At 48.0% G+C, this 60,631-nt stretch overlaps 3 protein-coding genes across 6 annotated transcripts in view; 1 reads left to right on the top strand and 2 right to left on the bottom strand.

The window, feature by feature from the left end:
- Positions 1–342: 342 nt before the first annotated feature.
- MTO1 (mitochondrial tRNA translation optimization 1) lies at positions 343–13,488 on the bottom strand. The gene is made up of 13 exons (XM_069984380.1): positions 13,287–13,488; positions 7,034–7,232; positions 6,691–6,890; positions 5,941–6,058; positions 5,342–5,631; positions 4,952–5,064; positions 4,684–4,874; positions 4,352–4,482; positions 3,270–3,474; positions 2,997–3,168; positions 1,883–2,001; positions 1,566–1,723; positions 343–861 (listed from the first exon to the last, which is right to left on the bottom strand). Exons 1-13 carry the CDS (start codon positions 13,362–13,364, stop codon positions 697–699), a joined length of 2,139 nt encoding a protein of 712 aa, XP_069840481.1. The 5' UTR covers positions 13,365–13,488; the 3' UTR covers positions 343–696.
- Positions 13,489–18,537: 5,049 nt separating this feature from the next.
- SH2B1 (SH2B adaptor protein 1) lies at positions 18,538–28,465 on the bottom strand. Of its 4 annotated transcripts, none has more exons than XM_069984377.1 (10): positions 27,862–28,465; positions 23,781–24,622; positions 22,788–22,889; positions 22,539–22,630; positions 22,139–22,245; positions 21,096–21,284; positions 20,798–21,009; positions 20,325–20,496; positions 19,927–20,026; positions 18,538–18,643 (listed from the first exon to the last, which is right to left on the bottom strand). In XM_069984377.1, exons 1-10 carry the CDS (start codon positions 27,869–27,871, stop codon positions 18,625–18,627), a joined length of 1,845 nt encoding a protein of 614 aa, XP_069840478.1. In that variant the 5' UTR covers positions 27,872–28,465; the 3' UTR covers positions 18,538–18,624. The 4 variants fall into 4 exon arrangements, with proteins under 4 accessions (XP_069840478.1, XP_069840477.1, XP_069840479.1 ...); XM_069984376.1 differs by having other exon boundaries at positions 22,139–22,248; positions 23,781–24,619; positions 27,862–28,464; XM_069984378.1 differs by having other exon boundaries at positions 22,139–22,248; positions 28,277–28,464.
- A 26,521-nt stretch (positions 28,466–54,986) lies between these two features.
- The window catches only part of ATXN2L (ataxin 2 like), a 15,198-nt gene continuing 9,553 nt past the window's right edge, over positions 54,987–60,631 (top strand). The window contains exon 1 of the mRNA XM_069984374.1: positions 54,987–55,326. Within this exon, the coding sequence (XP_069840475.1) occupies positions 55,172–55,326 (155 nt within the window). The 5' untranslated portion in view covers positions 54,987–55,171. The remainder of the gene's footprint in view (positions 55,327–60,631) is intronic.

Here is a 60,631-nt window from a genome sequence, read left to right as displayed (position 1 = left end):
GTAGGAGGAGGCCCACTCTCAGGATATATATACTGGGTGCCATATTTGAATGAATGAGATCCACTTTGACAATATATGTGTCAGTGATTCTTCGATGTGCACAATAAACGTGCAATTTGGAGCACACAGCACTCTTGAAGTCCATCAAAATCAGTGTCACCTTAATTACATACAAGAAGCCTCACTAGTGTTCTTCAAGGACCTTCCACACAGTGATGTCACTATGAAGTGGATGATGGCACAACCCATTCGGATCAGGTGGAGCCACACTGTTGTCTCTTTCCAAGGGAACCAGCAATCTATTGAAAAAGCGGTTTTAGCTGCAAATGGAAACAAGGAAACTAATAATTTGCAGGTTTTAGCTAAAAGCTGAAGTGCACGTTTATAAGAAAAGAAAATGAGAATGATACAGCAATAAGTTACACATCACGACTCCCATCTGTCCAGAATATTCTGTTGTGCGTAATACAGCTGGTGCTACAGTCCAGGACCGGTCCTCAGGAGAGCTGGGGGGGCTGTACTGTGTGTGGGTCACATGAGCCATCACCGCTCTCCCAGACTGACATGTAGCTAAAGAATCAGCGAGTCAGAGTCACTTATAGCAGCAAAACCGAAAAGACAGAATCCAGGAGATTACAAGAGACTAATCCTCACATATGTAACAGCAGTGGAGGCCTCCGGCGGTATACTGTACTGCTATACTGTCTGCTGGCTCAGAGTCCGGCTCCCAGGGTCATCACCACCCCTGAAGCTCTGCAATCCTTTTCTGCCCTCTGCTGAACGGCTGCTGGACCTAACATATCGTAATAAATTCAGTATGGCGGCAGGCGTCACTCCAGGGATGCGGAAGGCAGCGCCAATCTGTGGAGAGTAGAGCAATATAAAACCATTATACTCCATCATCTAAAGACTGTGGCAGAGCTGAGGAACAATCCGCAACATCACACAGTATTATATTATACATTAGGTATTATTATAGTAGTTATATTCGTGTATATAGGGGCAGTATTATAGTAGTTATATTCGTGTATATAGGGGCAGTATTATAGTAGTTATATTCGTGTATATAGGGGCAGTATTATAGTAGTTATATTCGTGTATATAGGGGCAGTATTATAGTAGTTATATTCGTGTATATAGGGGCAGTATTATAGTAGTTATATTCCTGTATATAGGAGGCAGTATTATAGTAGTTATATTCTTGTATATAGGAGCAGTATTATAGTAGTTATATTCCTGTATATAGGAGCAGTATTATACTAGTTATATTCCTGTGTATAGGGAGCAGTATTATAGTAGTTATATTCCTGTACATAGGAGCAGTATTATAGTAGTTATATTCTTGTATATAAGGGGCAGTATTATAGTAGTTATATTCTTGTATATAGGGGGCAGTATTATAGTAGTTATATTCTTGTGTATAGGAGCAGTATTATAGTAGTTATATTCCTGTATATAGGAGCAGTATTATAGTAGTTATATTCTTGTATATAGGGGCAGTATTTTAGGAGTTATATTCTTGTATACAGGGGGTAGTATGATACTTCAGCAGGTATAAATCTAACCGTCTCAGGGCGACTCAGTGATAGTTTCTCTCGGACTTCATTTGATAATGCGACATCCAGACTCATGTAATCCAGGTTTTCTGGTAATATCAAAGACTCGTCTCTCTGAACTTCTGCAATCTCCTTCTGCTGGAATGTGACGTATAACTCATACAAGGCTGGAATATAAAATCCAGTATGTCATCGGGAATGGTATCTCATATACTTCTTTGTTTTAATTCTCAACTTTTTCTGTATTTATCATCAGTATATGGAAGCACACTTGCTACCATCCATAGTATGGAAAGCTGTAATGACTTGGCTCTGCCTCGATTTACCTTCTATTTTTAAGCGTTGGGCTGTGTCGCGCCTTTCACTAAATCTCTGCAGAGAGTCTGGAAACAGTCTGGAGAGGGTCTGGACCTCCACCCCGTCATAGCGTAGAATTTCCACCCCGCTAGAAGTATAGAAGATCACAGCATGTTAGACATCCTTGCCACCTTTCATAGTCGTACCTGAAATGCTCACACTACTGATAGTAAGGAGAAACAGAGCGTACCTGACCATGCTCACACAGTACTGATAGTAAGGAGAGGCAGAGGGTACCTGAGCATGCTCACACTGTACCGATAGTAAGGAGAGGCAGAGGGTACCTGAGCATGCTCACACTGTACTGATAGTAAGGAGAGGCAGAGTGTACCTGAGCATGCTCACACAGTACTGATAGTAAGGAGAGGCAGAGGGTACCTGACCATGCTCACACAGTACTGATAGTAAGGAGAGGCAGAGGGTACCTGAGCATGCTCACACTGTACTGATAGTAAGGAGAGGCAGAGCATACCAGAGCATGCTCACACTGTACTGATACTAAGGAGAGGCAGAGGGTACCTGAGCATGCTCACACTGTACTGATACTAAGGAGAGGCAGAGGGTACCTGAGCATGCTCACACTATACTGATAGTAAGGAGAGGCAGAGTGTACCTGAGCATGCTCACACTGTACTGATAGTAAGGAAAGGCAGAGGGTACCTGAGCATGCTCACACTATACTGATAGTAAGGAGGGGCAGAGTGTACCTGAGCATGCTCACACTGTGCTGATAGTAAGGAGGGGCAGAGTGTACCTGAGCATGCTCACACTGTGCTGATAGTAAGGAGAGGCAAAGGGTACCTGAGCATGCTCACACTATACTGATAGTAAGGAGGGGCAGAGTGTACCTGAGCATGCTTACACTGTGCTGATAGTAAGGAGGGGCAGAGTGTACCTGACCATGCTTACACTGTGCTGATAGTAAGGAGGGGCAGAGTGTACCTGAGCATGCTCACACTGTGCTGATAGTAAGGAGAGGCAAAGGGTACCTGAGCATGCTCACACTATACTGATAGTAAGGAGGGGCAGAGTGTACCTGAGCATGCTCACACTGTGCTGATAGTAAGAAGGGGCAGAGTGTACCTGAGCATGCTCACACGGGCACTGCTGATGTGCGCCTCTGGAATCAGCTGCTGCCACTTTAGAGACGGGAGCTGTAGGGAGTGGAGGGCAGACATTCCATTCTCTAAAGCCTCTTTGGTGGCACGTGCTCGCTCATACCTCTCGTGAGACACGCAGCCGGCTTCTTCATAGCCTGGAAAATATATGATTAGCATATAACATTTATACAGCCAGGCTGATCCATAGTCCACAGTGGTATTGGAGACTTCATCTGGGATTTCTCCCCCTCCTCACCCCTAAGCGACAGCCGCGTATCAGCATTGTCCGGTCGTAGAGTCATGCGGTACTCTGCGCGGCTGGTGAACATGCGGTAGGGTTCTCGAGTGCCTTGTGTGGTCAGGTCATCGATAAGGACTCCAATGTATCCCTGTGTGCGGCTCACTGTGAAGGCTGGACGACCCTTAGCCCTGAGGGCCGCGTTTATTCCTGCTATTATCCCCTGGAAAGATGCAATATATTTATATGATGATGATGTCACACATGCCCATAAAGACTAGCTATACATACACTACAGAAAAGCACCAGCTATAAGAAAGGGTACATATCCCCTCTAAATGGGTTCTCCGCACTCCCTTCCAATGGTACTGGGACCGTTTCTCTACAGCGCCACCAAAGGTGAAATGAAGCATTACAGTGTCCGTTTACATCAATAGGTTGTTTGCGTAATGCAGAACAGGCCGGGTCCTCTGGAGTGAAAGATGCTCACTGACCGTGTATTCCTCTCTGGCCAAGAGAAAAAGATCCTGAGTAGAGGACCCCCTCCCCTATTACAGGGGTTGTTCAACAGAAAAAAAAAATCTTTAAAATCAACAGGCACCAGAAAGTACCAGAGATTTGTAATTTGCTTCTATTAAAAAGTGTCAAGTCTTCCAGTACTTATCAGCTGCTGTATGCCCTACAGGAAGTGGTGTATTCTCCCCAGTCTGACACATTGCTCTCTGCTGCCACCTCTGTCCATGTCAGGAACTGTCCAGGGCAGGAGAGGTTTTCTATGGGGGATTTGCTGCTGCTCTGGACAGTTCCTGACATAGACAGAGGTGGCAGCAGAGAGCACTGTGTCTCACTGCAGAGAATACAACACTTGCAGGACATACAGCAGCTGATAAGTATTGGAAGACTGAAGTGTTTTTTTTTTTTAAATAGAAGTAAATTACTAATCTCTGGCATATTCTGACACCAGTTGATTTGAAAGAAAGAAAATGTTGGTGAACTTCCCCTTTAACTGAAAACTCACAAAACTGGAGAACCCCTTTAAGATTGATAACCAGAAGTAGATGTGAGCTGCCCTCGTCAGAAGGGGTGGCCTTACCACATACCTGAGCTGCCGCCTCTTCATACCCCGTGGTGCCATTGATCTGTCCGGCCAAAAAGAGTCTTTGGACTAGAAATGTCTCCAGTGAGGAGCGCAGCTGGCGAGGGTCTAGGAAGTCGTACTGTACCCCATAACCTGTGAATGTGACACAGAGGGGTCAGAAGTCGTGTCCAGAGAGAAGGTCACACAACAGGTGCATGATGGGTAACACCTGAAGTCTATTTAAATCTACTACAGTGTGATGGGACAGGATAAGCTTCTATAGGGGGAATAGTAAGTGTTATAGTTTTCATGTAGCACCCACATATTCTGTAGCGTTGTACAAGGTCCACTCACCAGGCATCAGCATATGCGCTTTCTCCAGCCCGGGGATCTCCCGCAGGAGCCTCTCCTGAGCCTCGGCTGGCAGAGTGACGGACAGCCCCTGGGGGTAGATGACATCAGAGTCCAGACCCTCCGGTTCCAGCCAGACCTGATGGCTCCGACCAGGAAACCGCAAGACCTTTGATTCAATGGAGGGACAGTACCTGAGGGACAGAGGTGAGGGTGAGTATCAGGGGTCTGATCACGTGATCAAACAGCGACAGGATGTTACGTCACCAACCTGGGGCCGGCGCTGGTCTCCTGGACATGGCTGCTGAGATGGAGATTATCCTGAATGATCTGCTCCACGGCGGCTGTGGTGAAGGTCAGGTGACAGGGGAGCTGCTCCTCAGGCTGAACCAAACACATGGTTATCATATCATCCCCCCACCACGGCTTAGGGTCCATTTACACAGAAAGATTATCTGCCAAAGATTTGAAGCCAAAGCCAGGAATGGATTTGAAAAGAGGAGAAATCTCAGTATTCCCTCTATGACCTGATCTATATATAGTCTGTTTCTGGCTTTGGCTTCAAATTTTTGGCAGATAATCTGTCAGATAATCTTTCTGTGTAAATGGACCCTTAGAGTCTACTGCAGTGCATTGTGGGGGATGGAGTATGAATACATACCTTGATCCAGACACGATCATTCATGAAACTGAAGGGTATGGGAGGATTATCGCCCTCGTGTCTCGCCACCGCACTGAAGTCTACAGACTCCTTTAAGATACGAGGAGGGGTCCCGGTCTTCAACCTTCCAACAGTAAACCCCAAACGCTCCAGAGTCTGTGCCAGACCCACCGCGGGGGCTTCACCCCAGCGGCCGGCAGGAATATGCTCTGTACCGACACGTACCATCCCGCGCAGAAACGTGCCATTGGTCAGCACCACACTGTCGGCAAATATCTTACTGCCATCCGCTGGGGAGAGAGTAAGAATGGGGTGGTAATGTAACTGGGTGTGCTGAAACACTCTGTGCTGCTGGTAACATGCTGGAGATTGTGTGCGATAATACACAAGATACTTAGGTTATTGTTACGTCTCTCCTCCATACTTTACACTGCAGCTCTGTTTGTACTGACTGGCTGCTGAGTATCAGCACAAGCTCAGCAGGAACCTCCGATATGGAAGATCAGCTACACAATGAGGAGATTTCCCACATATCCTGCGTCCAGCTCAACAATACAACAACCAGGGAGACTATGGAAGAACATGGGGATAACACGTACCCAAAATGACTCCGCTGACCTGACATTTCCCAGGGTGACTGGAGTCCGGGGCGTCCAGGATTAGGTCTTCTACAGATCCTTCTGTTACAGTGAGGCCTGGCGTGTTTAGGATCTCCTTCTGTAAACAGTATAATAACACTGAGGTATATAGCTATCCCATAGCAGCATATATACATGAGCACACTGCCATCTACAGGTATCATCACCTACCTGCAGGGCTTTCCCATAGCAGCAGATACACCTGAACACACACTGCCATCTACAGGTATCATCACCTACCTGCAGGGCTGTCCCATAGCAGCATATATACATGAGCACACTGCCATCTACAGGTAACATCACCTACCTGCAGGGCTGTCCCATAGCAGCATATATACATGAGCACACTGCCATCTACAGGTAACATCACCTACCTGCAGGGCTGTCCCATAGCAGCATATATACATGAGCACACTGCCATCTACTGGTCACATCTCCTACCTGCAGGGCTGTCCCATAGCAGCATGTACACATGAGCACACTGCCATCTACTGGTCACATCTCCTACCTGCAGGGCTGTCCCATAGCAGCATATACACCTGAACACACGCTGCCATCTACTGGTGACATCACCTACCTACAGGGCTGTCCCATAGCAGCATATATACATGAGCACACTGCCATCTACTGGTGACATCTCCTACCTGCAGGGCTGTCCCATAGCAGCATATACACATGAGTACACTGCCATCTACTGGTGGCATCACTTACCTGCAGGTTCTGCTTGTATAACTTCCTGTCAATCTGAGCTCGCAGACCCCATACTGCAGGACCCTTGCGACGGTTTAGGACCTTGTAGTGAATCCCGGAGAGGTCACAGATCCTCCCACAAACACCGTCCAGAGCGTCCACCTCTCTCATTAGATGCCCCTTGCCGATGCCCCCAAAAGACGGGTTACAGGACATCTGCCCTGGAGGATGCACAGAGATGACCATTAGATACAGACCATAGAAAGCTCCACCCTCCCTGCCCCTCCGACCACAGCCCAGACATGTGCCCGCTGTGATGGTGGTACAGTGTGCCCAGCCCATGGATGCCACCTGCTGCTGTTACCTATTGTCTCCACCTTGTGGGTTATGAGCAGGGTCCTGGCTCCGGCCCGGGCAGCGGCTGCGGCAGCCTCAGTGCCCGCGTGTCCTCCCCCGACCACCACCACATTGTAGCCCGCCGCCTCCTCATCACTTGGCGCTGAGCTGAGGGCACGTCTGGATATCCGGGAGAGTGTAGAGCGAGCTCCATGATGGAGGATCCACTGCAGGAGAGACATAGTGAGGGAAGAGAACCCCCCAACATCCTTGTCATCACCCACCAGGGTCCCCCGACATCCCTGTCATCCCCCACCAGGGTCCCCCGACATCCCTGTCATCCCCCACCAGGGTCCCCCGACATCCCTGTCATTCCCCACCAGGGTCCCCCGACATCCCTGTCATCCCCCACCAGGGTCCCCCGACATCCCTGTCATCCCCCACCAGGGTCCCCCGACATCCCTGTCATCCCCCACCAGGGTCCCCCGACATCCCTGTCATTCCCCACCAGGGTCCCCCGACATCCCTGTCATCCCCCACCAGGGTCCCCCGACATCCCTGTCATCACCCATCAGGGTCCCCCGACATCCCTGTCATCACCCATCAGGGTCCCCCGACATCCCTGTCATCACCCATCAGGGTCCCCCGACATCCCTGTCATCACCCACCAGGGTCCCCGGACATCCCTGTCATCACCCACCAGGGTCCCCTGACATCCCTGTCATCACCCATCAGGTTCCCCGACATCCCTGTCATCACCCACCAGGGTCCCCCGACATCCCGGTCATCACCCATCAGGGTCCCCCGACATCCCGGTCATCACCCACCAGGGTCCTCCAACATCACTGTCATCACCCATCAGGGTCCCCCGACATCCCTGTCATCCCCCACCAGGGTCCCCCGACATCCCTGTCATCCCCCACCAGGGTCCCCCGACATCCCTGTCATCCCCCACCAGGGTCCCCCGACATCCCTGTCATCCCCCACCAGGGTCCCCCGACATCCCTGTCATCACCCATCAGGGTCCCCCGACAATGGGCAGGTTATAGGGGCGGCCACTGCTGTCTAAATGGGGGACCCCACCTATTACATTTACATGTCCCATAACCTGAAGCCGGATTACACAACCTGTGACACTACAACCCCCAGCATGCCCGAACAGCTAAAAGCAGGGGGGGGGGGGGGATTGGTGTAGGGGAAACCCCCAAAGTGACAGGGCGGGTAATCACCCGCAATATCATCAGAGTATACAGGAGATTACCGGACCACCAGGGACTTAGCATGGCGGAGATAGTGTATCTAAGCAGTGTGATACTGTCTAAAAGTGCTTGCAGCTCTGTCTCAGCACCACAGCAGGCAGTGTCACACATAATAGCATTACAAAAACCAGCTCAGCAAATGTATCACACATGAAAAGCTTAGATACAGTATCACATAGGATAAACATAACAAGCATTAATAGACAGTATCACACATAATAAGCTTAGATACAGCAGCTCAACAGTCAGGGTCATGAATGGTATGCTTAGATATAGTCTGCTAAGCTGCTGTATCCAAGCCTGTTGTGTGATACCATCTGCTGAGCTGCTGTATCTAAGCATGTTGTGTGATACCATCTGCAGAACAGCTGTATCTAAGCCTCTTGTGTGATACCATCTGCTTAGCTGCTGTATCTAAGCCTCTTGTGTGATACCAGCTGCTTAGCTGCTGTATCTAAGGGTACCTTTAGACTAAGAGATTTATCAGACATATTTTTGAAGCCAAAGCCAGGAATGGATTTGAAAAGAGGAGAAATCTCAGTCTTTCCATTATGACCTGTTCTCTGTGTATAGTCTGTTCCTGGATTTGGCTTCCAAAATCTGTCAGATAAATCTCTCTGTGTAAAGGCACCATAAGCCTCTTGTGTAATACCATTTGTTGAGCTGCTGTATCTAAGGCTCTTGTGTGATACCATCTACTGTATCTAAGCCTCATGTGACACCATCTACTGTATCTAAGCCTCATGTGACACCATCTACTGTATCTAAGCTTCTTGTGTGACACCATCTACTGTATCTAAGCTTCTTGTGTGACACCATCTACTGTATCTAAGCTTCTTGTGTGACACCATCTACTGTATCTAAGCTTCCTGTATGATACCATCTGCTGTATCTAAGCCTCCTGTGTGATACCATCTGCTGTATCTAAGCTTCTTGTGTGACACCATCTACTGTATCTAAGCCTCCTGTATGATACCATCTGCTGTATCTAAGCCTCCTGTATGATACCATCTGCTGTATCTAAGCCATCTGCTGTATCTAAGCCTCCTGTGTGATACCATCTGCTGTATCTAAGCCTGTGTGATACCATCTGCTGTATCTAAGCCTCCTGTGTGATACCATCTGCTGTATCTAAGCCTCCTGTGTGATACCATCTGCTGTATCTAAGCCTCCTGTGTGATACCATCTGCTGTATCTAAGCCTCCTGTGTGATACCATCTGCTGTATCTAAGCCTCCTGTGTGATACCATCTGCTGAATCTAAGCCTCCTGTGTGATACCATCTGCTGAATCTAAGCCTCCTGTGTGATACCATCTGCTGTATCTAAGCCTCCTGTGTGATACCATCTGCTGTATCTAAGCCTCCTGTGTGATACCATCTGCTGTATCTAAGCCTCCTGTGTGATACCATCTGCTGTATCTAAGCCTCCTGTGTGATACCATCTGCTGTATCTAAGCCTCCTGTGTGATACCATCTGCTGTATCTAAGCCTCCTGTGTGATACCATCTGCTGTACCTAAGCCTCCTGTGTGATACCATCTGCTGTATCTAAGCCTCCTGTGTGATATCATCTGCTGTATCTAAGCCTCCTGTGTGATACCATCTGCTGTATCTAAGCCTCCTGTGTGATACCATCTGCTGTATCTAAGCCTCTTGTGTGATACCATCTGCTGTATCTAAGCCTCCTGTGTGATACCATCTGCTGTATCTAAGCCTCCTGTGTGATACCATCTGCTGTATCTAAGCCTCCTGTGTGATACCATCTGCTGTATCTAAGCCTCCTGTGTGATACCATCTGCTGAATCTAAGCCTCCTGTGTGATACCATCTGCTGTATCTAAGCCTCCTGTGTGATACCATCTGCTGTATCTAAGCCTCCTGTGTGATACCATCTGCTGTATCTAAGCCTCCTGTGTGATACCATCTGCTGTATCTAAGCCTCCTGTGTGATACCATCTGCTGTATCTATTTTTACAATATTTTATTGAAGTTATACATAAATACAAAGTGATAAGAACAATCATAAAATAGATAAACTATGATAAGTCAGTAGACTTATATAAAATTATATAAATAAATATAACAAATCATTAAAACAGACAAAGCAACCAATTATTGCTCTAACATACAATTGAAGTAATATTGTATCATACTATGCTCTATATCAAGTACAGGTAAGTACTCCCAGGGTACCTGCAACCATTGTTTTGTGATACCAAGTTGTATTGGAAAATTGTTGCATAACAGAGTTTCTTTCTTCTGTAGACAGAACATTCACTATAAAAAGTTTCCATTTTTTCATGAAAGAAATCGTAAACTTTTCATTACTACGTAGGGTATCAATCATTTCCCAATGAAGTGTTTCTTTGAGATTATCAACCAACTCTGGTATTGTAGGGGATGTAGACTTGAGCCAATGATTTAATAGGCATTTAAGAGCTAACAATAGAGTAAGGTGAACTCCGGGAGGAATAGTCTTTGTGGCTGAGAGAGCCTCACCTCCTTCCGTCACGTCGTGGAACAAATAACAGATTGGATCAAAAGGCAAAGACGTGTCCCAAGTGTTTGTTAGAAAAGATTCTATCAATTTCCAATATAAGTGGACATGGGGACACAGCCATACACAGTGAAAGAGATCAGCTTTAGATTTAGCACATTTAGGACAGTGTTGTAAATAACCTTCTAGGTGTTGAGTATAAGAGAGATTAAAAGCATATATTGCTTTGTTTAACAGTCGGAAGTGGAGCTCTCTCAGTTTTGTGCTAGGAGTAGCGGTGTGAACGAATTTAATTCCATTTAATAATCGTTGTTCTAAAACATTACATTGTAAGTCGTCATACCATTTTTTAACAAATGCCGGGGGGGCACGGTCAAAAGAAATGGAGGAAAGCATTTGGTATATTTGTGACAGGGAAAGTCGTAAGGTCGTTTTGGAGCAAAGAAGGTCAAACGGTCCCGATTTTTCCATCTGCTGTATCTAAGCCTCCTGTGTGATACCATCTGCTGTATCTAAGCCTCCTGTGTGATACCATCTGCTGTATCTAAGCCTCCTGTGTGATACCATCTGCTGTATCTAAGCCTCCTGTGTGATATCATCTGCTGTATCTAAGCCTCCTGTGTGATACCATCTGCTGTATCTAAGCCTCCTGTGTGATACCATCTGCTGTATCTAAGCCTCTTGTGTGATACCATCTGCTGTATCTAAGCCTTTTGTGTGATATCATCTGCTGTATCTAAGCCTCCTGTGTGATACCATCTGCTGTATCTAAGCCTCCTGTGTGATACCATCTGCTGTATCTAAGCCTCTTGTGTGATACCATCTGCTGTATCTAAGCCTCCTGTGTGATACCATCTGCTGTATCTAAGCCTCCTGTGTGATACCATCTGCTGTATCTAAGCCTCCTGTGTGATACCATCTGCTGAATCTAAGCCTCCTGTGTGATACCATCTGCTGTATCTAAGCCTCCTGTGTGATACCATCTGCTGTATCTAAGCCTCCTGTGTGATACCATCTGCTGAATCTAAGCCTCCTGTGTGATACCATCTGCTGTATCTAAGCCTCCTGTGTGATACCATCTGCTGTATCTAAGCCTCCTGTGTGATACCATCTGCTGTATCTAAGCCTCCTGTGTGATACCATCTGCTGTATCTAAGCCTCCTGTGTGATATCATCTGCTGTATCTAAGCCTCCTGTGTGATACCATCTGCTGTATCTAAGCCTCCTGTGTGATACCATCTGCTGTATCTAAGCCTCTTGTGTGATACCATCTGCTGTATCTAAGCCTTTTGTGTGATATCATCTGCTGTATCTAAGCCTCCTGTGTGATACCATCTGCTGTATCTAAGCCTCCTGTGTGATACCATCTGCTGTATCTAAGCCTCTTGTGTGATACCATCTGCTGTATCTAAGCCTCCTGTGTGATACCATCTGCTGTATCTAAGCCTCCTGTGTGATACCATCTGCTGTATCTAAGCCTCCTGTGTGATACCATCTGCTGAATCTAAGCCTCCTGTGTGATACCATCTGCTGTATCTAAGCCTCCTGTGTGATACCATCTGCTGTATCTAAGCCTCCTGTGTGATACCATCTGCTGTATCTAAGCCTCCTGTGTGATACCATCTGCTGTATCTAAGCCTCCTGTGTGATACCATCTGCTGTATCTAAGCCTCCTGTGTGATACCATCTGCTGTATCTAAGCCTCCTGTGTGATACCATCTGCTGTATCTAAGCCTCCTGTGTGATACCATCTGCTGTATCTAAGCCTCCTGTGTGATATCATCTGCTGTATCTAAGCCTCCTGTGTGATACCATCTGCTGTATCTAAGCCTCCTGTGTGATACCATCTGCTGTATCTAAGCCTCTTGTGTGATACCATCTGCTGTATCTAAGCCTTTTGTGTGATATCATCTGCTGTATCTAAGCCTCCTGTGTGATACCATCTGCTGTATCTAAGCCTTCTGTGTGATACCATCTGCTGTATCTAAGCCTCTTGTGTGATACCATCTGCTGAGGTAACCTTACTATATGTGATACTACCTGCTAAGCTACTGTATCCCATCCTAATCTTATTAAACAGTCTGAGGAGCTAGTGTATCTAAGCTTTTCATGTGTGATACCATCTATTATCAATGTATAATCCTATCATGTGTGATACTGTTTATTGATCTAATGTATCTAAACTTTTTATGTGATGTTTGTTGAGCAACTGTATCTAAGCCTGTGGTGATGCTGTCTGTGTATCTCATCCTAACGACTCCCTGTATCTAAGCCTATCATATGTGCTTCTGTCTTCTGTATGTAGTACGGTCTGCTGAGCTGCTGTATCTCATCCTATCTGCTGTATCACGTGACAGTGCTTAGCTACAGTATCTAAGCATGTACCATGTGTTATATCCTCTTTAGCTACGGCCGTGTATGTTGTAGTACTAGAGGTCGCAGCCGGGATGTCTTCTCACCATAGCCGCCCTGTCACCCCCCTATACACACCTATAGACGACACTATCTTCTCTATCCCCATTCTCACCTTTCCTCCGTGTTCCGCTATGGACGCCGCCATCTTGGTGGCCTTCCGACCTACCATAGAGACGGCGGACACTCCCATGTGCGCTCTAGGCTGTGGAGGACCGCAGCGGCACCTCTCTATGGTGCTGCGAAACGGTGGATGCTATTTCCAAGCGGGCTGAAGGATGACATCATGCCCATGTGACCAGCCTCTTGTGTGGGCGGAGCTATAGTCAGCCAGCTCTGTTCCCTGGGTTTCCTGTCAACACAAAGGGGCCTGTCAGTGTGTACAGAGTGTTGGAGGATCCTGGAGGTTACTGGTACCAGTTTACACTCTGCTTCTTTACAACCTCTGTATTACACCTTTATAATGAGTTCACAGAATAAAAGTTTTTATTTTTTTTTACTAAAAATAATTGTCCGGTTTTGTTATCTTTGTGGTTTATAAAAACTTTAAAGGGAAACTATTGTCCGGTTAGAAGCATCTATCCTGCTGTTATGTTCACACACTGAGGATGAAGGTCACGCTCTTGCTTTCATCCTCTGCGCCATCTTTGGGAGCTTTCTAGTTTATTAGATACTACCACCTCGGCGCACCTATCCCGCCCTCCCTATTGAGAATATTGCTGCGGCACTCTGCAGGGACGTTGCTCGAAGTTCATCATTGATGACTATGAGAAGGGGCGGGAGGATCGGTGCACAGAGGGTGATAGCCCCGCCCCAAGTGCACCAAACTGCCTCATTTACATATCTAATAAAAAACACAGTTTCTGAAAACATTGCAGAGGATTAATGGACATAAATTGCCTTCATCCTATAGGGACATATCAGCAAGAGAGCTGCTTCTAACCTGCCGAGAGCGCAGAAACTGTCAGAAGAATGAGGTTTGGAGTTAGTTAACGACTGAATTAAATATAGTTGATTGTTCAATAAGACCTGGGCCTATTTTCATCGTTGATCGTTCACAAGTCGTTCGGTCATTCGCAGTAGTGACGACAAGACGACCGCAAGAAAGATCATAAGTAACGATTATCTTATATGTAAATGGACAAACGATTTCAGGTCTTTCGTAATAGCGGTCGTTTGGATCGTTTATCGTTAACGATTATGCGAACAATAATCGTCCGGTGGAATAGAGCCCTAAGCCCGGCACCAACAGGAGGGACATGGATCACAGTGAGCAATGCTCCAACATTAGTCAGACAGTGAGGTAACACAAGGCAAAATAACGGCCGTAAATAATGAACGTGCATTACCAGATGCAGAGGAGACTCTGGGCCCACACTGTGGTAGTAATAATAATAATAATATTTGTATAGCGGAAACAGATTCCACAGAGCTTCCCCGGCATTGTGCTGGGGATAGTAAGGCTGTGTACACACACACCAGATCCACTGTCACGCTGCGGATCCACTGTCAGTGTATCCCTGAGAGAATAAATACTCGACATCCCGCTGCGTGTATGTAAGTTAACCCCCCGGTGGCCGGAGCATACATCAGCTCCTCCCTGCTCCGGCTTGCTTCGGGGGTTCTCATCAGGACGTCCCGCTCAGCCAATCAATGGATGTGGCAGTGCAGCACACAAGCAGACGTCGGAAACCCCCGTAGCAAGCGCAGAGGTGGTGATGCATGCTGCGGCCACTGAAGGGTTAACTTACACACACGCAGCGGGATTCAATCGTCGAAGTCCTATGTGGATCCAGTGTGTGTGAAGGCGCCCTAAGGGTCTGGCCTATCACTTTCCCCATCTAGGGGCTTGTTCACACTCACGTCCTCCATTACTACAATCATTTACAATCCTGTGACCTGATCTCGGCTGTAACACTGGCCAGGAACCCTTTAAGTAACCACAGGAAGCAGCCTCTTTAGACTGAGAGGAATTCCCCTTTAAGTAACTACAGGAAGCAGCCTCTTTAGACTGAGTGGAGTTCCCCTTTAAGTAACCACAGGATGCAGCCTCTTTAGACAGAGGAATTCCCCTTTAAGTAACCACAGGACTCAGCCTCTTTAGACTGAGTGGAGTTCCCCTTTAAGTAACCACAGGATGCAGCCTCTTTAGACTGAGTGGAGTTCCCCTTTAAGTAACCACAGGACACAGCCTCTTTAGACTGAGTGGAGTTCCCCTATAACTACAGGACACAGCCTCTTTAGACTGAGTGGAGTTCCCCTTTAAGTAACCACAGGACGCAGCCTCTTTAGTTAAGTGTTTTTAATCTTGTTAAACAATACATTTTTTGTATTTCTGAAGAAAGAAACGTCTCTTTCCCCCAATTTTTTTTTTTGTTTCTTTTTTTATGTATCTAAAACCGATCCAACAATTTTTTTTTCCAGGTTTTTCTTCGTATAATAAATAATTTAAAGATATACTTTAGGCAAATAGATCTTAAAGGTAAATACGGTTTTACAAATGCAAAAAAATAAAAATTAACAAACAGAAAAACCTCAGATAAAAGAAAAACAGCTCGAAAAAAAAAAAGTTCCTATTGTCACTATTACACAGTAGAAAAATAAATTAAAAAAAAGGATTAATTAATAATAGGGAGGAATATATATATATATCTATAGTGTTTTACCAGGAGTAATATATACACTTATTGTATATATATATATATGTGTGTACATAGAGCAGAAATAAAAGCAGACCACACCCTTGTCTATAGTGGACACTGACATCCCATTGAAATGATGGACTGACGGACCAAATTGCGCAGCGGCGGCAGAGGGACGCCATTCTGGGTTGCGCATTATCGCAATGAGAAAGTATTTATGGCTTTATGATCAGGGATGGTGAACCTGCGGTCCTCCAGCTGTTGCGAAACTACAACTCCCATCATGCCTGGGCAGCCAAAAGACTGTCGAGGCATGATGGGAATTGCAGTTTTGCATTAACATATTGCAACATGTCATAAAGTAGCCATACCTTAGTCTGGTGTCAGTAACCCTTTGTATGTCTCCCTCTCCGCGGCAGTGATAGGTAACTTTTTTCTTTTTTTTTTTGCTGCATATATGCAGCAACTCCTACATAGTAAGTTGGCCTTGTACAAGAATAGAGAGACCCCACGGGAAAAGTAGCCCCCACCAGCACATAGCAGATCGCTTAGCCGCTGTTACATCCCTTAAAAGGGGAGCAACCAACTGGTGTCAGAAAGTAACACAGAACTGTAAACTACTGCTATGTAAAAAAAAAAATCTCCAGTCTTCCAGTACTCATCAGCTGCCGTATGTCCTGCAGGAAGTGGTGTATTCTTTCTCTGCTGCCATCTCTGTCCATGTCAGGAACTGTCCAGAGCAAGAACAGTTTTCAACAGGGGTTTGCTTCTGCTTTGGACAGTTCCTGAAATGGACAGAGGTGGCAGCAGAGAGCTAGAAAGTATATACCACTTCCTGCAGGCCATACAGCAGTTGATGAGTACTGGAAAACTAGAGATTTTTTAATAGAGGTAATTTACAAATCTATATAACTATGTCACAGATTGAATAAAAATCTTTTTTTTTTCCCTCTGGAGTTCCCCTTTAACATTGGCCAAAAAGAATGAAAACCATGGTGAATTCCGTTGACCGCTGAGCCCCACCCACTTGTACCTACAGAATTCTCTGAAGTGACAATGAACAGTTGGCAATACACGGATATTCCAACAGTAAAATGGTGTATGGGGGGGGATGGATGTGTGGCCCCATGTGGGAGCTACAGCCTGTAATATTACTATGAGAAGGGCCACACCGATTTCATGTACCGTTCATTTTATTTACAAGAAATGGGACGACGAGGTTACCGTTCACTTGTGGAAACCGCAAGCTTCTCCCCCGAGGATCCTGTACCTTATATATAACGTTTATATACGCTCTAGTAACTTCGTACATGCTTTATTTTGTACCAGTTAGGCCTAGTTAGCTCCGTTCACATCCAAAGCTGCAGCAGAGATCCCACAATGCACTGCAATACGTATTGCATCCTGCGAGAGGTCACAGTCCCCTTTAGCCCCTTACACCTGCCAACTGCACCACAGCAGATAAGTGACGGGGCAGCTGCAGATGTGACTGCAAAGCGATGCAAGTGTGAAGATACTGTGGCGGCATAACCTGCAGCAAGGATGGGAAACCTTAAGCCCTCCAGCTGCTAAAAAACTATTTCCCAAAACTAAAGCTTTGGCTGTGCAGGCATGATGGGAATTGTATTTTTGCAACAGCTGGAGGGGCGAAGGTTCCCCATCCCTGATCTAACGCCAAAGAGAGGGATATAGCTGGTCCCTTCCCGTAACACCTCCCGGGGTTCACATAGAATGGCTCTGTACCTTGGGCATCTGGGCTGTACCAGTGACTCTCCGCTAAATGTAGGGGAAAAGTCAAACTAACCTACTGAATGTAAGTGGGTGTACCGTTATCTGCTGTAGTTAGTACCGCTGCTTGTAAGACGTACCTGTCTGTGGGGGTATAAGACAATGTGATCAGTGTGTAAGGAGGGGGTCTCCCCCGTCATATCATTACTATCTGAGGGTATTCAGCAACGTGGACATCCAGCGATCCATGAACCCCCTACCCTTAGCTTAGAGCTGTCTGGACATAGTCACATGGGAGGATTACGGGGGAGGGGGGGGGGGTCCTATCATGGTCCATGCAGAAGAGAGTACCTATTGGGTGGGTGAATTAAGATCATGGTGCATACAGAACCGAGTACCTATTGGGCATGAGATTTTTACCTGTGAAAGCTGAGGGCTTCCCCCCCCCCATGTCTCTCCTGCATTTCACAGACAACTCGTTCATTTTGATAGACCATGAGGGCCTATAGCAGCGAATGGCAAAAGACCCCTCTCCCCTCCCCCAATCGGCTCCCTGCTGGTTCCCCCCTTGTATGTGGATGAGGCTTGTAGTGTATGGTTATAGGTGGCAGTGCCATTGCTCACACCGCCATGTAGTGTGACACCAGGGTCGGTGCAGGTTTTCAGGTTTTAGTGTGTCTGACAGCAGAAATATTTACCAGGACAAGCTACAAAAAGCGGGTGATACCGGAGCGAGAATATGAGGGAAAGAGTAACTCCAAATCTGTGTGTTAGTCACGCCAACCTCATACAAAGGAATACTGGTTGTTTACAGCTCGGGCCCTGGAAGCTGCATTGGGATCACTTGAGTCCTCCAAGGTGGCGCTACCCGGCTGGAGCTGCTGCAGGCGGATGGCGGCATCCTCCTGGTCTTCTGCAGGTGACAGCCCCTCCTCATGTTGAGTGACGGGGGGATCTGGAGGGGGTCTGCTGCTGACCAGGGGCTCCTCAGGGGGAGAGGTGCTGAGTGGATACCAAGGAGGCTGCAGGGACCCCTCCGCGCTGTGGTGACGGGATAAAGGGTGGGGAGGCAGTGGGGGAGGGTTACGGCTGCTGGCCGCCTCTGCAAGAGAAACAGCGACAAACAACCAATCAGGGATGTGACAGCAAATAAATACTCTGCCCACAAGATGGAGAGGAACTGCCATAAATACCGCAAGGATACCCTTAAAGGGGTTATCCAGCGCTACAAAAACATGGTTGTTTTTTCCAGAGACAGCACCACTCTTGTCTGCAGTTCAGGTGCAGTTTGCAATTAAGCTACATTCACTTCAATGGAAATGAATTACAAAACCTGCAGCCAAACTAAAGACAAGAGCGGTGCTGTCTCTGGAAGAAAGTGGCCATGTTTTTGTAGCGCAGGATAACCCCTTCACTGGCACTAGTGTGTACTGCCTGAACCACAAAACAGACGGACTTCCCTGTCACAGCCAAGCGTCTGTGCGGCTTCAGAGGAATCATGGTGAGGATGGGGTTCTGTGTCCATCCCCGATCTATTCCTATATACAAATAGGGGGAGATCTATCGATCAGGGCCATTGGTGTTACCATTATGACTGCTCTGAAACGGTGCGGCCGCACACAGGGCTGTAAGAGTGGACTGCAACAGGAGGATACATTCAGCTCTAGACTGGAAACCACTGTAACAAACCCTCAGCTGTGGGAAGCATGGAGTCTGGAGGGGGTTATAGCTTATGGAAATATATATTGGCTCTTTATGAGGCTTAAAAGGGTCACGTAACACGTTTCTGTACAACTGAATCCTCACAAAATGTGTAAAGGGTTTTCCGAAATTATACTGCATCGCCTAAAACAGACTGGGACCCCCACCCATCAGGACAGCTGCCCCTTGTCCCCCAAATGAATGAAGCAGTAGCGGGGACATGCTTGGCCACAGCTCTTGTAACTCTATGGAACGGAAGGACAGTGCTCAGCAATCTTTGGAAGTCTCATAGAGAGTGAATGGAGCTGTGACCCAGCATGTGCGCTCCCGCTCCACTCCTCCAGGAGACAACAGACCCCGATCAACGGGAGGTCTCTGCTTTCAGATACCATCACCTCTGCTGTCTTGTGACAATCCCTTTAAGACATTTAGAAAACCTTTACTCTGTTGACTAGGGGATTTCTTGTGAATCTGCCAGGCGCTACTATAGGGGGATACGATTCTAAGAATGCCCTATGGGGTCCCCTGGCATTGTATAGAGAAGAGTATACACTATACGTGGATGTACGCTGTATGCCCTGCTGTGCACACCCAACGTCTCACCTTCCGGGGAAGGCGTTCCCAGCCGGAGGGATGATGGTGGGGGATACATAAGGGGCATGAATGGTTGTAATCGGCACTTACATACAGTCATTCGCTCCAATGGAGATGGGGTTTGATGGTGAGTCTGGGATGCGGTGGGGAACCTCACACACGGTTGTTCTACTGTCAGCCCTGTCTCGGCCTGCAAAGAACAGACGGGGCCCAGTCAGAGAAGAGGATGCGGTGAAGGGATGAGGGAGCAATGGAGGTGAAGGGAAGGGGGGGAGAAAAGAGAATAAGAAAACACTAAGATGGCGTCCAACTCTCCAACTGCTCTCTGCTCCTTGGTCTTATCCACCTGATGTTACACATAGAGATATACAATATAATATGCAACACAAAGCTTATATACCACACAATACAAAAGAAATAAGCCTCTCTGCAGCAGAGAGGATGGACCATTCCCTGCCATGTGACAGGAAGGGGGGGGGGGTGCTCACCGTGCAGCCTCTGGGAGGACACCACGTAGCTGATGAGGGTGACGTCGCTGGAGCCTCCGGACTCGAGCGGGATGGGGTGGACACGGAAGTGTTCTAGCATATCAAAGATGGTCTGAAACCACAGGTGCTGGACTCGACACTGGCCATCCTCGTTCAGAGACAGGCGGAGGTGCTGCAGGGGGAGAGGACGGGAGAGTATGGGGTCACAGCAGGGTATGGATGGTGCCTAATGCAGGTAAAACTGACATCTATTTATTCTGATCTCATCGGACATTCATCTGCTGTGTATGGCTTAACATCCTTAACTTCCTGCAGGACATACAGCGGCTGATAAGTACTGGAAGACTGGACATTTTTAAATAGAAGCAAACTACAAATCTATATAAAACTTTCTGAAACCAGTTGATTTAAAAAGAAAAAGATTTTGCCAGAGTTCCCCTTAAAAGTGGATGGGTCCCCAGTCCCACACTCACCTTGGCCTTGCCCTGGAAGTTGAAGGTCAGCACATACTCTCCTCTCCGTGTCTCGCTCTGCCGCACCAAGAAGACTCCGTGACTATTGGTGCCTCCGGCCAACACCAGCTGTGCGGCCTTAAGACGTGACAGGGTGCCGTGGAACCACTGGTACTCAGACAATGGGTGCTCCCCATCACCCGGGTCTGGTTCTCCTTGGAACAGGAATGAAGCTGAAAAAAACACAAAAGGTGAGAGATTGTAATAAAATTATATAAGATGGCTGATAGCATGTGCACAGCTGTGGGTCTGACCATACCTGTACCGTCAGCTGTATCGGGGAAGGGGGCACTTATGGGGTTCTGTGTCCTCTCCCCCTCGTCGATGGGCGCTCTAGGAGGCAGCTCCGGAGGAAGGAGCTCCATAGAGTCAAAGTGTGAAGGCGTCATGGAAACAGAGCTGGGCGAGATGGAGGCAGTGGGGCGATCGGATAGACCGCCATAGGCTCCTGCGGAAGCGGAAACAAAGTGGGGAGGGATTCTGGGTAATTTACAAGGTTTTAGACCATTTTCATGCAGTAAATCAGCAATACAGATGAATGTAGCAGAAGGTCACAGTACACGGCAATACATGGATGTTATGACTTCAATAAAAAAAATAAAAAATAAAAACAGATGCGTTTATTCTCTATTTCTATCGTACAGTACACAAAAAGTACTGGGGTACTCCGGCAAAAATCTTTTTCTTTCAAATCAATTGGTGTCAATTATACAGATTTGTAATTTACTGCCATTTAAAAATCTCCAGTCTTCCAGTACTTATCAGTTGCTGTATGTCCTGCAGGAAGTGGTGTATTCTCTCCAGTCTGACACAGTGCTCTCTGCTGCCACCGCTGTCCATGTCAGGAACTGTCCAGAGCAGCAAATCCCCATTGAAAATTTCTCCTGCTCTGGACAGTTCCTGACATGGACAGCATTGGCAGCAGAGAGCACTGTGTCAGACTGGAAAGAATACACTACTTCCTGCAAGACATACAGCAGCTGATAAGTACTGGAAGACTGCAGATTTTTCAACAGAAGTAAATTAAAAATCTATATAACTTTTTGAAACCAGTTGATTTGGAAGAAAAAGGTAGTACCCCTTTAAAAACGGATACGTTAAATGGACTGCTAAAACGCAGTGTGAACCCAACCATTGAGCGTCCACTACACAAACATCTGCTTCACCACAAATGGCAATCAAGTCCAGGGCCAACAGCCTGAACAGTCTGGTGAAGCACAGCACGTAGCACTCCATCCCATGTGCTCTTTCCTTATTGCCCCTTCTGCCTCTGTACTAGATACACTTCAGAGGGCGACGTACCTTGGCAGAGCTGCTCACTGCTCTCTGTGGGTAGCAGAGGTAGATCCCGGCTAGGCATGCTTTCTGAATGGTTTATGTGTGGAAGGTCTGAGGTATCCGCTCCGTCCCTGCTGAAAAAGTGAGAACAAGAACACTTAGAAAACGGTGGAGGATCCTTCTACAGACCAGATCTTATAAGATGCACATCATTACTACTAGGGTTCATCTACGACAGTGGGATCGCCCCATACAAGCATTACACTTCCACAGACTGTATTATACTCCAGAGGAGACCTCAGAGCTGGAATCTCCCATAAACCATGAGTATATGAGTATATGAGTGACACAGCTAGGCTGATAGGGGGCGCCTCACCCGTTTCCAGTAATACACAGCACTTCCCTGCCTGGATCTGAGGCTTACCTGGACAACATGCAGTCATAGATGTCAGAGAGCCAAGACCTCATTTGCAGAGGGTCCACGGACTCCAGGATATATTCTGAGGAATTCTCCGTCTGGTGCAACAATAAATAAATATCTCACAGACAGAGAAGTAACCGGAACAATAATACAACAAGCAGAGAACAGAACGAGAGATATTAGGGGCCCTGCCTAAGACCCCATGGGGGCAATGGACGATGTATACAGAATAATCCAGGCGGCTATTCTTACCTTCAGCACAAAAGTGTTCTCCTTATCGGGCATCTCCAAAGGAGTTGTGGTCCGTACGTCAGCGATAGATGAGCAGGGGATGCTGACCCGTGGCTTGGCGGCCTAAGACATAATATATACACAGTTATAATGTGACATGTGACCAGCGACAGACTCAATAACACGTGTAACATGTGACCAGTGACAGACCCAATAACGTGTATTATGTGACTAGCGCAGACCTGCACCACTGCCGAACCTCTGAGACAGTCCACAGCAGCACATTTAGAGGTCTGTACAGCAGTATCAGATATATGAAAGAATGTAAAATATAGACTGGTGTAACCTGCCCACAGCTGTGCGAGAACGAGAACGCTCACTTTACACAAAATCCTTGGCTAATCTCATAGAATGTAACCATGTGATCACATCCTACAAAGGTTCCAGCTTCCTGCTTGTTGTCAATGAATGGAAACCCGCCCTAATCTTATCCAGGAGACACACAGCTCTGACACACTGTAAGGCATCTATGCCAGCCAGACATGATCCAGCCTGCAATTAACTAGAACTCCATTCAGTGACAGCAAGCAGAGATAAGAATCCAGTCCTTGTATTGCTCAGATTCATGAGCTCCCATCCTCGGTATGGCGATCCCCACCCTGAGGATCAGTGTCACATGACGTGAGCCGCACCATCAAATACAGATCATCTCCAAAAATAAATAAAAAATCCCCAGAAAATGCAAGTCGCTGAGTCACACTATACAATATGGCTGCACACACAGCTTCTGCAGCGCTTCACCTATCTGTATGTTTTTGGGTGTGGGAGGAAACCAGAGTACCCAGAGGAAACCCACGCAAACATGGAGAGAACATACAAACTCTTTGCAGATGTTGCCCTTGGTGGGATTTGAACCCAGGACCCCAGCGCTGCAAGGCTACAGTGCTAACCACTGAGCCTACTACTGGACGCCATTCAGGAGTCTAGGAAAGCTGAGGGCCCTATGGCAGTTACCTTGGGAGGAATGTAGAACTCCAGCAGGTAGCCCTCAGTCTCGGTCTTCCGCAGGAGCAGCCGGCACTTCTGCCATCTGGGTTTGCTGCTGCTGTTGACCTCCTCAGCCACCACATAGTTGAGGACCCCTTCCCTCTTGACATCCCGCAGGTCAGCTCTGGGGGCCGGGGGGCGACTAAGCCGCAGCTTCTCAAATCTATGCGTCCATCTATCCCCTGTGGCCCTGCCGCTGGATGAGGAATTGCAGTTGCTGTTGGCCCCTGTCTCATCGGTGGGGGACTCTGCGGAGCTCTTCCACTGCAGGATCCCCCTGACGCTGCCCCGAACGCTGCGGCTCACGTTGCGCAGTGAGAAGCGCTTCTTGAGGCGTGGCTTGGCTGTGGCTGAAGACGTAGAGAACTCCTCCGAGCTATGGGACTGGCTGCTGGAGAGACCAGACGTGATGCCGGAGGAGTCCTGCCGCGGCTGAGTCTCCACTGGAGAGGCCAGAGAGGAGTCGCTGCACGTCTCCGACAGATCCCTGGTGGAGGTCTGCGCTCCCGTGAAGGGGGCGATGCTGCAGCGGGTGGGGGAGGGCCCATCCGTACCGTGGGTCTTGTTCACCTCAGTCTCAAAGTGCTCCACAAAATGCTCCGCGAATCGTCTCGAGAAGCTGCTCTCCGCCCCCGGGGTGGCGTACTGAGGGTTCTCGCTCAGGAACGCTCGAAGGCGACGGGCAAAGTCGAGAGCAGCAGCGTGAGCGTGGATCTCACAGAACTCCTTCCAGTTAGGTGACGGAGAGGAGGAGGGACCCTCCAGGGGTAGGCTGCCATTCATGGTGGGGGCTCCTGCGGGATCAGCTGCTGGAGGGAGGAGAACAAGGAGAAGAGATGAGAACAGAAGAGATATACAAACACGTATAATATGTGACTGATATCACTTATAACGCTCCAATACTAATCCAACCTCCCAGGACGTAATATAACCCCCGAATTACATCCTATTAGCGGCTCCTCTTATAACGCTCCAGCACGGATATAACCTCCAATTACATCATATGTGACTGATATCAGCAGCTCCTCTTATAACACTCCAGCACTGATATAACCTCCAGGTATTACATCCTGTGTGACGGATATCAGCCGCTCCTCTTATAATGCTCCAGCACTGATATAACCTCCAGGTATTACATCCTGTGAGACGGATATCAGCCGCTTCTCTTATAATGCTCCAGCACTGATATAACCTCCAGGTATAACATCATATGTGACTGATATCAGCCGCTCCTCTTATAACGCTCCAGTACTGATATAACCTCCTATTACATCATATGTGACTGATATCAGCCGCTCCTCTTATAATGCTCCAGCACTGATATAACCGCCTATTACATCATATGTGACTGATATCAGCCGCTCCTCTTATAACGCTCCAGCACTGATATAACCGCCTATTACATCATATGTGACTGATATCAGCAGCTTCTCTTATAACGCTCCAGTACTGATATAACCTCCAGGTATTACATCCTGTGTGATGGATATCAGCCGCTCCTTTTATAATGCTCCAGCACTGATATATCCTCCTATTACATCATATGTGACTGATATCAGCTGCTCCTCTTATAACGCTCCAGTACTGATATAACCTCCAGGTATTACATCCTGTGTGATGGATATCAGCCGCTCCTTTTATAACGCTCCAGCACCGATATAACCTCCTATTACATCATATGTGACTGATATCAGTCGCTCCTCTTATAACGCTCCAGTACTGATATAACCTCCTATTACATCATATGTGACTGATCTCAGCCGCTCCTCTTATAACGCTCCAGCACTGATATAACCAGAGACTGACAATATATATCTGACTGATAATTGATGCTTCTGTTATAAAGCACCAGTACCATTATGAGGGTTAGTGTCCCTTTAAGTGGATCTGGTGTAGCAGTGACCCGGGGCTGTGTACACTCCTGTAGTAGTATCAGCCGCTCCTCTATGTGATTCACCACTTAATCTCTCGTCCATTGATGTTAATCCCCGGGTACAGCGATACCGGCTGTAATAAGCCGCTGTTTATAAACTCTTCATTCACTTTCAGCAGAACCTGTGGCAGCAGCCGCACCAGGGGCCACAGTGACAACACGAGTCACAGGTCACTGCCAGATGACTCCACCATAACCCCAACAAGCTGGATGACAACAACATGAGGCTGCCTATACAGACCCAGGGAGGGTATCACCTCACAACTAGGCAGGTGCCATGTAAGGGGCTAGAGGGGTCAGGTGACCACCCCAGTGACCCCACTCACCCACCCCGATAGCAGCCATACCGGTTTTCATACCCATAATCTGCAGCATCATTGTAACCTTTATATTAGTAAATTGCATTAAGATAAACTTCTCTAATATAAACCAAATCTCTGGGTGCAGCCTGCAGTATAAAGCATGAAGGGTGTCATCCTGAGCCTGCAGTGTAAAGCATGGAGGGCGTCCCCCAGAGCCTGCAGTGTAAAGCATGGAGGGCGTCATCCTGCAGTGTAAAATCCTGCAGTGTAAAGCATGGAGGGCGTCATCCTGCAGGGTAAAGCATGGAGGGCGTCATCCTGCAGGGTAAAGCATGGAGGGCGTCATCCTGCAGGGTAAAGCATGGAGGGCGTCATCCTGCAGGGTAAAGCATGGAGGGCGTCATCCTGCAGGGTAAAGCATGGAGGGCGTCATCCTGCAGGGTAAAGCATGGAGGGCGTCATCCTGCAGGGTAAAGCATGGAGGGCGTCATCCTGCAGGGTAAAGCATGGAGGGCGTCATCCTGCAGGGTAAAGCATGGAGGGCGTCATCCTGCAGGGTAAAGCATGGAGGGCGTCACCCTGCAGGGTAAAGCATGGAGGGCGTCATCCTGCAGGGTAAAGCATGGAGGGCGTCATCCTGCAGGGTAAAGCATGGAGGGCGTCATCCTGCAGGGTAAAGCATGGAGGGCGTCATCCTGCAGGGTAAAGCATGGAGGGCGTCATCCTGCAGGGTAAAGCATGGAGGGCGTCATCCTGCAGGGTAAAGCATGGAGGGCGTCATCCTGCAGGGTAAAGCATGGAGGGCGTCATCCTGCAGGGTAAAGCATGGAGGGCGTCATCCTGATTCCCATGTGCCGTGTTCTGTAATTCTGTATACATGTATATACAATAAGCTGTAATATGGATATGGAGACTCCCATGCTTTACCCTGCAGGCTAAGGGTGACGCCCCCCCATGTATTACCCTGCAGGCTAAGGGTGATGCCCCCCCATGCTTTATCCTGCAGGCTCTAGGCGACACCCCCATGCTTTACCCTGCAGGCTCTGTGTGACGCCCCCCAATGCTTTACCCTGCACGCTCTGGGTGACACCCCCCATGCTTTACCCTGCAGGCTCTGGGTGACACCTCCCCCCATGCTTTACCCTGCAGGCTCTGGGTGACGCTCCCCCATTCCTTACCCTGCAGGCTCTGGGTGACACCCCCCCATGTATTACCCTGCAGGCTCTGGGTGACGCTCCCCCATGCTTTACCCTGCAGGCTCTGGGTGACGCCCCCCCATGTATTACCCTGCAGGCTCTGGGTGACACCCCCCATGTATTACCCTGCAGGCTCTGGGTGACGCCCCCCCATGTATTACCCTGCACGCTCTGGGTGACACCTCCCCCCATGCTTTACCCTGCAGGCTCTGGGAAACACCCTCCATGCTTTACCCTGCAGGCTCTGGGTGACGCCCCCCATGCATTACCCTGCAGGCTCTGGGTGACGCCCCCCATGCATTACCCTGCAGGCTCTGGGTGACGCCCCCCATGCATTACCCTGCAGGCTCTGGGTGACACCCCCCATGTATTACCCTGCAGGATGACACCCCCCATGTAATACCCTGCAGGCTCTGGGTGACGCCCCCCATGCTTTACCCTGCAGGATGACGCCCCCCATGTAATACCCTGCAGGCTCTGGGTGACGCCCCCCATGCTTTACCCTGCAGGCAGTGCGCACAGGACAAGATAATGAATAATAATACAGCGGCCACTGGAGAATATACATGGGGGACCCCCGGCGGATTATGGAGCTCCCCTTTAAGGCGGATACTCACCTCTGGGCATCCCCTTGGCCTCTCCCCATCCTGTCCCGGATCCTCTCTGCACAGGGCCCCCGGGATGTGGCCCCTGGCTGTGTGCGATCCTCCTGGGCTGTGGCCCCAGCCTTTCTGCCCTAGGTCAGGCTCAGGGCCCCGCTGATCTCTGCTGGTGAGGGGCAGGTGGGGCCTCAGGGGCCCAGGGATGGAGGCTTCTGTGATATCTAGGGGCCCCAGAGGGGAGACCCCTGAGGTTGTGTCCGGGAAACCCCCTGCCCTGTGACTGGATGGGCTCAGTGCTCGGTGTGTGGCCCCTGACAGGATGGCTGGGCAGTGTGTGGCCCCTGTGGCCGAGCAGGGTGGGTGGGCTGCTGTCACTGCTGGCCTCCTGTCACTCAGCCCCTGGATTGCTGGCACTATGAGCAGGCCTCACTTCCGTCCTCCTCTAGCCGGTCTCAGCCCACGGTCCCGAGCTCTCACAGCCGCATCCCTCCCGGTATAGGCGGCCCCTCCCTGCGCGGCTCCCGGTCCCTCTTGTTGACTGACTCGGTCCAGTCGCGTCCCAGGGGCTGCGGCCTCGGCTCTACGACGCCTGCGCAATAAGCGTGACGTCACCACAAAAACCACCGAGGAGGCATGTAAACAAAGCAAGAGCGCCGCGCGCGTACCACCGAGATCCGGCGTGAGCTGAGGGAGCGCCTCTGAGCCCGAGCGGAGGGCGACAGCGAGTGACGCCAGCGACCCCTGGACTGGCAATGTATGGAGCAGGAGCACACTACAGTCAGCAGTGTCATGTGGCCATTGTGTACACGCTGCAGGGCTCTGTTCACATTACACCCACAGCTAACGCTCCCCTCATCATACAACCCATTCTTCTTATAAAAATTATGACTATCTCAGCAGAACCCATTAATCACCATTATAACTCAATGGGACCACTGTAATCTTTCAGTTATAACAGAAAACCCTGCGTTGGTGTGAATGGAGCCGCAATGTCTATGTGCAGTCTCAATAAAGCTGGATATATGTATATATAGATAGATAGATAGCTGGAGCCATGGCGGATCGGGAACGTCATGTAACAGGCTGGGTCCATCCTCCATAGTGACTGCATCCAAGCGTTTTTGATCGGCCATACTCACGCCAGATGGCAGCCATGTTGGATCCTCCATAGTGACTGCATCCAAGCGTTTTTGATCGGCTATCCCCGCGCCGGATGGCAGCCATGTTGGATCCTCCATAGTGACTGCATCCAAGCGTTTTTGATCGGCTATCCCCGCGCCGGATGGCAGCCATGTTGGATCCTCCATAGTGACTGCATCCAAGCGTTTTTGATCGGCTATCCCCGCGCCGGATGGCAGCCATGTTGGATCCTCCATAGTGACTGCATCCAAGCGTTTTTGATCGGCTATCCCCGCGCCGGATGGCAGCCATGTTGGATCCTCCATAGTGACTGCATCCAAGCGTTTTTGATCGGCTATCCCCGCGCCGGATGGCAGCCATGTTGGATCCTCCATAGTGACTGCATCCAAGCGTTTTTGATCGGCTATCCCCGCGCCGGATGGCAGCCATGTTGGATCCTCCATAGTGACTGCATCCAAGCGTTTTTGATCCGCCATACTCACGCCAGGTGGCAGCCATGTTGGATCCTCCATAGTGACTGCATCCAAGCGTTTTTGATCGGCTATCCCCACACCAGATGGCAGCCATGTTGGATCCTCCATAGCTCGGCTGCTATCCCTCCTTTCTGCCTCAGGAAGTAGCTGTCTGGCGGTCACCATTGATCACATGATCAGCAGGTCATCCCTCCCTGGTTAGTCGGCCATATGCCCCCTAGTGGGAGTGAGGAAGATTTGACCAATCTAATGAATCAGCCATCGATTAGTTTAGTCTTGAAAAGGTAATTCTGCTTTCCAAGTGTTACGATTCTGGGATGACCCCCTCCTCGGAGTCTGAGGCGCCATTTAAGTCAATATCCGACTTACACAGACACTTTTCTGTATGGCCAGAGAGGACATGAATACGGACGGTTGTCTCCCTCCTTTGTGATCACATGCTGTCGATGCTCCGAAATGGGCGAGAAGGAAACAAGGGCCCGAACGTATTGAGAATGGATAAAAGGTTGGCCATGTGGGATGTTTTTGTCTCACAGTCGGAGGAAAGATCTTCTCATAGCAATCCTTCATCTTTCATCCCATGTTATTGATCATACGTGGTCGGTGTGAATAACCACTGGTGTGATGGATCATCAGACGACTGAGCATCCTGCCTACGACTATCTAATACCAGATTACACCTAAAGATGAGCAAACATGGAAACCTGAATCCTCTGTATTTGAATCCCGGTGGCTGGAGAAGATGGATGCAGCCCCAGTGCTGCCTGGAAACCATGGATGCAGCCAAGTACTCGGGGGCACATGAACCCCGACTTACTATAAGTTTCCTCACCTCTAAATTACACCATAGGTTCTTCAGCTGATGCAAGACTACAACTCATCATGCACGGGCGGCCAAAGAAAGTTGTATAGCTGCGAGTCTGACTGATAATGGAGGCTCATGTGGTCAGGGCTGGGTATATAGCAGTGGGATGGGGGGTGTAGTTGTGCAGCAGCCACAGGTTGGAGAACACTGGTATAGCAGGTCTTGCAAGAGGAGCACGCTGGGATTTGTATAATACACATTATATACGAGCAGTGGGTTCCGACCTCCCACCATGTCCCCCTATATAGGTGAGGGAGTGAACAGACATGAGCATTGCCGCACTGGTCATTCAGTCAGATCTAGCAATTTCAATTTATAAATGTGAAACGCGGTATTCTAAAAGGGTACTCCAGCAAAAAATTAATTAATTAAATCAACTGGTATCAGAAAGTGCCAGAGAGTTGTAATTTACTTCTAATTTAAAAATCTCCAGTCTTCCAGTACTTATCAGCTGCTGCATGTCCTGCAGGAAGTGGTGTATTCTCTCCAGTCTTTTTCGTTTATGCTCTTTGCTGCCACCTCTGTCCATGTCAGGAACTGCCCAGAGCAGGAGAGGTTTTCTCATTATAGGAACAAGCACAGACATTATTTCAAAGATAAAACCACAAATAAGTCAAAAATATATAATACACAAACAAAATAAGGATTGGATACACTGCTGCTGATTTTGCAAGTTTTTCCCAACTACATAGAATGGAGAGATATTTGGAGTAACCTTACCTAACATTCCAGATAATCACATTATAGGATTTATATATAATTATTCTGCATTTTATTCCATGATATAAGGATTTGTACAATAGAAGAAGAGAAGTTCCTATTTGGTGCAGGAACCTTTGTTTGCAGTTACAGAGGTCGGACTTTTCCTGGGTTTCCAGACGCTGCAGCAGGGATTGTGTCCCCCCCCCCCCCCCCCTCCCCTTCCCCATACACATCTTCTCCACAGCTTCCAGGTTTCAGGGCTGTCACTGGGGTCAACATTGGGTTTTATCTCCCTCCAAAGAGTTTCTATTGGGTTCAGGTGTGGAGACTGGTGGCCGCTCCAGGACCATGAAATGTTCTTACAGAGCTGCTCCTTAGTTGTCCCGGCTGTGGGTTTCCTCCTTAGTTGTCCCGGCTGTGTTTCCTCCTTAGTTGTCCCGGCTGTGTGTCTCCTCCTTAGTTGTCCCGGCTGTGTGTTTCCTCCTTAGTTGTCCCGGCTCGGGGTTTCCTCCTTAGTTGTCCCTGCTGTGTGTTCCCTCCTTAGTTGTCCCGGCTGTGTGTTCCCTCCTAAGTTGTCCCGGCTGTGTTTCCTCCTTAGTTGTCCCGGCTGTGTGTTCCCTCCTTAGTTGTCCCGGCTGTGGGTTTCCTCCTTAGTTGTCCCGACTGTGGGTTTCCTCCTTAGTTGTCCCGGCTGTGTGTCTCCTCCTTAGTTGTCCCGGCTGTGTGTTTCCTCCTTAGTTGTCCCAGCTCTGTGTTTCCTCCTTAGTTGTCCCGGCTGTGTGTTTCCTTCTTAGTTGTCCCGGCTGTGTGTTTCCTCCTTAGTTGTCTCGGCTGTGTGTTTCCTCCTTAGTTGTCCCGGCTCTGTGTTTCCTCCTTAGTTGTCCTGGCTGTGTGTTTCCTCCTTAGTTGTCCCGGCTGTGTGTTTCCTCCTTAGTTGTCCCGGCTGTGTGTTTCCTCCTTAGTTGTCCCGGCTGTGTGTTTCCTCCTTAGTTGTCCCGGCTGTGTGTTTCCTCCTTAGTTGTCCCGGCTGTGTGTTTCCTCCTTAGTTGTCCCGGCTGTGTGTTTCCTCCTTAGTTGTCCCGGCTGTGTGTGTCCTCCTTAGTTGTCCCGGCTGTGTGTTTCCTCCTTAGTTGTCCTGTGTGTTTCCTCCTTAGTTGTCCCGGCTGTGTGTTTCCTCCTTTGTTGTCCCGGCTGTGTGTTTCCTCCTTAGTTGTCCCGGCTGTGTGTGTCCTCCTTAGTTGTCCCGGCTGTGTGTGTCCTCCTTAGTTGTCCCGGCTGTGTGTTTCCTCCTTAGTTGTCCTGTGTGTTTCCTCCTGAGTTGTCCCGGCTCTGTGTTTCCTCCTGAGTTGTCCCGGCTCTGTGTTTCCTCCTTAGTTGTCCCAGCTTTGTGTTTCCTCCTTAGTTGTCCTGTGTGTCTCCTCCTTAGTTGTCCCAGCTGTTGGTTTCCCTCTTAGTTTTCCCGGATGTTGGTTTCCCCCTTAGTTGTCCCAGCTGGGGGTTTCCTCCTTAGTTGTCCTGTGTGTTTCCTCCTTAGTTGTCCCGGCTGTGTGTTTCCTTGTTAGTTGTCCTGTGTGTTTCCTCCTTAGTTGTCCTGTGTGTTTCCTCCTTAGTTGTCCCGGCTGTGGGTTTCCTCCTTAGTTTTCTCGGCTGTGAGTTTTGGGTCATTGTCTTGCTGAAAGACCCGTCCACCACACATCTTCACTGTTCTTACTGATGGAAGGAGGTTTGGGCTGATTCCTGACCTTTCTCAGAATCGTCCTTACCTCACAAGGCGAGATCCCATTGCACAGAGCCCCAGACCAAGGAAGATTGACAGTCATCTTGTATTATTTTCTAATAATTGTGCCAAAAGTTGTTGCCCTCTCACCAAGTTGCTTGCCTATTATCCTGTAGCCCATCCCAGCTTTGTGCAGGTCTACAATTTTGTCTCTGGTGTCCTTAGACAACTTTTTGGTCTTTAGTGAAGAGGTTGCAGTGTGATGAGTGTGTGGATAGGTGATTATTATATAGGTAATGAGATGAAACATGTGCAGGTAATCCAGGCAATGAGGGCAGAGCAGGAGGAGCTCTAAACCAGTTGGTGGCAGCCAGAGAGGGGCTCCCCGCCGGGCAGTGATGTCCTCCCTCTCCAGGCGGCCGGTGCACTCATCTGCATGGGAAACATGCTGGCCGTCTGGAGAGGCAGGACGTCACGGTGCAGGAGCTCCGGGACTGCTCTCATTCTCCTCCTGCACAAGTCTGCTGGACTTCCGGAAGTATGAAGGGGGCTGCACTTGAGGGATGCTATTTGTGTATTGGGGGTGACCTGAGCTCTGTGCACAGTGACATCCTCCCCATCACGTCTCCTATGCAGCTGAGCGCGCCCGCTGCCTGGAGGGGGAGGAAATCACCGTGCAGGAAATCGAGGTCTCCAGAAATGCCTGGTGGGGAACCCCTCTCTGGCTGCTGCCCACTGGTTAAGAGCGGGGATTGCCCTCATAATGATGGGAATCCCAGCTCCTTTACAGTAAGTAGTGGTGCACAATGCATCACTACTCACTGCTAGTCTAGATCCTATTGCATCACCACTTATCTCTTTACACTCTGTGGGCCGTTTTCTCTGCACCCATGGAGGGTAAAAACGTATTAAAGACATTTACATTGTTCCCTATGACAACACATAACCGTGTTCTCAAACTGCTGTTCAAGAAAAGAGGTATTACTGTACTTATTTTTAATTAACTCTGTAAAAAAAAAAAATACTTTTTTTTTTTGTTAATCCTGCCCCCTAAAAAAATATAGAAAAAAGCTATCAAAACATCACATGTACCAAAAAGGCATAGCACCAAAAGCGTGAACTTATGCCGCAAAAAATAAATAAAATCCCTGACATAGCTCCATTGGCGAAAAAATTTAAATATTGCTGCTCTTACAATATGCAAGAAACAAACAGTTTTTATAGTACAAATGCCATAAACTATAACAAAAGCTATATAAAATGGACATCACTGTAATCGTACCGACCTGAGGAATAACGATAAAATGTCATATGTGACGTATACCAAACGGCGTACAAAAAAATAGTGAAAAACTGCTGCTAAATTGTGTTTTTTATTTGTACCACCTCATAAAAATTTAAATAAATAATGATCAGGGTGTCACATGTCCCCCCGAATGGTACCGATGGAAACATCTACTCGTCTTACACAAATATTTTGGCACCACAAGGCCTCTGTAACATGGTATAATGGCTAAAAAAACTAAAATAAAAAAAGGCCCCAAAATTCACCAGGCTTCTGTCATGTTTTCGGCCTGGGGTTGCGTCAAGTGACGCACTGCGGCCACATGTGGGGGATTTCTAGAAACATTGGAATAAGGCTGCATTCCCACGTTCCGTGACGTGGAATGCATGTACCGGAGTCCCCCTGCGCCCGGACAACAAATAGTGAGTTACATTTCTCAGTTAGTATTTGCTGTGTTAGAGGAAATAAATAAATTAAAATGGAATATCTGCCAAAAAAGTGAAAATTTTAAATTTCCCCTCCAACTTGCGTAAATTTCTACAAAACACCTAAAGGGTTAATAAACTTATGAAATGTTACTTTGAATACTTTGAGGGGTGCAGTTTTTACAGTGGAGGGATTTATGGAGGTAACTAACACGTAGGCCCCACAAATCCACTTCAGAACTGAACCGGTCCCTAATAAAATCAGAATTTGACATTTTCCTGAAAATTTGAAAAATCACTGCAAAATTTCGAAGCCCACTAACATCCTAACAAGACATTCACCCAATGACGTCACCATAAAGCAGACATGTTGTAGATGTTGCAGTAATAATAAGTCCACGTGGCATGACTATCTTTTTTATTAAAGAGAATTTTGAATATAAAGAAGCGTAAATAGTTAAAATTTTGGCGCAAATGTTTTGTTTTTTACAAAAAAACTACTGAGTGTATCAACCAAAGTATACCACAAACATAAAGAGGAATATGACACAAAATAACAATCTAAGAATAACCGCGATAGTTAAAAGCATCGCAGAGTTATCACTACATAAAGAGAGACAGGTCAGATTTGAGAAATAGGCCCCGGGCATTAAGGCCAAAACAGGCTGCGGAGGCGAGGGGTTAAAAAAATAAATCAGTTCACCCTGAACCCTGCCCCGCCCGAAGGTGTATTCAGCATGATGTCCAGGGTTAGTTCTCAATCACTCATAGCTTTTTACATTCAGGCCAAAAAAGATCATCTTTGGTGTCACGTGACCCGACAAGCTTCAAACTTTACACTTGTTTACATAAATTTTTTTTAAAAAAAGCAATTTTAAGGCTATTTAAAATTGGACAAATGTGGACTCTCACAAGTGTTTCCTAATCTGCTGCAAAACTACAACTCTCGGCGCCCCCTACAGCTGGTTGGTGTGTACTACCAGTGTATAGTGGAAGAACGCACTACAGTCACTGGTGTCATGGAGTATAGGAGGGCTGCCCTCCCTTCATCATACAGTCCACCGTTATTTGGTGAAAAAAATATAATAATAATAATAATAATGATAACTCTGGCAAAAAAATAAATAAATTCTGGTTCAATAATTTTTATTAGAATTTTCATTTCATATAATAAAACAACATTGCAACTCGGGGGTACAATTGGTTAAAAATGGTGGCTAGTACGTTAGATAAGTCCTCTGTGCAGGTATAATTAAAGGGAAGGGGGTCATCAGAAAATTACTTATTGGTTAAATAATGTTTTTATGTTAAACATGTTTTTTTAAGAATTTTTTGGTGACATTTTTCTATCTATTATTATAAAATAATCCTGATATCTTGCAGTTTTTATTCACACCACTGGAGTTACAACTAATCTGAGATTTGTGTCTGTGGTCATGAAGAGGCTGCTGTAAAGTGATCTGTACAGCGTTGCAGCGTCATGTGACACCAGTAGATAGAGGAGACTATAGCATCTCCCTGTGGAATGACCTCTACAAAGGTCAGAGCTCAGTAAGGTCTCAAATTCATCTCAAAGGGACAGTCTGTCTATTGCCGTCTATGTCCATGAGCCAGTCTGTGAAGCATCTCACTAAATGGAAATGGTACAACTGAGCTAATTGCAGAGTAGCAAGAGTCCCAATAAGATTGTGCATAAGGACACAGCCACAAAGTATGCAAAAGTGTTATATATATAGTATATATGTACATATATATAGCGTATCAGGTGTGTGATATCAGAATGGTTTTCGGCACTGCTTCTATGTGTGTATTGTTGTACGAGTGTATTGCCCTTTGCCAGTCATCTGTCAGAATCTAGAGATCATCTTCCCCATGCTTTGAAAGAGCGGGATACCTGGAAAGTGGACATATCCTTCACATTGTTATAGAGATTCCCTAGACCCTTCTTCTTGGATTGTAAAAACAGTAACTGAGGGCGCCAACGAATGACTCCCACACTCCTATAGAGCCATATCTATCCACTAGCTGCTGGATCGGTATGAGAGTGCCCCCCCCCCCCCCCCATATGTTACTAACCTAATTCCTTTATCTCTCCACAAAGGACGTATTAGACAGCTCCCCAATATTTTGGAGCAAGCAAGGGCCGACCTGTCAGTGATCGCTTGCTCCTCATTCCCCAATCGCTGTCTGCGCTATTACACGCACAGACATCATGCGGGGAGGAGTGGGGTGGGAAGCTGTGGGGAACTGTGGGAGGGGAGGCCATAGAAAAGGGCAATAGTCTGCTGCTGCTGCTCCTATTACATGGAACGACGGCCAGCAGACCATCGCTATTGTGACTGTTTTTTTTTAAAACTCGTTTTAAAGGGGTAGTTCGCGACAAATGTTTCTTGCAAATAAACTGGTTCCAGAAAGTGGCAGAGATTTGTAGTTTCCTCTCCAGTCTTCCAGTACTTATCAGCTGCTGTATGTCCTTCAGGAAGTGGTGTATTCTCCCCAGTCTGACGCAGTGCTCTCTGCTGCTACTTCTGTCCACATCAGGAACTGTACAGAGCAGCAGCAAATCCCAATAAAAAAATCTCTCCTCTTCAGACTGGAAAGAATACACCACTTCCTGCAGGACATACAGAAGCTGATAAGTACTGGAAGACTGAAGATTTTTTAATAGAAGTAAATTACAAATCACTGGCACCAGTTGATTTGAAAGAAAAGAAATGACAGCGATCAGCTTACATTGTGCATTACACTTAGGGATAATGGACCAGAACAGCCAGTATTCGGCCAAGTACGGACGATAATTGTTTGGTGTGAATAAATTTAAGAACTTTGGTGGTAAGAACATCTTAAAGGGAAAGTGTCATCAGAAAATGACTTATTGGTTAAATAAGGTTTTATGTTTAATGTATTTTTTAAAGAATTTTTGGTGACATTTTCTCAAATGTTAAATTTTTCTACCTGTATTATAAAATAATGCCGTTTTTATTCTTACCACTGGGGCTAAAACTAAGCTAAGACTTCCTGTTGTGTCTGTGCTGAAATTTTCAAACACCAGTTGATTTAAAAAAAAAAAAAATTTACGCTAAATGTTCACGTATCACACTAAACAGAAGAGGTAACATAAGGTATCTTTATGTCCCTTTCCCTCATCAGGGCTGGGACCCCACATGTCTGAAACCATGGATGGGGCTGGCGGAAAGAGCTGAGTGCTGTCCGTGTCTCTCTGCGGCGCCTCCATAGAGAATTAATACAGCTGTGGGTCATGTGCTGTACCTGAGGCTGTAGTCCAAACAAAGCCGCAGCCCGAATGGAGATCATGGATGTGTAGTGGGGGGGGTATACAGCGTATAAGGGGATGCAGTGGGGGTATACAGGCTATAAGGGGATGTAGTGGGGGTATACAGGGTATAAGGATGTGTGGTGGGGGTATACAGGGTATAAGGGGATGCAGTGGGGGTATACTGGGTATAAGGGGATGCAGTAGGGGTATACAGGGTATAAGGATGTGTAGTGGGGTTATACAGGGTATAAGGGGATGCAGTGGGGGTATACAGGGTATAAGGGGATGTAGTGGGGGTATACAGGGTATAAAGAGGTTGAGTGGGGGCAGTAGCGGATTATAATAGGTCCGTTTCGGGAAGCAGTAGCAGATTATAATAGGGGCGTTTCGAGCGGTAGCCCGGGGCCCAGAGCTCCTGGGGGGCCCATGGCCACCCAAACAGACTTATACTTTCAGTGGTGTATTGTCTCCTGGCTACAATTTTGCCGGGATTTGCAAACAATCGCTGCTTTTTTACTTCAATTTTGCAAAAATCAGGGCATCATGAAATTATGTATCCCGTACTATGAACACCACGCTAGTGCTGCCATAGTTACAGTGGGGTGGGGTCCCAGGCTTGGTGCACAGCCCGGGGCCTATGCTAAAGTTAATTCGCCCCTAAGTGGGGGGTATACAGGGTAAAAGGGGATGCAGTGGGGGTATACAAGGTATGATGATGTGTAGTGGGTGTATACAGGGTATAAGGGGATGCAGTGGGGGTTATACAGGGTATAAGGGGATGCAGTGGGGGTATACAGGGTATAAGGATGTGTAGTGGGGTTATACAGGGTATAAGGAGGTGTAGTGCCAGTATACAGGGTATGGCTATGTTCACACTATGTATCTGTATTTTGGCTCTGCACTTGCAGAAAAATTACCTATTTTTCCCATAGGGATAAAACTTAACTTTTATTTGGTTACGGTATACAAAAAAGGAAGAAGGAAAAAATAGGTGTGCTAGTGTATATACAGTGCTATGGTAAAAAATAGTCTCCTTGTAGCAGCTGCCCATATGATTTGTTTCAACAGTGTTGAGACCGTGTAGGTGTAAGTTGATGCAGTACCAGGTTCTCAGCCCTTTTTTGTCGGGTTCACTAAAGTGATGTCAAATGCGATGCGTTGTTATGCTATGCTTAGGATATTGGTATCCAGCAATAGGCAGTAGCTCAATTGCCGGCTAATTGAGCTACTGCCTATTGCTGGATACCAATATCCTAAGCATAGCATAACAACGCATCGCATTTGACATCACTTTAGTGAACCCGACAAAAAAGGGCTGAGAACCTGGTACTGCATCAACTTACACCTACACGGTCTCAACACTGTTGAAACAAATCATATGGGCAGCTGCTACAAGGAGACTATTTTTTACCATAGCACTGTATATACACTAGCACACCTATTTTTTCCTTCTTCCTTTTTTGTATACCGTAACCAAATAAAAGTTAAGTTTTATCCCTATGGGAAAAATAGGTAATTTTTCTGCAAGTGCAGAGCCAAAATACTGAACAAATCATTACCTCCCACTAGGTGACGGATCAACTATCCTCACACTATGTAACTGTGCGGCTGTATTTTTTATGCGGCTGTAAATGTGCGGCTGAAACTACGGCCGTGGGAAAAAATAGACATGCGGCTGAAAACATACGGTCATTTACTTGGAAATCTGGTTCAACTAAAAATAACAAATAAAATGTTAAGAAAGTGATGCAAACACCTCTGGATGCATCTGGGAAAGCAGGGAAACAGTTTACATGAATTGCTATTACCGGGGTTTGCGATCCTCTGCACTATAGCCGATGCCTCTCATGGTTAATATATTTAATTAATAAAACACATTTTCGTTGTAATAAAGTGCCTTTCGTTGTTCAATAATTTAATTTAAACGATTCCATCATTGTGCAATTAAATATACTGTTAAAATAAATATATATATGAATAAATGTATATTTCTATATATATTTATTTTTTGACAGTATATTTAATTGCACAATGATGGATTCGTTTAAATTAAATTATTGAACAACAAAACTGATTTTATTACAACAAAAATGTGTTTTATTAATTAAATATTAATTAGTACAGGAAACTCCATTAAGCCGTTAATTCATATTCCCGGTAATAGAGCATTCTGTACTAATCAACACTTTAATGAAAACATCAAATGTTTCTTCTAATTATGTTATTACAATAACATTATTAGAAGAAACATTTAGAATTATATGTGCGCTCAGCTGATTGGCTGATCGGCTCAGCGCACATATAAAGAGCCGGTCCGCAGCACAGTGACTTCATTGTGCTGCGGACCAGCGAATAGGACACATCGGGGTGAGTATACAGATCTCCCCACCCCCTCCCCTGCACTGCACCCATCCCAGTAAGGAAGGGGGGTCACTTAACCCCTTTCTTGCTGGGATGGGTGCAGTCTGACATCAGTCTGGCCCCCAAGGGGTTAAGGGGGATGCAATACATCCTCCCTTAACCCCTTGGGGGCCAGACTGTAAGCAGCGATCTGTAAAGATGCTGCATACTGTAAGGTGCACAACACCGCTCACAATGATGGGTGTTGTGCTCCTGTTTGTGTGTTTTTTGTGTGTTTCTCCCTTTTTGTTTTTCAGATATCGGTATCCTGGGGATTACGTCGGATTCCATGGACTACGTCGATGACCAGCGGTTGTTTGGTGTTTCTTTTTAATAAAATGGTCACTGAGGGGTGTGGGGGTGTTTTTATTTGAATAAAACATTTTTTTAACTTGTGTCTTGTCTTTATTTCTTTACTTTATAGACTTAGTAGTGGAAGCCGTCTAATAGACGAAATCCATTACTAAGTTGGGGCCTAGTGTTAGCCGGTATAAAATGGCTAACACTAACCCCCTATTATTACCCCAGTACCCAATGCCACCAGGGGTACTGGGAAGAGCCGGGTGCCAGTGGTCCCGTAGCGTCAAAATTGGCGCTCCTGGACCGGGCGGCAGCAGGCTGGTAAGATTTAGGCTGGGGAGGGCCTAAACCAATGGCTCTTCCCACCCTGGTGTTACCAGGCTGCTGTTGCTTGGTTTTTAACCCGGCTGGTTATAAAAATAGGCGGGACCCTGTTTGTTTGTTTTTTAAATAAATAAATAATAAAAAAAAACGCATAGGGTCCCCCCTATTTTTATAACCAGCCGGGTTAAAAACCAAACGACAGCAGCCTGGTAACACCAGGGTGGGAAGAGCCATTGTTTTAGGCCCTCCCCAGCCTAAATCTTACCAGCCTGCTGCCGCCCGGTCCAGCAGCGCCAATTTTGATGCTCCGGGACCACTGGCACCCGGCTCTTCCCAGTACCCCTGGTGGCATTGGGTACTGGGGTAATAATAGGGGGTTAGTGTTAGCCATTTTATACCGGCTAACACTAGGCCCCAACTTAGTAATGGATTCCGTCTATTAGACGGCTTCCACTACTAAGTCTATAAAGTAAAGAAATAAAGACAAGACACAAGTGGAAATTTTTTTTTTATTCAAATAAAAAACCCCCACACCCCTCATTGACCATTTTATAAAAAAAAAAAAAAAAACACCAAACAACCGCTGGTCATCGTCGTAGTCCATGGAATCCGACGTAATCCACAGGATACCGATATCTGAAAAACAAAAAGGGGGAAACACACAAAAAACACACAAACAGGAGCACAACACCCATCATTGTGAGCTGTGTTGTGCACCTATCTTTACAGATCGCTGCTTACAGTCTGGCCCCCAAGGGGTTAAGGGAGGATGTACTGCATCCCCCTTAACCCCTTGGGGGCCAGACTGATGTCAGACTGCACCCATCCCAGCAAGGAAGGGGTTAACTGCCCCCCCCCCCCCTTCCTTACAGGGATGGGTGCAGTGCTGGGGAGGGGGTGGGGAGAGCTCTATACTCACCCCGATGTGTCCTCTTCGCTGGTCCGCAGCACACTGAAGTCACTGTACTGCGGACCGGCTCATTATATGTGCGCTGAGCCGATCAGCCAATCAGCTGAGCGCACATATAATTCTAAATGTTTCTTCTAATAATGCTATTGTGATAACATAATTAGAAGAAACATTTGATGTTTTAATTAAAGTAAAGTGATGATTAGTACAGAATCATAAATATAAATTTATCATATAAATATCAAAACCATAATACCCTGTAACATCCTAACAGCATAGACCATGCCCTCCCCGCAATGCAGGGCGACAATGTCTCCACTATTAACCTCTTAGGGACATATGCCGTACCCGTACGGCATATGTCCGCAAGAGTAGTTCAGAGGGGGGCTGCCGCAATCCTCACTGCTATCTGCAGCACGGGACCGCGGCTATTAGGGGGAGCAGTCCGATTGCCGCACCCGCTAATTAACACTGTTAGATGGAGCTGTCAGCCGTCCCTGGTGTCTAGTGGCGGGATTTCTCCCCCCCACTGCCGCCGCGATGTGATCACGGAGGGGGGATCCTTTGGTCTTACTGGGCCAGGCCTCAGCGTTGTACGACGCTGATCCCGGCTCGGTATTCTATTGCAATGATCTGCAGAAGACCAAAGCAATAGAGCACCGATCTCATGGTTAGGTGCTGTGTAATACAGCTACACTGATCTCTATAAGAGATCAGTGTAGCTGTATTAGAAGTCCCCCGGGAGAATAACCCTAACCCCAGGGGGACTTTAAATTACTATGAAAGTAAAAAAAAAAGTGTTTCTATAATTAAAAAGCCCCCTCCCCTAATAAAAGTCTGAATCACCCCCCTTCTCCCATGTTATAAATAAAAATAAATAAACATGTTTGGTATCGCCGCGTGCATAATCGCGCAAACTATTAATTTATCACATTCCTGATCTCGCACGGTAAACGGCGTAAGCACAAAGACCCGCCAAAGTGCAAAAATTGCGCATTTTTGGTCGCATCAAATCCAGAAACATTTTAATGAAAAACGATCAAATAGTTGCATATGCGCAATCAAGGTACTGATAGAAAGTAAACATCATGGCGCAAAAAATGACACCTGACACAGCCCCATAGACTGAAGGATAAAAGCGTTATAAGCCTGGGAATGGAGCGGTTTTAAGGAACGTTTTATTTTTTTTAAAAGCCATCAAATAATATAAAAGTTAAGCAAGTTGCATATCGTTTTAATCGCACCGACTTGAGGAACATATCAGTTTTTCCATAGGACAAACGGCGTAAAAACCCCGAAAAAAAAGAATTGCTTTTTTTTTTTTCAATTTCACCGCGCATATAATTTTTTTCTGGTTTTGCAGCATATTTTATGCAAAAATTAAGTCTGCCATTGCAAAGTACAATTAGTGACGCAAACAATAAGGGCTCATGTGGGTCTCTTTTAAACACAAGGAGGAAAAAACAAAAACGCAAAAACCAAAATTTGCTCCGTCCTTAAGAGGTTAAAGTGCCACGACAAGAGAACAGTCTATAACGGGAGGGATGGGCAGGTGCTGCTTTCTTCACTAGCTCTTTCACAGAATATGCAGCACTGTAGGACTGTCACTTACATATGCTTTCTTTTTTCCCGCTTCTCGGCGCTGGCCAATCCGAAGATGATCTCAAGATCTATTTTTAGCCCTTGAATCCTTCCAGCCAATCAGCTCCAGAGAACCAAATTCTACCTGGATACTGGAATCGTCTACAACCTGACTGGAAAAAAAGATTGTGTGTGTGTGTGGGGGGGAGAAAAATAGAAGTACTAACACACAGCACATTTACTTCATAATGTTAAAGGGGGGGGGCAATTTTGCGTGTCCCCCTTCTATTTAAGGGGGGCCCTTACGTAACAGCAGGTAACATGGACGCCACATAACAGCAGGTAACATGGACGCCACATAACAGCAGGTAACATGGACGCCACATAACAGCAGGTAACATGGCCGCCACATAACACCAGGTAACATGGCCGTCACATAACAGCAGGTAACATAGCCACCACATAACAGCAGGTAACATGGACGCCACATAACAGCAGGTAACTTGGACGCCACATAACAGCAGGTAACATGGCCACCACATAACAGCAGGTAACTTGGACGCCACATAACAGCAGGTAACTTGGACGCCACATAACAGCAGGTAACATGGACGCCACATAACAGCAGGTAACTTGGACGCCACATAACAGCAGGTAACATGGCCACCACATAACAGCAGGTAACATGGCCGCCACATAACAGCAGGTAACATGGATGTCACATAACAGCAGGTAACATGGCCGCCACATAACAGCAGGTAACATGGACGTCACATAACAGCAGGTAACATGGCCGCCACATAACAGCAGGTAACATGGATGTCACATAACAGCATGTAACATGGCCGCCACATAACAGCAGGTAACATGGCCGCCACATAACAGCAGGTAACTTGGACGCCACATAACAGCAGGTAACATGGACGCCACATAACAGCAGGTAACATGGACGTCACATAACAGCAGGTAACATGGCCACCACATAACAGCAGGTAACATGGACGCCACATAACAGCAGGTAACATGGCCACCACATAACAGCAGGTAACATGGCCGCCACATAACAGCAGGTAACATGGACGCCACATAACAGCAGGTAACATGGCCGCCACATAACAGCAGGTAACATGGCCGCCACATAACAGCAGGTAACATGGCCGCCACATAACAGCAGGTAACATGGCCGCCACATAACAGCAGGTAACATGGCCGCCACATAACAGCAGGTAACATGGATGTCACATAACAGCAGGTAACATGGCCGCCACATAACAGCAGGTAACATGGATGTCACATAACAGCAGGTAACATGGCCGCCACATAACAGCAGGTAACATGGACGTCACATAACAGCATGTAACATGGCCGCCACATAACAGCAGGTAACATGGCCGCCACATAACAGCAGGTAACATGGCTGCCACATAACAGCAGGTAACATGGCCGCCACATACAGAGGGGAAAATAGGTATTAGATATGTTGTGGATTTTGCAAGTTTCCCTCTACACAGAATGGAGGGGGTGGGGGGGGAGGAGGGTTGTAATATTTCTAACTTCGACTGTAAGGGTGGGTTCAGACTACGGAATTCTCGCGGATAAATTCCGCCGCCTGTACACGCTCGCGGCCGCGCGCCTTTCCGCCGGCTCCACAGACACCATTCTATGGGCTGGCTGATTCCACATTCCGCCGAAAGAATTGACGTGACGATTCTTTCGGCGGAATGCGGAATCAGCCGGCCCATAGAATGGTGTCTATAGAGACAAAATCTATAAAATATTCCGGATAATCACATTGTAGGATTTATAGATAATTATTCGCCATTTTATTACATGAAATAAGGATTTGTACAATAGAAGAAGAGACGTTCACAGAGGTCGGACATTTCCAGGAGGTCCTGACCAGGTTTGCAGACACTGCAGCAGGGATTGTGTCCCCCTCCTCCATACACATCTTCTACGTTTCGGGGCTGTCACTGTGTAACATTAAGTTTCAGCTCCCTCCAAAGAATTTCTATTGGGTTTAGGTGTGGAGACTGGCGGCCGCTCCAGGACCATGAAATGCTTCTTACGGATTCGCTCCTTAGCTGTCCTGGCTTTGTGCTTCGGGTCATTGCTGGAAGAGGCAGCCACCACCCATCTTCAATGCTCTTACTAGGGGGATGGAAGTATCTCATGATATATGGTCCCATCCTCCCTTCAATACGGAGCAGTCCTCCTGTCCCCTTTGCAGAAGTTTTCCCCCCAAAGTATGATATTTAAAGGGTTAATCCAGCGGGGGGGGGGGGCACTTTTTTGCTGGGACCAGGGAGAAGGTGGCCGAGGGAATAGACGTCCACTCACCTCCCCGGTTTCCGGCCGCCTGACGCGGGCCCGTGACGTCTCAGGTCCGCTCAGCCACTCAGTGAAGGAGGCGGGATCCGTTTCAAGGCCGCTCAGATCCTGGCCCCTTCACTGAGTGGCTGAGCGGACCTGAGACGTCATGTGATGATGCGGGACCCACCGCTGGAACCAGGGAGGTGAGTGGACGTCTTTTCCCTCGGCCACATCCTCCCCGATCCCAGCAAAAAAGTGCCCCCCCCCCGCTGGAGTACCCCTTTAAACCCCCATTTTTCATGGTTAGGACTGTGTCCTTGGGGTTATACTCATCCTTCTTCTTCCTCCAAACTAAGTTAGTAGATACCAAAAAGTTCTATTTTGGTCTCATCTCACCACACAACAGTCTCCCCTTGATCATCCTGATGGTCATTGGTGACTTCACAAGGGTCTGGACATGTGCTGGTGTGATCTGGGAGACCTTGTGTGCCCTGCAGGATTAAAATCCATGACGGTGTAGTAATCTGTGAGACTATGGTCCCAGCTCTCTTCAGGTCATGGATGTCACATTACTACATACAGTTTACATAGGATATAACTATAGTGCCATAACAAAGTCTTCACACCCTTGAAGTTTTCCACATTTTTCATGTTACCCATAACATGCCTTCACACCTACCAACTGGCAGGTCCTGGCAGTTCACTGTTACTACATACATGCAGCGGTCTGAACCATGTAATTCTGCCGGCCCCTTAACCCCTTCAGCTGCCGCCCGTCTCCCCCGCTGTGTCTGTATACATTACCTGTCTCTCGCTGCACGGGGTCCCGGCGTACTGCTCTCCCGCCTGGCCAATCAGTGGCTGCGGCTGGGCACCACACTGAGTGGCCGTGCAGGAGAGCAGTACGCCGGGACCCCGTGCAGCGAGAGACAGGTAATGTATACAGACACAGCGGGGGAGACGGGCGGCAGCTGAAGGGGTTAAGGGGCCGGCAGAATTACATACACGCAGCGGTCGTAGGTGTGAAGGCACCCTAATTATATTTTATGTATTTTATTTATTGACCAACACAAAGTAACAAGTAAAGAAAAAAATACAAGGTTTTCAAAAACACAATACTGGTGGTGTGTGAGATGTATTTATATGCAGCCCCCTGTAAATTGCCCCCCCCCCCTATATAATATCCAGAGTGATATCCAATATAATATCCAATCACCTCAGTCACTAACCCCTAATAAGTCTATAATAAGAGGGGACGTTCATGTTTGGTGTCCACGGCACAGTTCTAATACATTGACACCACAAATGTCCCCTATTCACAGGATAAAGGTATGATCACTGGGACCCCCAACCATCTCTATAACGAATAGAGAGGAAGACTCCCCTAAGCTCCCTTCAGGGTCCTATTACACAGAGCGATTTTTAACGATTAACAATCGCAAACGAGATTGTTTATTATTAACCTGAAATCGTTCACCATATTACACAGAACGATGGTCGTTAGTTATGATCGTTATTGCGATCGTTACTATGATCGTTTATTCCTTCTGATCCCAGCAAAACAAGGAACAATGTGCAATTACACTGAACGATTAGTAAACAAATGCGGAACAACGAACGAATGTGGAATTACAGCGAACGATTAACGATATTTTTAGGGTCAGATCTAAATCAATGATCAACGACACATGAACAATTTTTCGATCGTTGCCTGCAATTACACAGAACGAATATTGTTTAAATTTGAACAATATAATGATAACTGTCCGGTGTAATAGGGCCCTTACTCTGTGTGGAATGGGGGGTCTCTTGTCCCCCAATGGCACAGAGCGGCTGTGCACCACCATCCAGTTCCCACAGACAGTGGATGGGTGGTAGTTGAGCATGGATGCTGGGAGACAAGTGACCTCCATTGTGGGGGTTTTAGTACTCCATAGATCAGCTACTTATCCCCTATTGTGTACACAGTTGATAACCTTAAATCTTCAGATCCATTTAGATAACTTATAATTGATTTAATGTTCTAGTTCCTCTGTGCACACAGTGGTCCCCCCTCCCCCAGGTAAGACCCCCATGTAAGTAATGCTTTCCTCTCTTTTACCTCCAATTTCACCTGGTGTAAAAACTTTTGCTCTTCAGCCCGGACTCCACCTCCTCTCATAGAAGAGAACAATGATGGAGTCAATGACTTATCAAACCTGTTTAGCACAGTATGGCTCCCTGCTGCCATCCTCCATTTCCATTATAACAGTGCTGTACAGCCGCATTGTTCCCTCTCCCATTAACAAGTGTGACACCCAGATACCTTTAGAGGTGAGAGTCGGTGTAGTATACTGGAAGTCTATTATGGTAAGAGGTTCTTACACAGTGGGGGTCTGATAGGTGAGGACCAGGCATTTGTGCACTTGCTCGGCTTTCACGCTGCATATGCAATAGACGTTTCCAATATGCACTGGGAGAGATCGAGGTTTATCAGTCAGACGTGGATTTGTAGACAGGGGAGTTTTCATCTCCCCCAACGCAAGAAAAAAGATAAAAAAATATGTCAGGATAACTTTTAGATACTGATCTATCATTGCGTTAAAAACATTTAGGGTCCTATTACACGGAGCGATATTTAATGATTAATGACTAACGATAAACGATCGCAAACAAGATTGTTTATCGTTAACCTGAAAACGTTCACCATATTACACAGAACGGTAGTCGTTAGTTACAATCGTTACTATGATCATTATTGCGATCGTTACTATGATCGTTTATTCCTTCTGATCCCAGCAAAACAAGGAACAATGTGCAATTACACTGAACGATTAGTGAACAAATGTGGAATTACAGAGAACGATTAACGATAATTTCAGGTTCAGATCTAAATCAACGCTATACGAACGGTTTTTAGCACGATAATCATCCCGTGTGATAGGGCCCTTACTCTATTAGGCCATGTTCACACGCTGTAAAATAACGGACAACATTCCAATTTAAAATAACGACCATTGTTTTAATTTCTCAAAAATTTCCATTGGAATCTATAAAAGCAACGTCCGTCAGTCTACACAATATATAAAATAACACTGTTTTATTGCAGCCGTCAAATTAATGTTCGTGTCATGAATCTGCCGCCATTATTACACCGATGGTCGCCAACATGAAAATACAAAGACAAAAAGATACATAGAAACTGATTGCCACACCAATAATAAATCTTGTTTTTAATACAAATGTATAAATCTACATGGAAAACCACATGTGTGATCCCAAATCCCCATAAAAACAATCATAAAATCCCAAATCCAGGGATTGCCAAGGGTATAGACAAAGTCCAACCCTGTCCTGCAGCAATGGATGATACCCTGCACTACACATTAACAATATACAGTATGTATATAAACTAGTATTGCCTATTAGGTCAATAAAGATAAAGTGCTGAAGAGTAAACGTGAAGCACAAAATGAGCAAAAACACTATACTATGAGGGCAAAATGTACTAAAAAAGAACACAAGTAATAATGGACCAAGAGAGGGAAAGGCAATAAATAAACACATCAATATAACCCAAACATGTTGCAGTGCATCCTAAGGCTACGTTCACATTAGCGTTTGACCATCCCGCACCATTCCGTCTACCTTTTCCGTTTTAGAGTAAGCAAAATGGAAACTGTCGGATCCGTTAAAATCCCCAGATTCCCATGCTATTTTAGTGTGCTCCGTTTGCCCTAATTGTGCTCTGTTTGCATGCAATCCGTTCAAGATCCGTTTTTTTTTGAAAGGAAGAAAAAATAGTGTTTGCAGTATTTTTCTTTCCGCTTAAAAAAACGGATCACGAACGGAAAGTGCACTTCCGTTTTTTTTTTTACATCGTAGTCAATGACGACGGATCTAAAATGGAAGGTATTTCCGTTCACATCCGTTTTTTTCATCCGTTTTTGCACTCAGCATGCGCAGAAGCAGCAAGAAACCAAAGAAGAAAAATAAACTGATAGAAAAACGGATGCTGACTGATGCAAACTGATGTACAAAAGTCAGTTTTTTTAAGCCAAAATACAAACGGACCATTAAAAAAAGATGAACATTTTGCAATCAGTCTGCATCCGTCTGCTCATCAGTTTAATTAATATAGACGGATCCGTTAGAAACAAAGAAAAACGCTAGTGTGGCCGAGCCCTAAGACAGGGTACACAGAGCCCCATTTGTTCTGTACTGGACTTCCTGTAGGTGGATGGTCCAGTGGTTTTCCAGTGTAGATTTGTGCATTTGTATTAACACATTATTATTATTATTGGTGTGCCAGACGGTTTTTATGTATTTTCAGCTCTGTATATATACAGTATATACATTCATACATAGGTACTGTGCAACCGCTTTTTCTTTGGGTTGTGCATTTTCCTTTTCTGAAGTATTAAATGGCTGTTTAATACTCAAAATAACAGCCATTGAAAAAACATGTGTGAACATAGCCTAAAGGGAATGTACGTGTTTAAACTCAACCCATACCTGATGCAGTACCATCATTGTAAGGATCTGTGGTACACTGCGATACATCATTGCTGAGATACCAAACATGCCACCTAGTGCTCGCCCCCTGGATCAACCATGTGATCAGATGTCTGTCCATGGCTCATCCATTCTTCATATACTCTTGATACTGTAGTTTGGCAACAGCCAACAAGCGCACTTCTTTAAGAAGTATTGGCGCCACAACTATTTGCCAGCGGAGAAAGACACTAAAGTCACCATGTTTACCGACCATGATGGGGCTGTCATCTGCTGTGCGGAGGAGAGGTCATGCATTACCTGAAGGACAATACTACCATGTGGTATCACAGACATTTCAGACATCCTAAGGCCATTCCTAAGGCAGTGATCACTGTATATACGGAATAGGGCAGTGATCACTGTATATTCGGAATAGGGCAGTGATCACTGTTTATACGGAATAGGGCAGTGATCACTGTATATACGGAATAGGGCAGTGATCACTGTATATACGGAATAGGGCAGTGATCACTGTATATACGGAATAGGGCAGTGATCACTGTATATACGGAATAGGGCAGTGATCACTGTATATACGGAATAGGGCAGTGATCACTGTATATACGGAATAGGGCAGTGATCACTGTATATACGGAATAGGGCAGTGATCACTGTATATACGGAATAGGGCAGTGATCACTGTATATACGGAATAGGGCAGTGATCACTGTATATACGGAATAGGGCAGTGATCACTGTATATACGGAATAGGGCAGTGATCACTGTATATACGGAATAGGGCAGTGATCACTGTATATACGGAATAGGGCAGTGATCACTGTATATACGGAATAGGGCAGTGATCACTGTATATACGGAATAGGGCAGTGATCACTGTATATACGGAATAGGGCAGTGATCACTGTATATACGGAATAGGGCAGTGATCACTGTATATACGGAATAGGGCAGTGATCACTGTATATACGGAATAGGGCAGTGATCACTGTATATACGGAATAGGGCAGTGATCACTGTATATACGGAATAGGGCAGTGATCACTGTATATACGGAATAGGGCAGTGATCACTGTATATACGGAATAGGGCAGTGATCACTGTATATACGGAATAGGGCAGTGATCACTGTATATACGGAATAGGGCAGTGATCACTGTATATACGGAATAGGGCAGTGATCACTGTATATACGGAATAGGGCAGTGATCAATGTATATACGGAATAGGGCAGTGATCACTGTATATACGGAATAGGGCAGTGATCACTGTATATACGGAATAGGGCAGTGATCACTGTATATACGGAATAGGGCAGTGATCACTGTATATACGGAATAGGGCAGTGATCAATGTATATTCGGAATAGGGCAGTGATCACTGTATATACGGAATAGGGCAGTGATCACTGTATATACGGAATAGGGCAGTGATCAATGTATACAGATTATTAACAGAAAACAGGTTATAAAGGAAAGACTGAGATTTCTCCTCTTTCAAATCCATTCCTGGCTTTGGCTTAAAAAATCTGTCAGATAAATCTCTCTTTGTTAACGCACCATAACAGCGAACAATTAACGATGATTTTAGGGTCAGAGCTAAATCAACAATCAACCACACAAACAATTTTTCGATCGTTGGCTGCAATTACAGAGGACGGTTATTGTTTAAATTCGAACGATATAACGATTTTCCATCCTTGGTGTGTGTCCCAGCATGTCCTTCCATCACAGCCTTGTATCCCCCCAACCTCTTCTCCATCCATCACTCCCTGGTATCCCTCCAACCTGTCCTCTCATCATGCCCTGGTGTCCCCCCCGCCTGTCCTCCCAACACACCCTGGTATCCCTCGAACCTATTCTCATTCCATCACACCCTGGTGTCCCCCCATCATACCCTGGTGTCCCCCCATCACACCCTGATATCCCCCAACCTGTCCTCCCATTATGCCCTGGTGTCCCCCCAATCTGTCCACCCATCATGCCCTGGTGTCCCCCCAATCTGTCCTACCATTATACCCTGGTGTCCCCCCAATCTGTCCTCCCATCATGCCCTGGTGTCCCCCGCCTGTCCTCCCATCACACCCTGGTATCCCTCCAACCTCTTCTCCTTCCATCACACCCTGATATCCCCCAACCTGTCCTCCCATTATGCCCTGGTGTCCCCCCAACCTGTTTTCCCATCATGCCCTGGTGTCCCCCCAATCTGTCCTTCCATTATACCCTGGTGTCCCCCCATCACGCCCTGGTGTCCCCCCAATCTGTCCTCCCATCATGCCCTGGTATCCCCCCAACCTGTCCTCCCATCACACCCTGGTGTCCTCCCAGCCTGTCCTCCCATCTCACCCTGGTATCCCCCCAATCTGTCCTCCCATCATGCCCTGGTGTCCCCCCATCACACCCTGGTGTCCCCACAGCCTGTCCTCCCATCTCACCCTGGTATCCCCCCAATCTGTCCTCCCATCATGCCCTGGTATCCCCCAACCTGTCCTCCCATCACACCCTGGTATCTCCCCAACCTCATCTCCTCACATCACACCCTGGTGTCCCCCCAGTCTCTTCTCCTCACATCACACCTTTGTATCCCCCCAGTCTCTTCTCCTCACATCACACCGTGGTGTCCCCCAACCTCTTCTCCTCACATCACACCGTGGTGTCCCCCAACCTCATCTCCTCACATCACACCATGGTGTCCCCCCAGTCTCTTCTCTTCACATCACACCCTGGTGTCCCCCCAGTCTCTTCTCCTCACATCACACCTTTGTATCCCCCCAGTCTCTTCTCCTCACATCACACCGTGGTGTCCCCCAACCTCTTCTCCTCACATCACACCGTGGTGTCCCCCAACCTCATCTCCTCACATCACACCATGGTGTCCCCCCAGTCTCTTCTCCTCACATCACACCCTGGTGTCCCCCCAGTCTCTTCTCCTCACATCACACCCTGGTGTCCCCCCAGTCTCTTCTCCTCACATCACACCTTTGTATCCCCCCAGTCTCTTCTCCTCACATCACACCGTGGTGTCCCCCCAGTCTCTTCTCCTCACATCACACCCTGGTATCCCCCCAGTCTCTTCTCCTCACATCCCACCTTTGTATCCCCCCAGTCTCTTCTCCTCACGTCACACCTTTGTATCCCCCCAGTCTCTTCTCCTCACGTCACACCTTTGTATCCCCCCAGTCTCTTCTCCTCACATCACACCATGGTGTCCCCCCAGTCTCTTCTCCTCACATCACACCCTGGTTTCCCCCCAGTCTCTTCTCCTCACATCCCACCTTTGTATCCCCCCAGTCTCTTCTCCTCACATCACACCCTGGTATCCCCCCAGTCTCTTCTCCTCACATCACACCCTGGTGTCCCCCCAGTCTCTTCTCCTCACATCACACCATGGTGTCCCCCCAGTCTCTTCTCCTCACATCACACCCTGGTGTCCCCCCAGTCTCTTCTCCTCACATCACACCTTTGTATCCCCCCAGTCTCTTCTCCTCACATCACACCATGGTGTCCCCCCAGTCTCTTCTCCTCACATCACACCCTGGTGTCCCCCAACCTCTTCTCCTCACATCACACCATGGTGTCCCCCCAGTCTCTTCTCCTCACGTCACACCTTTGTATCCCCCCAGTCTCTTCTCCTCACATCACACCCTGGTATCCCCCCAGTCTCTTCTCCTCACATCCCACCTTTGTATCCCCCCAGTCTCTTCTCCTCACGTCACACCTTTGTATCCCCCCAGTCTCTTCTCCTCACATCACACCTTTGTATCCCCCCAGTCTCTTCTCCTCACATCACACGTTTGTATCCCCCCAGTCTCTTCTCCTCACATCACACCCTGGTGTCCCCCCAGTCTCTTCTCCTCACATCACACCCTGGTGTCCCCCCAGTCTCCTCTCCTCACATCACACCCTGGTGTCCCCCCAGTCTCTTCTCCTCACATCACACCCTGGTATCCCCCCAGTCTCTTCTCCTCACATCCCACCTTTGTATCCCCCCAGTCTCTTTTCCTCACATCACACGTTTGTATCCCCCCAGTCTCTTCTCCTCACATCCCACCTTTGTATCCCCCCAGTCTCTTCTCCTCACATCACACGTTTGTATCCCCCCAGTCTCTTCTCCTCACATCACACCCTGGTGTCCCCCCAGTCTCTTCTCCTCACATCACACCTTTGTATCCCCCCAGTCTCTTCTCCTCACATCACACCTTTGTATCCCCCCAGTCTCTTCTCCTCACATCACACCGTGGTGTCCCCCAACCTCTTCTCCTCACATCACACCCTGGTGTCCCCTCACACCCTGACATTTCCCGCCTTCATGCCCTAGTGTCCCCCTGCTGTAAAATAACATATGAGGAACTATAATTCCTATCATGCCAAAAGTGTCCGCCGTGCAGGCATGTTGGGGACTGTAGTTCTGCCATAGCAGAAGGGCCTTAAGGTTTCCTGTTAATAACCACTAAACTCTACAAATATATCACCTGCTAGTGACGTCACTAGCCAAAATATGACGAGAGAACTCAGCCGCCATCACAATGTGGCTTATTTCAGCCTATGTCTCTAGGAGGAGCCGTGACGTGCCCGTGGTCACGTCCCACAGCTCGGAGGGACACTCCGCAGCCCGGCACCACCTCAATATTTGGTTTCGTGACGTCAAATTAGCGCAGGATGCCGCCATTTTGAAAACCCGCCCTCTCCCCTTCTTTCTGTGAGAACAGCCAGGTAGGCAGCTGTAGCCACGCCCTCATGTACAGACGACCGATGCTATTGGTCGCTTTTCCTTGCGCTCGTCCCCTTTCCCCTCGTCTGATTGGTCCGCCTCCTCGGCCCAGGCCCCGCCCCTCCTCTCCTTGCCGCGCGTTGATGAAGGCGCTCTATGCCGTTGGCGAGGAAGGGTCAGCTGCCGCCCAGCTGATTGGCTGCCCTTGGCCCCGCCTCCGTCAGTCGTGCTGCTCCTATTGGCTGCCGGGGGTGGCTCTCCTGTCCACGCACAGTGGTCTCTCGGCGGCGGCGGTTGGAGCGAGTGTGAGGCGCGCCTCCGTTCTCCCGGTAGCCCCTCCTCCTCCTCCCGCTCGGTGTCTTATTCCCGGCAGTGACGGAGATCTCTCATTCTTCATCCTGCTGGAATATGCTGAAGCAGCAGTCCTCTCAGGCCAACCGCAAACCTGCCACCACAGCAGCGGCTATGGCTGTCTCCACGCCAGGAAGCGGCTCTCCTGGGAGCCCCAACGGCAACCTCCCCCCGGCCGGGAGCCGGAGCCAGGAGAGAACGGGAGCGGGCAGGTGAGCTGAGGGCAGCGGGGGAGGGGACCGGGGAGAACAGAACGCTATGTACCGGTAACGGAAAGGTTGCGGGTGATCGACGTGCGGACTGGCCAATGGTGCGGGAGAGGGGCGTGGTCTTGGCGCCCGGCATCACGTGGTCTGCTCCGCGGACTAGAGTTCAGTGTTTCTCCGTTACCGGCTGTGCGCATGCTCCGTAATCGCTCGGGCCTCGTACGTGACATCTCGGTGTCCGCCATGTGTGCTGCCCCGGGCCTATCCGACCCCCACACCGTGCAGACCGGGCTCACAGCGGTGACCTTCCCGTGCCCTCCCTATAGCGCTGATGACCCTATGGGGCCCCTGCGGCCTGCAGCAGCCTGGATCCTGGCCCTGTGGGGCCCCTGTAGTATCACATCCGGGATCCTGGCCCTGTGGGGCCCCTGTAGTATCACAGATCCGGGATCCTGGCCCTGTGGGGCCCCTGTAGTATCACAGATCCGGGATCCTGGCCCTGTGGGGCCCCTGTAGTATCACAGATCCGGGATCCTGGCCCTGTGGGGCCCCTGTAGTATCACAGATCCGGGATCCTGGCCCTGTGGGGCCCCTGTAGTATCACAGATCCGGGATCCTGGCCCTGTGGGGCCCCTGTAGTATTAGTGACCCGGGATGCTGGCCCTGTGGGGCCCCTGTAGTATCAGAAATCCTGGCCCTGTGGGGCCCCTGTAGTATCAATGACCCGGGATCCTGGCCCTGTGGGGCCCCTGTACTATCAATGTCCTGGGATCCTGGCCCTGTGGGGCCCCTGTAGTATCAATGACCCGGGATCCTTGCCCTGTGGGGCCCCTGTAGTATCAATGACCCGGGATCCTTGCCCTGTGGGGCCCCTGTAGTATCAATGACCCGGGATCCTTGCCCTGTGGGGCCCCTGTAGTATCAATGACCCGGGATCCTGGCCCTGTGGGGCTCCTGTAGTATCAATGACCCGGGATCCTGGCCCTGTGGGGCCCCTGTAGTATCAATGACCCGGGATCCTGGCCCTGTGGGGCCCCTGTAGTATCAATGACCCGGGATCCTTGCCCTGTGGGGCCCCTGTAGTATCAGTGACCCGGGATCCTGGCCCTGTGGGGCCCCTGTAGTATCAATGACCCGGGATCCTGGCCCTGTGGAGCACCTGTAGTGTCTGTGATTCGGGATCCTGGCCCTGTGGAGCACCTGTAGTATCAGTGATTCGGGTTCCTGGCCCTGTGGGGCACCTGTAGTGTCTGTGATTCGGGATCCTGGCCCTGTGGGGCCCCTGTAGTATCAGTGATTCGGGATCCTAGTCTTGTAGTGATCCTAGTCTTTTAGTGGGGTCCCTGTAGTATCAATGACCTGGGATCCTGGCCATGTGGGTCCCCTGTAGTATCCGGGATCCTGGCCATGTGGAGCCCCTGTAGTATCAGAGATCCGGGATCCTGGCCCTGTGGAGCCCCTGTAGTATCAGAGATCCGGGATCCTGGCCCTGTGGAGCCCCTGTAGTATCAGAGATCCGGGATCCTGGCCCTGTGGAGCCCCTGTAGTATCAGAGATCCGGGATCCTGGCCCTGTGGAGCCCCTGTAGTATCAAGGATCCTATTCTTGTAGTGGGGCCCCCTAGTGTCTCTGCCCTGGGCTCCTGGTCCTGTGGGGCCCCTGTAGTATCATTGATCTGGGCTCCTGGTCCTGTGGGGCCCCTGTAGTATCCTGGATCCTAGTCTTGTAGTGGGACAGGTCACCTGTCTATAGCAACCTGTTCCCAAGTATAAGAGATCTCTGCTCTGCAGGAGGGTGGATGGTCCTGTCATAGTAGCATATAAAGTTTTGTGTAACGTCCTTTGGCCGTGTTCATGTGTTCCATGTACGGTAGATGAGCTCCGCACCTCCTGGTATAGGTACTGGGAGCTCTGCATCACTTTGTCTTTGCAGCGCTGTACTCACTCGTGGTGCCATCAGCACAGTATCATGTAGACTTAAAGAGGATGTACCACCAGGTACATCCTCTTTAACCTGAACCCACTGATCGAACGGCGCCGGCACGGGGAAGCCGATGCCGCGGTCCGTTTTTTGGACCGAGGCCCGTTTCCTGTGCACGGCGCCGTTCTATGCACCGGAACTGGCCGGTGCTCAAGCACTGGAGGTATGCCGGGCCGCCCCCAGTTGGAGGGAATTCCCTCCCCTGTATGACGCAGCTCCAGTCATTGTAAGGGAGCTACGTCATACAGGGGAGGGAATTCCCTCGCACTGGGGGCGGCCCGGCATACCTCCAGTGCTTGAGCACCAGCCGCTTCCGCGTGCACAGGAACCGGGCCTTGGTCTGAAAAACGGACCGCGGCATCGGCTTCCCCGTGCCGGCGCCATTCGATCAGTGGGTTCAGGTTAAAGAGGATGTTCCTGGTGGTACATCCTCTTTAAAGTGATACAGAGCTACACGATGCCAGGAGGTCAGAACGTGTCATAGTGTAGCATCACATTAGTTTCAGGATCTCTGCTTGATGTCGGTGAATGGAGTTGTTGGTGGTTTAGTGTAGAGACTATGGGGGTGTATAATATAGGCTGCTCTGCTGTATACAGCCTGGGCCCCCTGCACTCATACACTGTTAGGGTGGGTTCACACTGGAATACGCTCAGAGACTTCTAGCGGATTCCGCCGCGTGGCCTTGAAGAACTTTTAGGAGGTGTGCGTATATGGCTGTTATGTATCCCCTGCTATCCGTACAGGTCAGGAGGTATGTCCCTCCTCTGTACACGCTCACCTCCGGGGAGGCCTCATGGCGGAATCCACTTGAATTCCATACCCTACCAGAACAGGGGAGCCCTCAGCTGTGAGAGTTGTTACAGGGGTACTGGTGGGAGTGTGTGGTGTTCTTGCTGGTTCTGCTGCCATCCCCCAGTGAGTTCTGCGTACACAGACGCTCGCAGGACGGTTGGCACAGGTTTGTTTTATTCTAGTTGATCTAGTTGATACTGTGGCTTCTTGCGTTAATAGTAATGGAGGAGTCATTGGTGCACTGGAGGCAGAGCAGCTCGGGTGCTGATTCACTTTAAAGGGGTTGTCCAGGATACAATGATATTTGGCTGCTCTACCAGGAGATGTCAGTGATGTATACTTACCTGTCCTGCTCTACTGCTGGGTACCAGGCTGCCCCTCTCCACAATTAAAAAGCATCCAGGGAAGTGCCGCCCCCTCTAGAAATGTATAAAGTATATGCTGGTCTTTAATTTAAGGAGGGAGCTGCACCTTACCGGAGAGTTGGGCGACCTCGGACCCCGCAGTGAAGCAGGACAGGTAAGTATACCTCCCCAGCAGCATAGCTAAATGTTTTATCCCAGACAACCCCTTTAAGTCGGGTCTGGATTTTAGCCTTTTTGAAGGATGTGACTGACACCGATCAGAGGTCCCGGCTCACGTAGTGTATTATAGGATTTACCCCACAGGAAGTCGCTTGTAATGTATTGTCTGGGTGCAGCCTGCAGTGCAAAGCATGGAGGACTTCATTCTCTACAGGCTGTACTAGCTCTCCAGCTGCTGTACCACAACAACTCCCATCATGCCCTCCTCGCACTGCCTTATGTGGATGAGATGTTGTGCAGTATGGAACATAGGTCCTACACGCCTCTGGTGACCCCCCACACACCCAGTCCCACCTGTACACCAGGGCTCAGGAGGAGCGAGTATACGGCTGCTATACTCAGCAGGTTGCTATGTTATATATCCCCCGCTGTCTAAGGGTCCTATTCCACGGGCCGAGGAGGGCCCGATCAACGATGTAAGCGAGCGGCGATCTGCTTACTGGGCCTATTCCACGGCCCGATCGTTGAGCGAGGGCTGCAGGGACATCGTTACCAATGTCCTTGCAGCATCATATATTACCTGTCTATGCTTCTTCTCTGCTCTGTCTTCATCCCCGGGTCCCGCGCGCTCTATCTTCTTAATGGCCGGTCAGCTGACTGGCCACACTCAGCCAATCACAGGTCGCGGCGGTCCCGGCCTGTGATTGGCTGAGCACTCTGTCAGCTGCCCGGCCATTCTGAAGATAGAGCGCGCGGGACCCGGGGAGGAAGACTGCACGGAGAAGCCTGGACAGGTAATGTATGATGATGCTGCTGCTTGTCAAATCGTCGGTCACCGCTATTCAACCGTAGCCATGCGCAGTGGGGGAACTATGATTTTAGGTCTGGCCCTAAATGAACGATCAGCCGATGACACGATCATCGGCTGATCGTTCTCTCTATTTCACCGAACAATAATCGGCCAAATGGGGCCGATCCGGCCGATTATCATTACTGTGGAATAGGGCCCTAACTTTCCTTAAAGTTGTTGTTTTGTGTTTCTCTCCCATAGTAAGGGTGGTTGGGGCGGTGGGGGGTGAGGGTTAAAAGGAACAGTGATTTGATGGAACTGTTTGTGAACGTGTTCTACTTTTTTGTAATTTTATTTATTTTTTTTTAATAGGAAAAACATTTTTATAATAAAAATTTATCCCCCACTGTCCATACAGGTCAGGAGGTGTGAGTATATGGCTGCTGTACCCAGCAGACTGCTATGTTATGTATGGATAGTGGGGGGGGGGGGGGGGGAGATACAGGTCAGGAGGTGTGAGTATATGGCTGTTATGTATCCCCTGTTATCTGTACAGGTGAGGCGGTATGTCCCTCCTCTGTACCCGCTCACCTCTGGGGCCGCTGTGTCTGCCGTGAAGCATTTGCACCTGTATGGCTTTGGACAATGGTGCGGACCCCCCACAGGTCAGGGTCAGGCCACTATAGACACCAGGATCCCTCTGTATTGTCTGTCTCCCCAGGGGGCAATCAGACACAATCATAAGCTGTGTGCCTAAATGATACCAAGAGATGCACTGACTCTGTGTGTGTGTGTGTGTATATATATATATATATATATATATATATATATATATATATAAATAAAAATTTAAAATTTTTATAAAATTGTAGCCATGGATCTGCACTGATCCTTTATATATACTGCTGTATCCATAGAGAAAGTGATGCATCAGGGTCTGTGCTGCCCTATCCATAATCCATCCAAAAAGCGATGCAGCAGCAGATCTGTCAGCCGCCGCTCATCCCCCGGAGAGTCCTCAGCCATACACATAGCTGTACCAGTATTGCTGTACATTACCCTCCGCTCCCCTCCCCCAGTGAGAATCTGTAGCTTAACCTCTTCTCTCCTGGGCAGAGTGCTCACAGTCCATACAGGGGTTGCAGTGTGGGCCATGCTCTGTTGCTGGGGTATCCATCCTGGTGCTGGCAGGGCATGCTGGGAGTTGTAGTCTTGCCCCAGGTT

The sequence above is a fragment of the Dendropsophus ebraccatus genome, chromosome 9 (genome assembly GCF_027789765.1).
Source record: "Dendropsophus ebraccatus isolate aDenEbr1 chromosome 9, aDenEbr1.pat, whole genome shotgun sequence".
NCBI classification, from domain to species: domain Eukaryota; kingdom Metazoa; phylum Chordata; class Amphibia; order Anura; family Hylidae; genus Dendropsophus; species Dendropsophus ebraccatus.
The sequence above is the reverse complement of the archived record's forward strand: the minus strand, read 5'-3'. Positions and strand labels throughout refer to the sequence as shown.

Bases quoted from the DNA above. Each gene is read 5' to 3' on its own strand.
- MTO1 (XM_069984380.1), bottom strand. From the start codon at position 13,364: ATGGGAGTGTCCGCCGTCTCTATGGTAGGTCGGAAGGCCACCAAGATG. The intron at 6,891-7,033 runs GTAACAGCAGCA...TGCATCCTCCAG, and splicing joins CCACAAGGTGGAGACAATAG to GGCAGATGTCCTGTAACCCG. The intron at 862-1,565 runs GTTAGATTTATA...TACTCTCCACAG, and splicing joins CACTGAGTCGCCCTGAGACG to ATTGGCGCTGCCTTCCGCAT.
- SH2B1 (XM_069984375.1), bottom strand. The intron at 21,010-21,095 runs GTATGGTCAGAC...TGTTTTTTTCAG, and splicing joins CGATACAGCTGACGGTACAG to CTTCATTCCTGTTCCAAGGA. The intron at 20,497-20,797 runs GTGAGTGTGGGA...CTCCCCCTGCAG, and splicing joins ACTTCCAGGGCAAGGCCAAG to CACCTCCGCCTGTCTCTGAA.